The sequence below is a fragment of the Leopardus geoffroyi genome, chromosome A3, assembly GCF_018350155.1.
Source record: "Leopardus geoffroyi isolate Oge1 chromosome A3, O.geoffroyi_Oge1_pat1.0, whole genome shotgun sequence".
Taxonomy (NCBI): Eukaryota; Metazoa; Chordata; class Mammalia; order Carnivora; family Felidae; genus Leopardus; species Leopardus geoffroyi.
The window spans coordinates 10,765,358-10,836,851 of record NC_059336.1 but is presented as its reverse complement, the minus strand read 5'-3'; the positions used below and the strand labels follow the sequence as shown (position 1 = coordinate 10,836,851).

General features: G+C 48.8%; 1 long non-coding RNA gene across 1 annotated transcript; it reads left to right on the top strand.

Annotated features, from left to right (window-relative positions):
* Positions 1-20,676: 20,676 nt before the first annotated feature.
* LOC123580009 lies at positions 20,677-63,767 on the top strand. Its single transcript, XR_006703075.1, has 3 exons — positions 20,677-21,425; positions 22,357-22,518; positions 63,436-63,767. It is a non-coding gene; the product is annotated as an uncharacterized LOC123580009 (long non-coding RNA).
* Positions 63,768-71,494: the final 7,727 nt, after the last annotated feature.

The window sequence follows — 71,494 nt, the reverse complement described above, 5'->3', positions numbered from 1 at the left end:
AGTGAAAGGGTTAACGCCTGGCTCAGTGGGAGACCCTGCCCCAGCCCAGGAGTCATCATCCGTTCTGATTGGTCAGCCCTCCAGAGGCTCCTGATTGCTAAACATTCTGTACGTGACTCTGGAAGCAGTGCTTACTGTAAACCAGCCACAGGGTAAAATACTGCAGATGTCATAGGGGCCGAAGCAAGTCGACCACTCATCCATCCAGTGGGCAGCAAGTTTCTTTGGAAGATGTCCACCCTCACCCATGCTGGGCCAGGCCCCTTCTTGTGTCACCTGGTTCTTTCCTCCGCCTCCAACCTTAGCCTTTTCCCTGGGCTCCCCGACTTCACTACAAGCTCCCCAGCCAATGCATCTTCCACTCACGGCCAGCCAGACGGATCTGGTCACACCAGCTGGCTTCTTGCTGTGCTCAGGGTGAGACAGAAGGTTGCTTTGGGGCTGTCACTGCAGTTTGTCTGTTTTTGGTCTCCCCTGTCGGACCTCAGGCTCCACCAAGTCTCCCCAGCATTTATATCCAGTGTCAGGCAAGTACCTGGAAAGGTAGATGCTCGGCAGATGTGTGCCGAACAGCAGAACGAGGAAGGAATGGATGAAAGGGCACTCAGTGTGAGGTCTGTAAGCGCCTAGAAAGGACCAGAGCTGTTTCCTGGGTGGGTTACCACCAGCAGGTAGAGACGAGACTGGCCTTCAAGACAGGGGGACAGCCACGCAAGACTGGAGGACAGCCTGGCCTCCTCTCTAAGCAGAAAGATAAAATAAAGAAGAGATTGAGAGCCTGGGGCTCTGGAGCCCCAACACCCCAAGTTCAAGTCCCGGCTCCACTATTAACTAGCTGGCGACCTTGAGAAAGATGTCACCTTTCTCTTTCAAATGGGGACAATGATGATATCTACCTTATAGAACTGTTCTGAGGACTAAATGAGATCACAGGTGTGGGTGACAAGTGAGCCAGTGTGCTTGACTCTGGGGAAGGAAGTGACATTTGCCATGTACTTTCTGTGTGCTCTCCGAGCTGAGCTTTTTAGGCCTTTCAGCAATCCTGCAGGCTTTCCCCTGGTGTCTCTGTTTGCCAGACGAATCCCACATCCACCCCTGTGGAGCCCACCATCCCCAGCACTCGGTTCATTGTGGGTGGCCCAGCGTGCAGTGACGGTTAGCCCTATGTAGACATTGGGGCCGCCTGGGGAGCTGGCATAGATACCCACCCTTGGGCCCACCTTGGCCGAATGAACCAGAGTTTCCGGGAGTGGACCAAACGTGAGTATGATTTTGAAACTCCCCAGATCATCCTAATGGGGCTGAGAACCGCTGGCCTGCGTCTGGGTCCGAAGGCCGTGTGGTGGTCAAAACGAGTCCCAGGAAGGCAGGGATGGCGTAGGGTGGGGCTGTGGGGCTGGGGGCTGTGAATCACTTCTCACCCTGACTGCTGACAGCAAAGCCAGACTCTACATAGAGGAAACTCAGAAACGTGCTCGCACCCAGTGTGGGCACTGCCCAAAGTGTGGCTTCTAATTGCTCAGCACTATTGCTTAATGGGGTCTATGAGTCCCAGGCCTCTCACTTTTATGGGGCTCTCTGCTCCAGGCAGCTGACCTGTACCAGTCAGTGAAGCCTCTCTCTCTCTCTCTCTCTCTCTCTCTCTCTCTCTCAATTTTTAAAAATAGTTAACGAATTTTTTTTAACTTTATTTATTTTTAGAGACAGAGGACTGTGAACGTGGGAAGGGCCAGAGAGAGAGGGAGAGAGAGAATTCCAAGCAGGCTTTGCTGATGCAGGGCTCGAACCCATGAACCTTGAGATCATGACCTGAGCAGAATTCAAGAGTTGGTCGCTTAACTGCCTGAGCCACCCAGGTGCCCCAATTTTTTTAAGCTCTAAGCAAAACCATGCATGTAAGGCATATATTAATCTCTCAATAAGCAGTAAGTGTTATTAGGAAGCAACATCAAAAACAGTATTTTCAATGTCAGCCTTTAGAATTCTAACAGTAATACATGCTTTCTATGGAAAATTAGAAAATGCAGACAGATATGAGAAAGAACCCCCCCCCCCCCCGTATTTTCACTAAAGATAGATACTTTTAACATTTTGGCAATTATTCTTCGAGGGTTTTTTGTTTTGTTTCTGATTTTTTGTTTATTTGTTTTTTGGGGGTTTTTTTTATGGTCTTAAAAAATGTATCTATATATACACAGAAAAATGTGTTATATGCTCTGGGTCCTGCTTTTTTCCCCCCTGCTTAATATTATGTCATAAGTGTTTTCCCAATTTATTAGATACTCTTTGAAATCTAATTTTCATTTATTGAGCCAGCCTCTTGTTGATCATGCAACTTTTTATCTCTGTTATAAATGGTGCTGCCGTGAGCTCTTTGCCTTTTATTAAAAACTGTGCTTGAGCTTGGTCAGACTTTCAATGGGCCTGTCCCAAAGGGCAGTCTCCTGGCCACAGTTCCGATTGGCCGGGCTCAGCTTTTGCCAGCATGCTTTGTGTCTACATGCCAGAGACAAACGGATTTCAGCCTTGACCGGTGGGCCCGGGGCTGCTCCGAGGCCCAATCTGTCACTCTCTGCCTCTTGGAAGGAGGGTCTGCTCTCTGCTGAGATGTACAAACACGTAATCCTTTTCGATCAATAGGGAATCCTTTTCCTGGCATGTAAACTCAGTCCATTCTGTTTCTGCTGCATGTGTGATATCTTCATTTATTGCCCTTGTCTTTCTTGTTTCATAGAACTTGGTGGGGGGCGGGGACAAGGGGGCATCTCCTAAGGTCCTCAAGAATTCAGGCTCTTAGCCATCCATCTCTATAGGGACATGGCTCTTTGTCTTCTGCTAGGACAGAGAAAGCCTTAAGCTCCCACTGCTGACACTCATTGCCAGCCTTGTTTTGTCTTACAATATGCATTGCTAAAGCCTTCTGACTTATGAACAAGCAGCTAATGGCTTCATCCATTCTCAGGATTGTGCCCCCGGAAGCCTTGGGGAGAACGACCTCTCAGGATGATGGTTATATTAATCTACTTTGGGGCTCTCCTTGGCCGAAGGACATTAATGACTTCTGATCATCCTATGGCTGTTTGTCTTTGGGGAAGTGGGACTAAATCCAAAGGCTGATGTCACTTGGGAGCATGACAACCCAATAACTCAGTTGCAACAGTGGTAGGAGCAAAGAATCTCTGAATACAAACAAAGTTGCAAAGAGAAGAGCGCTGGCAGGCAGAAATGAGGCATGCTGAAGCAATTCAGCCCTGTTTTATGTTTTTTTGTTTTGACATTTCAAGCTCAGAGAACACAGCTTGGTTTTATACAATAGTTTCAGTCCAGAGGGCAGACCACATGAAAATGTCCAAATGAGTCCTCACAGATGGAGGCCAGGACGAATGGCTCTTTACCTGCTTTGCCCTCCAGTTTTTGCCCCAGAACCTTCTGGAATGTAATCCCCAGAGCAGATTGGAGATAGAGCATTGACTTAATTGTCAGGCTCACGTGAGCCCCCAGGATGTCTTCCTGCATGCACTGATTTTTTTTTTTTCCAAATTGGCTGAGTTAAAACATGTAATAATTATACCCAAATTTGCACAGCCACTTTCTTCCTGAAAATCGATGTAATTTGCGTGCGTTATTTAGCTGTGGGACATCCTGGAGCCGTGTACCTCTTGCTGCTTTTACAGAGGTGCTGAATGCCTTGGTTGAGGCGTCTGGGCCCTGGAGGGCAGCCAGGATGATTCAGGGCTTGTCTGTTCCCAAGTGAGCATGCCAGCTGAGTACCAGCAGCAAGTGCCAGTGACGCTTGGGCCCAGCTTCAGCCCAGGCCAACTTTGAGACCTTGGTCTTTCTGTGTCGCACTTTTCTCATCTATGAAATGGGGATAATAATAGTCTCTGCCTCATGGAATTGTTTTGAGTCATAAATGAATTACTAGACATCAAGCACTACAAACACGGCCTTGTCAGTCGTTCGCTATTGTTTTATTATGCTCCAAGTGGTATTTGATGTTTATTTATTTTTGAGATAGTGGGAGAGAGAGAGAGAGAGAGAGAGAGCGTGAGCGAGAGGGGGAGGGGGAGTGGGCACAGAGAAGGAGACACAGAATCCAAAGCAGGCTCCAGGTTCTGAGCTGTCAGCACAGAGCCCAACACGGGGCTTGAACTCATGAACTGTGAGATCACGACCTGAGCCGAAGTCGGACGCTTAACCGACGGAGCCACCCAGGCGCCCTGCTTCAAGTGGTACTTGGATTCCTTAAATAAGAATCACTGGGAACAGGGCTTCTCAAACCGTAACATGCACAAGAAACACTGTAGGTCTTGTTTAAATATAGATCCTTACTTGGTGGGTTGAAAGTGGGACCTGAGTCTACATTTGCAACAGGTTCACGTGACAACCAAGCTGCTGTTCAAGGACCACATTTTGAGGCGCAGGGACCTTGAGAACATAGATGAAAACTATAGATTCCCAGGCCCCAGCTCAGACCCACAGATTCAGGATTATTCTCAAGCCTTAAATCTCCCGGAATCACCTTCCTACGTTTTAGGTGTGTCACCCCTTCTTTCCATTTCTTGCTTTTGGGCTGAGACCGTCTATCTTACACCTGTCCCAACATTGCGTTTCAGGTGCACACAACTTGTCTGGTGTCACAGGCTCACAGCTGGAGAGGACCTCGGCCTCAGGATGAGTTGTACGTACCCTGGGTCTCACTCACACCTGAAAGATCATATTTAGATGAGACTTTGGGCTGCAGGTTTTAGAGTTGATGCCAGAAGATTTCAAACTTTTGGGGGGTGGGGGGATGGAATGAATGTATCTTGCGTGTGAGAAGGATATTAATTTTGGGAGCCTGGGGGTGCAGAATGAACTGACTAGTGATCCCCCCACACCCCAGATTTGTATGTTGAAGCTCTGACTCCTAAGGTGATGATAGTTGGAGATGAAGCCTTTGGAGGTCATTGGGCTCAGCGGAGGTCATGAGGGTGGAGCCCTCGTGATGAGATTAATGCCCTGATGAGAAGAGACGCCTGAGCTCTTCCATGGTGCCTTGACCATGGTGCCTTTCCTTGTTCTTCTTGGGATCTCCTCCGCAGAGAACTTCACATTTGGGGCTCACCAATGCTTGCCGAATGGTTGGATAAAAGACAAGGTCCAGCCGCCAAGTTACAGACCACTGAGCTGTTGCAGCCTAGAGGGAACTCGAAGGTTCATACCTACCTTATCTCAGTTCAAGCCAACAAATATCAGTGATCGCGTGCCTAGAGTGTCACGGCCCATACCTGAGGCCACAGAAGGGCCCGAGGGAGGCATGGAGACTAAATAACTATAATCTCTTCCAAGGCTTTCCCACTGCTGCCTTGCATTTGGGAAGTGGTTAGACTAAAATGCAGCCAGTTACTCAATCAGGTAGTTGTACAATACAAACAAAATCGCCTCTGCATGTTGTTGTTTCCAAAATGATGTTAACCAACATGCTCTCATTTAATCTTCAAAACAGCATGGTGAGATAGGTATTATTCCCCCATTTTACTGATGAGCCAACTGAGGCTCTGAGAAGCTAAGCTGGCACCTGGCAGTGTGGGACTTGAATCCAGACCCCAGCCTCTTCCACACACTGGAGGTGGGGCGTGGGAAGGAGAAGAGGAGGGTCTGGGCGGGGGGGAACAGAGGTGCTGCTTCCACGGAAGAGGGAGGGATGCTGGGCAGGTGGACAGCAGATGTCTGTGCACATAATGCCCATCACGGGAGGGGGGTGGTCTGTCTCTCCCCCACCCCCCCAACACTGAACACATAAATGAGAAGCAGGTCCTCAGTTTGCAAAGTGGGAACAGGTTCAGCAGGCTTGTGAGTGAATAGATGCCTGAGCTGAATCTTATCTAACTTCTGGCTTCAAGACCGTCATCAAGAGGTTCGCACCAGCAGCCTTCTCCGTGAGCACAGGAGACATTCTTGGCCGTACTGGGCGTACTGGGCCGGTGGAGGAAGGAGGTGAGGGGCCTGGCCCACGAGCCAGCTCTGTATTGGGTCCAGGCTCAACAGCCACGCGGTTCAGCCTTAGCGGAGGTCAAGTTGACAGAAACCAGAGCAGGGCCGAATGCCACCCTGGGGTGTCTGGGTTGCAGGGAATTTCGTCCAGTCTCGGCCCACCTCTGAGGTCCTTTAGGACCCCGGCAGCTGGGCAGTGTGTCCTGGGGGGACCAGTCAGCCCGTTCTGGCAGAGGCCCGCTGGCTAAACGCCTCCCAGTCCTATGCTGGCTGGAACCCCCCCCCCCCCACACACACACACAACCCGGGGTATTTTGTGTCCTTAGAGACACTGCGGTAACATTCAAGAAGCCTAAAACAGGCTGCCCCCCTGGCTGACTTTGGAAGAATTTCAATCTCACTGGTAATAAAAGATAAGCACATTAAAACAAGATGTAGTTTTATTGTTTTATTTCCCTGGCTGAAAGACAGGCCAGGATTTAAAAGAAAAGATAATAATACTCCATGTGGGTTGGGGGTGGGGAAACGAGTCCTCGTCCACACTGCTGGCTAGGAGGATCTCCTGGATTCTTAGGAGGCCTTAGGGGCGGGCGTAACCTTTGACCCCAACCATTTTCCTTACGGGCAGTAATCTAAGAGGTAGTGGGAGACGTGTGCAAAGATGCACCTGCCAGGGTGTGTGTTGGAGGGTTTATATTTGGAGAAAAGTTGAGGTCCAACAGGAGATAACCACGTGGCATAGACACGTGGCAAATTCTAAGCAGTCAAAAAATTGCCACACCACTTTATGTAATGCTATAGAAAGATGCTCCAGATATATTGTTGGGTAGAAAATAAGGTGATAAAGTAACATGCCTGGTGTGATCTTGGTTTTGTGAAAAACAAACCCATCTGCCTACAGACGGATTATATATATAAATGAAAACGTATACATGTGAATGTATATATGTGCATCCATATGAATGTGCATATATTATATATGGAAAATATTAATAATCCTTACCTCCATGTGATGGTACGATGGGTGAATTCTGTGCTTCCTAACTTTATTCTAAGGAGAACGTGATTATTTGAAGGACACGAACGGAATTTCTTTAGCGGCAAAGAACCAGGCTGTAAGCCCGTGAGGGCGGAAGGATATACGGTGGCTGAGAGCAGGGTGCCAAGGGCACCTTGGGCCTGGGTGCGAATGCTGCGCGGGTGTGTATTATCGGTGGGGCTCTGGGCCTGAGACGCAAGTTCTCCAAACCTTGGAGTTTTCATCTGAAGAAGGGCGTCTGATGATGAAGAATGGTGTTAGGAGCATTAAGTGGGGGTGATCTGTTAAGTGTCTGGCAAATATTAAGCAGTCAATAAATCTTAATTATGTGTAAATATACTATCAAGCTAGGATAACTTCATATTATCTATCTCCTATCAAAATTGGCCACACACACAATTAGTCATGTATCTAAAGGAATAGACCTGTTTTCTAAAGCTCCTGAGAGTGGAACCCGTAGGCAATGTCACAGGGAGACCAATTACAGCCCCAAATGAAGAATTTTCCAGCTCTCCAAAGGTGCAAGTGGGAGCCCCATCCCTGGAGATACCCCCGCAGGTTCTGGGTGAACAGATAGCAGAGTTGTGGGAGAGGACACTCGGGGGCCAGATAATTAGGCTGACAAGGCCACTGGAACCCCTTCCGGTCCCCAGGTTGAAGCCACTGGCAGAGAGGATGAGAAGGTGGCCTGGAGTCAGGCGGCCTGGGGCTGCGGCTCAGCTCTGCCCCTTGCCAACTGAGGGAGATGCTGGGGAGGCGTCTCCTCTCTGAGCCTCAGTGTCTGCTTTGGTGAAACGATCTCTGCTATGTGCTTGCTGTCAGAATTAGAAATAATAAAACCTAGCTCCCGTTCTTATGATTATTTTTGTTCTGAAACGGTGGAGCTAGGACCTGGGAAAATATTCATTCATTCATTCATTCATTCCTGCATTCATTCTTCCCACAAATACTTCTCCAGCGTTTTTTTCTGTCTGCCTCTTCCTGTAAGGAGTAGGGCCCCTTTAAGGCTTCAGTGTTCCACGGACCTACTGCTGAAGGCCCTAAATCCTAATCCCAACCATCAGGCTTTGTCTCCATGTTCCATACAGGCACCAAAGGGCAGCACTCAAGTCATGATGAAGCTGGGCTCCTCGCCAGAAAGGCCCAACGGGCGACTTGGCTGAGATGTGCAGGCTTCCTTGAACACAGGATGGGAACTAAGGAAAAACCCTCAGGCTAACTTGAAGATGGGAGGGCATTGTCCAGGCAGTGCTAGAATGATGTGCCAGGACAAATGGCCCGGAGCGGGCATCTCAGACTTCCGGTCCCCTCCTCCTCCCCAGCAGTGGTGGGAATGAGAGCTGGGAGCCCACAACGCCTTGCTCCGAGGGACCACCCCTTTGGGACTTCCAGGCTCCTTGTCAGTCTGCTCCGGGCTCCGTTCCACGCACACCCCTTTCTCAAGGATGTCCCCAACTGCCCTGGGCCTCCCTCCCCCATGAGAAAACACAGTCACACCTTGACTGCGTGCTCACCCCCGTACGACAGCTTGCAGGTGTGAGTGTGTCCTCCACTGGCCCCCAGCTCCTCTGCGAGGCGGGTCACACAGAAGGTGTGTGGGCAGGGCAGGGCGTGGGGAGAAAATCTTAGAATGCGAGATTTTAGTTTTTTGCATGTACCGTAATTTGTATAATAGAATTTAAAAGTGGCATCCTTATGCAATTTATAAATAATTAAACATATCTTAATCACAGAGGCTCTTGGATGTAATGAAAAGGGTTGATTGGAAAGGAAATAACTTTCTTTTAAATATTTTTAAATTTAAATTTTATTTTAGAGAGACACAGAGAGAGAGAGGGGAGTGGGGGAGAGGGGCAAAAGGAGAGGGGGAGAGAATCATAAGCAGTCTCCATGCTCAGTGAGGAGTCTGACACAGGGCTCGATTCTGTGACCCTGGGATCATGACCTGAGCTGAAATGAAGAGTTTTGAGCAACCCAGATCCCCCTGAAATACCTTTGTAAAAACATTTTTATTTAAATCCAAGTTAGGTAACATGTAGTGTAATATTGGTTTTAGAAATAGAACCGAGTGATTCATCACTTCGCACAACAACAATGCTCGTCCCAGCAAGCACCCTCCTCGATGCCCATCCCCCCTCTAGCCCATCCCCCCACCCAACACCCTCCGGCAACCCTCAGTTTGTTCTCTGTATTTAAGAGTCTCTTATGGTTTCACTCCCTCTCTCTGTTTTTATCTTATTTTTCCTTTCCTTGCCCTATGTTCATCTGTTGTGTTTCTTAAATTCCACATATGAGTAAAATCGTATGATATTTATCTTTCTCTGACTGACCTATCCATTTAGCATAATATAATCTAGTTCCATCCATGTCATTGCAAATGGCAAGATTTCATTCTTTTTCATCGCTGAGTAGTATTCCATTTATTCCATTCCCTTTTTTTTATTAAATTTTTTTTAACTTTTTAAATTTATTTTTGAGACAGAGAGAGACAGAACATGAACGGGGGAGGGGCAGAGAGAGAGAGAGAGAGACACAGAATCGGAAGCAGGCTCCAGGCTCTGAGCCATCAGCCCAGAACCCGACGCGGGGCTCAAACTCACGGACCGCGAGATCGTGACCTGAGCTGAAGTCGGACGTTTAACCGACTGAGCCACCCAGGCGCCCCCCATTCCCTTTTTTAAAAATATAATTTATTGTCAAATTGGCTAACATACAACACTCAGTGCTCTTCCCAACAAGTGCCCTCCTCAATGCCCATCACCCATTTTCCCCTTTCCCCCACTCACCCGTCCACCCTCAGTTTGTTCTCTGTATTTAAGAGTCTCTGATGGTTTGCCTCCCTCCCTCTCTGTTTGTAACTATTTTCCCCTCTTCCCCTCCCCCATGGTCTTTTGTTAAGTTTCTCAAGATCCACATATGAGTGAAAACATATGATATCTGTCCTTCTCTGACTGACTTATTTCACTCAACATAATACCTTCCAGTTCCATCCATGTTGCTGCAAATGGCAGGATTCCATGCTTTCCCATTGCCAGGTAGTATTCCACTGTATATATAAACCACATCTTCCTTATCCATTCATCAGTTGATGGACATTTAGGCTCTTTCCATAATTTGGCGATTGTTGAAAGTGCTGCTATAAACATTGGGGTGCATGTGCCCCTGTGCATCAGCACTCCTGTATCCCTTGAGTAAATTCCTAGTAGTGCTATTGCTGGGCCATAGCGTAGTTCTATTTTTAATTTTTTGAGGACCCTCCACACTGTTTTCCAGAGTGGCTGCACCAGTTTGCATTCCCACCAGCAGTGCAAGAGGGTTCCCATTTCTCCACATCCCCGCCAGCATCTGTAGTTTCCTGATTTGTTCATTTTAGCCACTCTGACTGGCATGAGGTGGTATCTCAGTGTGGCTTTGTATTTCCCTGAGGATGAGTGATGTTGAGCATCTTTCCATATGTCTGTTGGCCATGGATGTCTTCTTTGGAAAAGTGTTTATTCATGTCTTCTGCCCATTTCTTCACTGGATTATTTGTTTTTTGGGTATGGAGTTTGGTAAGTTCTTTATCGATTTTGGATACTAACTCTTTATCCAATATGTCATTTGCAAATATTTTTTCCCATTCTGTTGGTTGCCTTCTAGTTTTGTTGTTTATTTCCTTTGCAGTGCAGAAGCTTTCAATCTTGATGAGGTCCCAATAGTCTATTTTTTTCTTTTAGTTCCCTTGCCCTTATAGATGTGTTGAACAAGAAATTGCTGCGGCTGAGGTCAGAGAGGTTTTTTCCTGCTTTCTTCTCTAGGGTTTTGATGGTTTCCTGTCTCACATTTAGATCTTTCATTAATTCTGAATTTATTTTGCTGTATGGTGTAAGAAAGTGGTCTAGTTCCATTCTTCTGCCTATTGCTGTGCAGTTCTCCCAGCACCATTTGCTAAAGAGACTATCTTTTTTCCATTGGTTGCTATTTCCTGCTTTGTTAAAGATTAGTTGGCCATACATTTGTGGGCCCAATTCTGGGTTCTCTATTCTATTCTATGTGTCTGTGTCTATTCTATTCAGTCTCTGTGTCTGTTTTTGTGCCAGTACCATACTGTCTTGATGATTACAGCTTTGTAGTAGAGGCTAAAGTCTGGGATTGTGATGCCTCCCGCTTTGGTTTTCTTCTTCAATATTTGACTATTCGGGGTCTTTTGTGGTTCCATACAAATTTTAGGATTGCTTGTTCTAGCTTCGAGAAGAATGCTGGTGCAATTTTGATTGGGATTGCACTGAATGTGTAGATTGCTTTGGGTAGTACTGACATTTTAACAATATTTATTCTTCCAACCCATGAGCACGGAATATTTTTTCATTTCTTTGTGTCTTCTTCAATTTCCTTCATAAGCTTTCTGTAGTTTTCAGCATACAGATCTTTTACATCTTTGGTTAGGTTTATTCCTAGGTATTTTATGGTTCTTGGTGCAATTGTGAATGGGATCAGTTTCTTTATTTGTCTTTCTGTTGCTTCCTTATTAGTGTATAAAAATGCAACCGATTTCTGTACATTGATTTTGTACCCTGAGACTTTGCTGAATTCACGTATCAGTTCTAGCAGACTTTTGGTGGACTCTTGGGTTTTCCGTGTAGAGTATCGTGTCGTCTGCGAAAAGCAAAAGTTTGACTTCTTTGCCAATTTTGATGCCTTTTATTTCATTTTGTTGTCTGATTGCTGATGCTAGGACTTCCAACACTACGTTAAACAGCAGTAAACCACATCTTCTTTATCCATTAATCTGTCGATGGACATTTGGGTTCTTTCCATAACTCGGCTATTGTTGGTAGTGCTGCTATAAATATTGGGGTGCACGTGCCCCTTCAAATCAGCATGAAATACCTTTCTTACTAGGTGAATACAGTATCACTTTAGTGCTGGCTCTTGAACTCTTAAAAACAGCCTCTGGCCCATGTTTGCAGAACCCCAGGTGCTCTAGGTGATGTCTAAAATCTCTTCTAGCTCAAAAAGCATACATTCCTGAGAGCTGGGTCATTATTTCTCCCAATTCAGTGAGTCCCTCAGAATTCAGGGCTTTAAGTCCCCAGCTAGAACCCTCCCCACCTTGCCTAGTACTAAAAGGCCTACTTCCCTTCTTGGGTTCACGCAAACTGTGAGTTCCAGATTTCCCCCCTTCAAACCGGCCAGGAAATAGCAACTTCGGTGTACCAAGTTGAATCCGCGCAGCTGTGGCACGTGTTAAAGTGCATCCCTGCCACTGAAAATCTGATTTTGTTTCTCAAAATCTTCATTGGAAATATTGAGCTGGAGCAGAGAATGGCATTTGCTCAAGCTCAAATGTGGTTTGCTGTCATTTGAACCAAGTGGGTCCCTCTCCCTTGAGTTTGTACAACTCCCCGTTAATCCTTTTGGTGAACTTTCCCGACGAAAATGATCCTTTGCTTGAATCAAAACATGATAAACAGGTGGAGGCAGGTGGGGGTGCACTTGCTCGAACCCCAGAGCAAACACGAGGCCACAGACTTCCGTTCTTGGACCCAGCACTCCCCGAAGGAGATTTTGGAGAAAAGTGGCAGAATCAGCAGGTACGCTCCTTCTTGCTAGTCTTTCAAACAAGGACATAGCACACGGCACCTGCGTTCTCCTCACATGGCCCCGAAGGCCCTGAAAAGTTGGCCTGCCCGCCTCGTCAGCCACAGAGAGGTTTGGCAACTTGCCTGAGGTCACTCAGCAGGTCAGTGGAGAAGCTGGAATTTGAACCCAAGTCTAGCTGACTCTAGAGGTCTTTCTACCTTGTAACACCTGGAAACACTGGTGAGAGCTGGGACCTAGGGCAGGCACTGCTTGCCCCCGATTTGTTTCTACTTCCTGCCTGGCTGGGGGTGTGGTGAGAGGGTCTGCGCCTGGGAAGGGGCGGGGGCAGCGGGGTGGATACAGCTCATTAAGGAATAGGAGGAACAGTTCCTCCCTCCCCCCTTCCCTTCCTTCCTTCTTTCCTTCCCTGAAATGTTTATTGAGGATCCTTCTACACAGTGACTGTGCCGGGCTCTATGGCTATTGCAGTGAACGAAACAAACTAAATTTCTTGCTCCCAAGGAGCTCATACTGTAGTGGGGGGAGATGAACACTGAGCTAAGGAAGCAGGTAAAAGACATCATTAGGTCAGAGGATGGTCAGTGCTGTGGAGACAAACCGAGGCAGGGAAGGAGGGTTGTGTGTCAGGAAGGGACATGTAGTTAAAACAGGGTGGCCGGGACAGTCTTGCTGAAAAGGTGATGTTTGAGCAGAACTCAGGGAGCTGGGGGGCAAGTGATGTACATCTGGAGGAAGAGTGTTCCCGGCAGAGGAAACACATGCAAAGGTCCTGGGGTGAACCTGGCATGTTTGGGAACTGGCGAGGATTGGAGCGAGTGACAGGTGATATAGAGTCAGAGTGGTGACGAGGGGGCAGATCACCTAGGTCCCTAGAGGTCTGAGGGAGGTGTTGGGTTTTTTTCTGAGTGAGGTGGGGGCTATGGGAGGAAGTTAGCAGGGAGGAACCAGACCAGTCTGGCTGCTGTATTGAAGCCAAGGGCAGAGTTAGGAAGCTCCGGGAGGAGTTGTTGGTTGTTTGAGTGAGAGAGGATGGTGACTGGGTCCGGGGCCCGGCAGTGGAGAGGGTCTGTCGTCTCCAGCAAGTTACCATTACTGCGAGGGCATCCAGAGCTCTGTCCTGCTGGGAGCACTGGGAACAGTGTGGGATGGGGAGCCGGGGTATGGACCCATCACCTCCCTGGCTGCTACTGGCTGAGGGCTGCAGCCCGCTGGGGAGGGGACTGTCCCCCACCCCCCACCGCCCCCCCCAGCATTTCGGCTGGTCCTGCTTCTGGGCAGGACAGGCTTGCAATGCCCAGGGAGACTCAGAGGTGTTTACACTGAGCAGCCTTATCCAGGCAGAAAGGACCATGAGGGGATGGGGTGGGGGCGCTGGCTGACGGCATCTGCTACAGAGGCCACTTCACCTGCACCTCCAAATCTTGCAGCGGCTCCCTATCGCCTCCTGGGTGATGTCACCTCCTGGGCACGGCCAGCAACGCCTTCGGCAGGTCTCCCTGTCCGTGCACGCTGTCCGTGCAAAGGTCGGCAAACATCTTCTGTGACGCACCGGACAGCAAACATTTCAGGCTTCGCGGCCACCTAAGGTCTCCCCCTCTGCTGTGGTCACCCAAAAGCAGCCCTAAGAAGTATGTAAATGAACGAGGTGGCTGTGTTCCCCAACTTTATTTACGAAAACGAGCAGCGGCCACATTTGGTCCAAAGGCTGTTGTTTGCTGTCGTGTATGGGATGGGTGGGAATCGACAGGTAGGTAGGAGCGCAGGTCTTATGAGGATGTTGCTAATAATAATGATAAATAATTATCACCCAACCAAAGAGCCCTTACACCTGCCGCAGGGATCGGTGACAGCTCGCCTGAACCCTAATTACACAACACAGACAGTTTAGGTCCAGATGCATTTCCTGAGCATTATGTTTTCCTTCCGCAAAATCTCAGAGCAGTATTTATACTCGAGGAAATTTAATTAAGACCACAAAAAGATCTATGCTTATACAACTAACTGCCTGGTTTAGCTCACAGTTAATTTGAAGTCATTGGAGAATTATTTGGATGTTGTTCTCCTCCAGCCTGGGGCCCACGACCCTCTCCTTGTCCCGTAATCAAGTCCTGTGGTTTTGTGGCTCCGGAGACCATCTGGCCGTAGCTGGTTGGATATTTCATTCCTTTGCCATTAGGGGCTGACTTTCTCGATACGCCAGAATTGGCTGAATTCTCACACCAAGGGTGATCGTCTTGAATCAAAAGCCTCGGTAAACACATGCGGCCAGCTGTACAGGATTCTCTCTGCTTGTCTTTGTCATTAGGGTCCCAAATACGAATGAAAATTCTGTTTTTTCTTCATCTTCACCACCTACTTCAAAATCATATTCTTCTCTGGAACAGGTTTGAATTTGGACAAATCTGAGTTGAAAATCAAATTATTGGGGCGCCTGGGTGGCTCAGTTGGTTGAGCATCTGACTTTGGCTCAGGTCATGATCTCACAGTTTGTGAGTTCGAGCCCCGTGTCGGGCTCTGTGCTGACAGCTCAGAGCCTGGAGCCTGCTTCGGATTCTGGGTCTCCCTCTGTCTCTGCCCCTCCCCTGCTTGCACTCTATTTCTCTCTCTCTCAAAAATAAACATTAAAAAATTATAAAATCAAATTTATTTATTTACTTATTATTTGGGTGACTTGATAAAATGAGTTTTCTCTTCTCAAAGTTTAAGCTCTTTACCGACAAACGGGAACACTGTTGCCTGAGTCTTTTCTTACTCCACTTCCCACCCTGCGGCAATGGCAACCACAAGCATTTACAGGCACTTCTGTGTGCCAGGCGCCTTGTGGCAAACGTTGCAATCATTATCTTATTACAGTCATCACAAAGACACTATGAGGTTGCAATTATTCTCATCTCCACTTTAAGGATGGGGAAACTGAGGCACAGGAAGGCAAAGGACTTTGTTAAAGCCACATGGCCAGTGAGTGCCAGAGCCAGGGCTTGAAGACACCGGGATGAAGGAGAGGTGTTTGGGAGAGGCAGGGAGGGGCTAGAAATGGGGTGGTACCTGGTCCTTGGAGGCCCTCAACACATTACTTACTGAATGAAGGGTTTGTGAGGGAACGTCCCTTCTCTTAGGCTGGCTCTCTCCCCCATGGTGAGCTTTTGGCGTATCAACCAACTGATTTCCTTTTCAGTTTTTTCTCCAATGTGGCTGGCATGGTGAGACTGGGTCTGGGGGTACCTTGTGCTTAGGAGGTCTCCCCAGACCTTTGGAAGTCCCCACAAGATCAGGGTGGATCCCAGAGAAAAGAAAAATAGGGAGTAAGTTGCTCTAGACTTTACGTGAACAAAGGAGTTCTTGAGGGTTCCATAGTGTATCAGTTTGGATATGTTCCATTGCAAGTAACAGCGTAATGAACTAACAGTGTCCTAAGTAGTACATAAAGGAATCTGGGGGAGGGTTACTCCACAGGTGGTTTGGTGGCTTAATTATGTCATCAAGGACTGAGGCTCTTTCTACTCTTCTGCTCTACTGTCCTGAATCTGTTGACTTTGCATCCTCAGGCTTGTCCCTCAGTCACAAAATGGCTGCCATAGCTCCAAGCATCTTAACCATCACACAATCTCATTAAACTAGCAAGTAGCAGGAGGCCTCCTTCTTGTCACTACTTTCATCAGGGAGTAAAAACCTGCCAAGGAACAAAAGCCTCCCCATATCTCTCGTGCATCTCATTGCTCAGAACTGGGCTGCATACCTTGCCCTAAACCAAGAAAAGGAGAGTAACCATGCTGGGGACCATCTAGGTTTATCCTCTGGGGCTGGGGGAAAGTATCACCCTCCCTGAACATGCTGGGCCCTACAACAAATTGAGGGGAGGAACCAGCCATTGGGTTCGCAAAGAACAGCACCTGCCACGGAGAAAGCCATAGTGGCGAGTGGATAAGAAGCGGGTCGTCCGCCTCCTTCTCTCCCAACAGCCCAAGATAAGGGGTCTGGGCTCACCTGGGTTAGAGACCCCTTCCAGGGACCGATACTGAAGTCCCAACGCATAGTGGAGTCCCCCAGGCCGTGTATGACTCCCGCTGCCTGTGTCTCAGTTTCTTCCCTGTAAAATGGGGACGGATACGGTACCTGCCTCACACAGGTGCTGTGAGGATTGAGTTAATCTGGTTAAAAGACCCAGAACCTAAATGTAACCTGCGCTATGGGAATATTATCTACTCTGTTTATTGGGGCCAAGCAGGTATCTAAGATGCTCTTGGCTTGGACTGGGCGGGTTCCTAGGACATGGGACTTGCCGTGTGAAGACCAGAGCCATCCAGGGCAAACTGAGACCAGCTGACCGCTCAGTATGGACCAGAAATGAATGAAGCGTGCCGTGAGGCAAACCGGAGAGTGTGCACCTTGGTTATTTCACTTCCTGGTTGTCGCCCTCTTGCCCACCAGAGCTGAGTTTTCAAGAGAAGCCAGACAGCGGGGTTTTTGTCAAATCTCTGAATTGTTGTGTTGTGTAAACATGTTTAAAAAAAAAAAACAAACCCAACCGCACTGCTCGTCCCAAACAAAGCACACTTGCTGACTGCTGACTTTTTGGACCCTCTGGGGACCACCTCCCTCCTTCGGCCCCTCTGCTGAGCTTCCATTCCTAAGAACAGGTGTTTCTTGGTTCTGACACATGCATGTTCCCCGCCTTCCTGCAGTGGTTCCTTTACTCATTCTTACTTGTTTCCGCAGGAGCCACAAGACGGAAATTAAAGAAGAAAAATGCTGCCTAGGTTTGGTGGCTGTGTGTAAAAAGATCTCCCCGATAAATACTGCTTCCAGTCGCTCATTTGCGAAAGCCGCACGATGTGAAAGTAAACTCAGGCTGGGCGCTGGGTGGGGGATTCTGTCTCGGTGGCTTGAGGGTAATCACAGTCAGTCATCTCAGGCCAGTGTGGCCGGCAAGACCATCAGCCTTCCTTGTCACCTCACGGCTTGTGACACGTGCAGACTACTCTTTTTCAGTGACTTTCTCCTCATCCGATCAGTGGCCTTCATTTCGGGAACTCAGGAAGCTTTCGAAAGCTAGAGGCTGGTGAATATCAGGTCATCCTTTACAAAGGTTCAGGGCCCAGAGAAAATGGCTGTGGATGCTTGTGAAAAATGCATCTGACTCCTCCCACAAAATTCTCTCCACTCTCTTGAGTCTCAGGCACCCAAGTGAAAGTTCTCACTTTCTTACCTCCCTATTCTGATGCTCACACTTGCCTCTGCTCATTCTTGGGGGCAGAGGCATCAGGGTGCTAATGAGGATGCTTGAGTCCAACAAGAGTGTTTATATTTGAAACAAGAATCACTAGCAAATGCGTCCACCAAACCCAAAGGAACACATCTCCAATGTCGGTCGGTAGTTCAGGCAGCTGGCCGTCTGGCCCCGGCTTAGCCTAGCTGGTCGGATAGAGTCTTTTATCTAATAAGGAAATTGAATTTATAATTTGAAACCATTTCACAAAGAGAATTTCAGGTCCAGGTGGCTTCACTGGCAAAATGTTTGAAACATCAGAGGAAGGAATAATACAAATATCAAAAATTCTTCCGGAGAATACAAAAAGATGGAATGAGTCCTTCCTTATTCACTTTACGAGGATATGATAACTTTGATAAAACCTGATGACATTACAAGAAAGAAGAATCATAGGCCAATCTCCTTTTTCAGCATAGATGCAAACATTTTAAACGTATTAGCGTATCAGCTTTCATGATACATTAAAAAGTAACATGTCATGACCAATCAGAGTTATTCGAGAAAGACAAGGTTCAACATTTAAAATCAATCAAGGCAATTTCTCATATGAACAGAATAAAGGCAGAAGTATCATTTTATTAATTCAATATAAGCAGAAAGGGCTTTTGGTAAATTCCAGCATCCAGTCATTAAAAATTCTTACAAACTAGGAACAGAAGGGAACCTCTTTAATCTGATAGGCTGTATCTAAAAAAAAAAACTTGATGAAATGTTGAAAGCATGTTTGCTATCATGGCGGGTATACAACATTGTACTAAGGTCCCAGCAACTACAGTAAAGCAAAAGAAATTAAATGTGTAAGAATTGGAAGGAAGAAATAAAATCATCAACAGATGACTTATTTGAGTAACTGGAACATCCAGAGGAGTCTAAAGGTAAATTACTGACAAATAAATGAATTTTATTAAATTAATTAAATTAAATTAAAGTCTCTAGATACAAAGTCAACATACAAAAATCAATTGCTTTTCTATATAACATCAAGAAACAATTATAAAGTTTTTTAATGTTTATTTATTTTTGAGAGAGAGAGGAACAGTGTGAGTAGAGGAGGGGCAGAGAGAGAGGGAGACACAGAATCCAAAGCAGACTCCAGGCTCCGAGCTGTCAGTGCAGAGCCTGAGTGGGGGCTCGAACCCAGGAACCACAAGATCACAACCCGAGCTGAAGTCGGACGCTTAACCGACTGAGCCACCCAGGTGCCCCGTTTTTTTTTTTTTTTTTTTAATTTTTTAAAATGTTTTATTTATTTTTGAGACAGAGCGAGACAAGAGCATGAACGGGGGAGGGTCAGAGAGAGAGGGAGACACAGAATCTGAAGCAGGCTCCAGGCTCTGAGCTGTCAGCACAGAGCCCGACGCGGGGCTCGAACTCACGGACCGTGAGATTGTGACCTGAGCCGAGGTCAGATGCTTAACCGACTGAGCCACCCAGGCACCCCAGTTATGAAGTTTTAAGACAACACTGTAACAGTATCACAAATCAAATACCTAGGAATTAATCTAATGAAATCTGTGTAAGAATCTATGCAGAAAATTATAAAATATTAGGAAAATATTAAAAGACATAAATGAATGGAAAGATATATTTGTGAATTGGAAGGTTTAATGCATAAAGAAGTTAATTATCCTCCAATTAATGTACAGGTACAATACAATCCCTCACAATCTTAACAAGTGTGTGTGTGTGTGTGTAAATTGAGAAGCTGATTCTTTAATTTATATGAAAATGTAAATGTCCAGGAACAACCAGCCCAACAATCTCGAGGAAGATGACAAAATTGGAGAGCTTCCGCCACTAGATATGCAGCCTTTTTCATAAGCAACAGCAATCAACACAGGTGGATGGTGACAGAGACCAGGACGGGGTTGAAAAGTGGGGAATTTGAGAGAGATTTAAGAGGAAGGACAGGACCAGGTGCTGAGTTGCCTTGGCAGGTGGAGGTGCTGGTGGAAGGCACCTGGCAGTATTAGGTCACTTGCAACAAATGCTTCTGGGGGGCAGCAGGTGACGGAGGTGTACCTGCAGAGAGACACTCAAGCCCCCTCCCAGCCCCTCCGCAGTCGGTGCACAGCGGTTTCCACATTCTCACCGCTGCAGTTCTGCTGCTCCTGGAGCATCTACATCCCACCTTCTGTTTACAGACAAGCCCTGGGGAGGCCGCCGGGCAAAAGCAAAGCCTGGTGCTAAAGAAGTATCCTGACAAAATAATTACAGCGTCAGCAAGAGAGCGGTGAGTTGCAAATAAATCTGAAATCATCTGAGCCCCGCATCCAAGCTGGGGACTGAATTCAAATACTCCGTGCATTGTCTGGGGTCCTTAAATCATTTTCTGACCAGGATCCTCCTTCCAGAAACTGGGAGGTGGCCTGAGGAATTTGGGATCACCAGGGCGCCAATGGTCTGATATTTGGCAACATGTCAGCTCAGTTCCTAGAACCTGCTGATGATAAGGTCTGTGATGACCATCTGTCGCTCTGGCCAACCCCAGCCCGCGTTCCCGTTTCTTCCGGAAACAGCATCTCAGTTTTCTTGGGGAGAACCTCCCTGCCCCCCACTCCCAGTCGTCTCTGTTCAGTTGGATCTGACTCCGCCCCCAGCTGCACGTGGGGGGCGTGGCCTCCAGCGGGCCCTTTTTTAGCGGCAGGAGAGGTCTTTTCCTCAAGTTCCTGCAAGGGACGGGATTGGCCCCTTTGGGTCATGTGCCCATCCAGGCACCGAGGTGGGCGCTTGGGGCACGGTGATTGGATGGACTTGGGTCACGTGCCGCCTCTGAAGGAGGGGGAGGGCTAGGTGGCTCGCGGCTGCGCTGGCTCAGGGCCGCGCTCCACTCGGAAGTGATGGGGTGAGCAGGGGGGGGACGACCTCTCTCCCTGCTTCAGCGCACAGCCGCCTTTGAGGAAGGCACCAGTGTCACCCCAACCCCACAGAGAAGGCGGGGACGCTCGGGGTGTCTTAGTTGCTTGTCCCAGGTCACAGCAGGAAGTGGTAGACTTTCTTAATGGGGGAGAAGAGGGCTGTGAGGAGCGCGGCGTGTTGCCATCTGCTTCGTGGACCTCTGCCTGGGCCGCGTCGGAGGGTTTCTCTCCGGGAGAGGCGAGCGGCTCCGTGAGTGGGAGCAGGTCCTATATGATAGACTGTGGCTAGAGGACTGATCTTGGGGTCATCTAACTGCGTGGGTGCGGTAGACGTGCAAATAGAGGACTTTGACTTTCTGAGCCTCGGCTTTCCTCATCTGCGTAAAGGGAGCGATAGCAGCACACGCCAGCATTACTGGGAGGATTCAGCGAGTTAATGTTTGCAGAAGTCCTTTGGAAACGGTGGTGGCTCCACGGGTTTGCTTTTCCCCTACTCCGGACCCCTTCCCCACTCCTTACTGTCAAGGTGGCGCCCAGAAGCGTCTGCTCTCTGCAGTGCTCATGTGACGAGTCTGTTGGATGGCGTTGGGTTAAGAGTGGTCCTCTGGGACCCAGAATAGCTAACAGTGGCCACCCATGAAGTGTCCCAGCCACCGGGGACTTCCCATGCAGTCACCTCACCCTCACCTTACTCCCCAAGGTAGGTTCTATGATTATGACTACTTTTTTTTTATATTTGTTTATTTTTTGAGAGAGAGCGCGCATGTGTGCACGCGAGTGGGGGAGGGGCAGAGAGAGAGGGAGACACAGAATCCGAAGTGGGCTCCAGGCTCCGAGCTGTCAGCACAGAGCCCGAGGTGGGGCTCAAACTCACGAACCGCGAGATCCTGATCTGTGCTGAAGTCAGATGCTTAACTGACTGGGCCACCCAGGTGCCCCTATGAGTATGCCTACCCTATGGATAAGGACACGGAGGGGTCCCACCGTGCAGGAGGACACTCAGCTACTAAGGGGCAGAGCTGGGGTTTGAACCTGGGTCTGTTGGATTCGGAAACCTGTGTTCTTTACTCTGCAGTAGTGTTTGTGCTGCTACAGTCGGGGATCCTGTCGCGGTGGGGAGTGCTTGGGGGAGAAGCTTTGGGCCAGCCCTGGGCAGGGGGCTTTCTCGATTCATTAGAGTGATTGAAATAGGCAGCTTCCTGCCTTGCGACTCATGGGCTTGTCCAGTGTCCTGCAGGGCACCTGGGGTGGGGGTAGGGGATGTGGGGTGAGATCAGGGGGTCCCTGGGGCTTTGTAGCACGAGTGCGCAGTGCTGATGGACCAGCAGGTCGGTGAATGTTTATGAAACACCATCTGTTCACTCATCTTGTTTATTCATACGTGGCAGTCATTGGTTCTAGGGTCTGTGGGCGACACAAAGGGACTATAATGCATGGTCCTTACAGTGGCGGACATCTGATGCTTTGTGAACCCCCGTCCCCTCCTCTGACCACAGCACCAGCTGCCCTTGGAGGGCCCCCCTCACTCCTGTTCAGGTGGTTGGGTGGGGGAGGGCCACAGTTAGAGGTGTTCAGAGGTGGGTTGGCCCTGGGCCTTGGGTGGACACTTTCTTCCCTCTTGGCTTGTAGAGGTGGATGGATGCGACGGCCTGGAGATGCCGAGGGCTGTCCTGCCAGCTCGTGGGGAGACCCCGTCCACCAGCAGCGTGGAAGCAGCAGGGCCAGGAGATGGAGAATCCAGAGAGATTCCTTCACCTACAGGACCCAGCTGGGCATGTCTCTGGACTTCTCAGGTATGGGAGGCCATGAGACCTTTAAATAATCAACCCAGTTTGAGTAGGGTTTCTACCTTATGTGCGCTTGACCACAAGCATAAGGCATGCTTTATGTTTAGGAGATTTTTCTATACCACGGGGACCTGGGTTTTAGTTCTGGCTTTGTCTCTTAAGTTATAGCATGAGCCAGCTCCACCTCCCCTCTGGGCCTCAGTCTTCCCATCTGTAAAATGAATACTCTGGGCCCCCTGCCCCCTAACGTCCCTTCCGCTCTTGCCATCTGTGAATTTAGGATTCGTCAGTGAGATGAGACCACATAAGGAGAAACTGAGAAGCCTAGGGTGTCTTCTGCTGGGCTCAGAGTTCTGTCTGTTGAGGCGGAGAGGAGCGGGGCCGAGGACCGAGTGCACGGGGAGCAGGGGCGCGTTTGTGGGAGGCCAGAGCAGCCCAGGCGGGTGCGGCTGCCCCTTGCAGACACACAAAGCATCCGTAACGATTACACCTGCCCACAAAGCTCCCTCCGCAGATGGCTGTGGGGCTGCGCGTTGAGCTCGGGGAGGGAGATGTGAGAAGGCGGGGCAGCAGGCATCAGATCAGCTGCAGATACGGGGATGCGGCTGTGCAGTTTTTAACACAGACCTTGAATGCCCGTGACCTGCAGGAGTGGTGCCCGGGGTTCCACACTGAGGAGATGGCAGAAACCTGAGTTCCGGCTGCTCTGTCTCTCAGGTTCCAGACATACCCAAGGTGGCCAGGCCAAACAGCCTGCAGAGACAGCTGGCGCTTTTTTTTTTTGAGCCTTCATTGGTCCCCGTCCTCCTGGGGCTGAGTGAACCCGTGATGCTATTGATCGATCACATTTGTAAAGGAGACGAGCCTGTTTGTTCGGGGGTGTTAGGCTACCACTCGCAAAAACCCTGTTTGCAACAGCTAAAAAGATTAGAATATTTGCTTCTCTAGTAAGAAATTTCGAGACCAAAGCATAAGGATACCTTGTGCTCTAAGAGAGTCACGGGGACCCCGACCTTCCCCCAGATGCCTTTTAGGGAGGGAGCAGCGTCGTGGTGAGAGGCTCTCTTTGCAAGACTGTGTCTTTTTTTGTTTTAAGTTTGTTTATTTTGAGAGAGAGAGAGAGAGGAAGAGAGTGGAGAGGGGCAAGGAGAGAAAGAGAATCCCAAGCAGGCTCCGCACTGTCGGGAGAGAACCTTGAGGTCAGGACCCAAGCTGAAAACAAGAGTTGGCCACCGGTTGGCCCCAGCCTGTGCCTTTTGATCTGAGAAGACACGCTTTTCTAGCAGCCTCTGAGAGACCTGCTCATCCGGTGGCCGGGAGGGAGCACATCCCAGACCCGAGTGCTGGAGGCTGAGGAGAAAGGCGCTGGTGGGAGGGTGGCGGTCCACCGTGGTGGGGCAGTGAGAACACGAGCCCTGATGGCCCTCCCGTCGGTTTCTGAGGGGCTGAGTCGAGGCGGCCTTGGAGCCCCCCCACCCCCCGTCTTCTCCTGATGCCACTGCTTACTTAGTCACCATGTGACCACAATGCACAAGAGAGATTTCAGCCTGTGGATCAGAGACCAGGATCAAATCCCAGTGGGCACAAACCCATTTGCAGGTGCTTACTGCAAACCTAAATTTTTTTTTTTGTCTTTAAAAAAAAAGTTTGTTTATTTTTGAGAGAGACAGAGACAGAGTACGAGCAGGGAAGGGCCAGAGGGAGAGGGAGTCATAGAATCTGAAGCAGCCTCCAGGCTCCCAGCTGTCAGCACAGAGCCCGACATGGGGCTCGAACCCATGAACTGCGAGATCATGACCTGAGCTGAATTTGGACGCTCAACCGATTGAGCCATCCAGGCGCCCCATATTTTTTTTGTCTTTAAAAAAAAATTATGTTAAATGATGGAAATTGACACTTGAAGAGTTTTTTTTTTTTTTTTTCAGTTTATTTATTTTTGAGAGAGATAAAGCACAAGTGAGGGAGGGGCAGAGAGAGAGGAAGAGAATCCCAAGCGGGCTCTGTGCTCGAACTCACAGTGGTGAGATCATGACCTGAGTTGAAACCAAGAGTCCGAGGCTTAACCAGCTGAGCCACCCAGGTGCCCCCAAACCTAAGTATTTCTGATCCGACTTTTGATACCTATGAGGTTTGTCTAACCAAAGCTTCTCTCTGACTGTGAGTCAGCAAGGATGTCATATTCTGGTTTAGTCAGGCTAGACTCACTCTGCCGTGCCTGTGCTTCTAGAAACAAACTTCAGAACCTCAGTGGCTGAGCCCAGAGTTTACTGTTCACTCCCACGAGGTCGGCTGTGGATCTGGCGCCTCTTGGGGGAAGCTCCCTGTGGAATGGCGACTCAGACCCCCGACTGCTCTGTCTTTCAGGTGCCTGTGGCTCCAGGGTCCCCATGGCAGGGAGGAGACCTGCAGGCCCATGCACTGTGTTTTAGGTGCTTCAGCCTGAAAGGGACACGTCTCCCTTCCGCTCACAGCCCGTTGGCCACACTTAGAAGGAATCACAAGCCCCCCCCTCCCCATCTGTGGAGGGCCGGGAAAGGCCAGGGAGCCCTGGGTCAGCAGGGAGCAGTCAGTGTGTCTTTGCACCTGCCTTTCGTGGCTTCCCCTTGTCCTCAGCGTCAAGTGTGCACCTGCCTGCCCAGGCTTTCCCCACTCCCCACTGTACCGTACGTCCGTGCTCTGCGGGAATGAGGGAATTTAGGCATCAGAGCAGGCTTCCCTCATGCCTACCGCCTGGCCTTTGCACATGCTGTCCCTCTGACCCTCCTCCTTCCCACCCGTCTCCTCGTGGCCAGGTCCTACTTATTCTCCATGCTTCATCTCGGGTTTTATTTTCTGTCCCCTCCAGGTGGGCTGGGGCACCTTCTGTGGCCCCCGTACCTCCCTGCGTGGATGTCACTGGTGCCTCATTGCCCAGCCATTTATTTTCCCATCTTCTCGACTTTCCCCCTGCACCAGCCTGAGCTGTGACTTGACCCTGATAAGTCCTAGGTGCCCAGCATAGGTGTTCACTGGCCACCAGTTAATGAAAGAAAAGCAACGAATGAACTTTTATTTCGGTTGGCTTGGGCCCTCGTCTTGGGAAGTGTGGAGTAAATTGAAGTAAGTCAGGTTTGTTAGAGATCCTTCTGGTAAAAACCGCAGCTTCCTGATGATCCGTGGCTGCCTCTGGGGACAGAGAGGGAAGCTGTCGTGGCCTCTCCCCAGGGACGTTTGCTCTGCAGCGAAAGAGGGAGCCACCCTCCCTCCCTGAGGCATGCCTTGTACAGAACTTTAGTGTTGCAGTTTGTCACACTGCTTATTTTTAAAGTTTTATTTTTATTTTATTTTGAGAGAGGGAGCAAGAGCATGAGCACAGGAGGGGAGAGAGAAAGGGAGAGAGAATCCCAAGCAGGCTCCACACCATCAGCACGGAGTCCAACGTGGGGCTCGAGCCCACGAACCGTGAGATTGTGACCTGAACCCAAGTCAAGAGTCAGAAGCTTAACTGACTGAGCCCCCCGGTGCCCCACAACACCGCCTGTTCATAGATGGAAACCCTCGTTTCAAGGCTGGCTCTCAGATCCCGGCTCTGTCACCAAGGTGCCACACGGCCTTAGGAGAGCCGCTTTGCTGCTTTGAACCTCCTTGATGAACCGAGGGTCATAGCCATAAGTTCGGTGGCAGAGGGCGTGTGGGGCAGTCGGCACTCAGCGGGCAGACCGCGTGTTCTCAAAATCAGCTACTGTTACCCTGGTTTGCTATTTATTAATATCAAACAGGATAAAGTATTAGATAAGTATTCAGGGTCTCAGAATCTTTTAAGGGTATGAATGCAGCCGGTCCTGGCCTCTAGAGATGAGAGCCTGTTCTGTCCAGAGGCGTTTTGGTGTGGGGCGCCTCTGTGCCTGTTTCCTCACGTCTGCAGTAACCCCCCTGTATTTCACCAGCTGGTTCCCGGGATCTTGTTAAGTCTCCAGAAAAGCTCCTTTATACACTCAACCACATCAGCAAGTTTGGCTGCCAGATGACTGGCTTTGGGGCTTGGGCTACTATCCTAACCTCTCTGTGCCTTAGCTTCTTCATCTATAAAGGGGCGGGGGCTAACAATAGTGCTTACAATTTCTGAGATTGTCATGGAAATTGAATGAAGCACATAAAACATTTAGAAAGTATCTGGGGGATGCCTGGGTGGCTCAACTGGTTAAGTGTCTGACTTAGTTTTGGCTCAGGTCATGATCTCACCGTGTGTGGGTTCGAGCCCCGCATCTGTGCTGGCACAGAGCCTACTTGGGATTCTCTGTCTCCCTCTGTCTCTGCCCTTCCCTGCTCACATGCTCTCTCTCTCTTTCAAAAATAATAAAATTTTAAAAAAGTGCCTGGAACATAGCGCTCAATAAATGTTGATTGATACTCTTATTACCAGACATGGTCTGTGACAGGTGCTGGGGCGGGGGGGGGGGGGGTTCTGCAGGGAACAAGACGCCGTCCCTCCCCTCATGAAGCACAGGGGGCAGACTAGCGAACAGGCAATCAGAGCCCAGGGCGGGAAGTCCCATATGCAGGAGGTTAGGAGGGGAGCTGGTGCAGGTGTGGGCTGGGAGCCAGACTGCGTGGCCGGGAATTCTGGCCGCCCCTCACTGAGAATGAAAAGGTGGTCCACACTTGGAACTGCGCACCTCACCCTGATGTCCGGAGGATTAGCCACCCCGGAGCGCTTAGAGCAGTGCGACATCGCCCGCATGCTCAGAATGGGAAGGCGTTCTTTTTACTCTGGAACCTGGGGTGGAAGTCAGGAAAGCTGAGACTGAAGGATGAGCTGGGGTGGGAGGCGGGTGACGGCGGGGAATGAAAGATGCTGGGTGTGGTTCCAGGGAGCGAGGGAGGGAGGGGTGAGCAGTGGGGCTGGAGGTAGCTGGGGCCATCCTCCTGTAGACGATGGCGCATCTGTTCATTCTGCCAGTGTTCACTGCCCTGCTCTGTGTCTGGGCCCTGGGGGCACAGCAGGGCATGGAACAGACTTGGCCAAGGAGTTGAGCCGTTAGCCTTGGCTAATGGGGGAGCCAAGGAAGGATATTATGCAGGAAAGGGGGGTAAGACAACGTGTCTTTAAAAAGATGGCAAGGCTGAGGGTTCAGGTCCCAGTGCCAGTAGTAAAGGGCCACTGTGACCCAGTCTGGATAGAATTGTCACGAGAAGGGCCAGCACTGAGGTCTTCAGCCCTGTTCGTCCCATGTGGGGCTGCCGTGTAAGATAAGGGATGCCCAGTTAAATTTGAACTTCAAATAAACAAGTTCTTTTTTTCAAATGTTTATTTTTGAGAGAGTGAGTGTGTGCACTCACATGTGAGAGAGAGAGGAGGGGGAGGGACAGAGAGAGGGAGACAGAGGATCCAGACAAAGCAGGCTCCATGCTGATGGCACAGAGCCTGATGCAGGGCTTGAACTCACGAACCGTGAGATCGTGACCTGAGCTGAAGTCAGACACTTAACCCACTGAGCCACCCAGGCGCCCCAGATAATTTCTTAAGTATAAGTATGTTCCAAATATTGCATCAAACATGCTTGTACTAAAACACCTGCTAACTCAGGCACCCCGACCTCCGTGGGGACACAGCCTGGAGCTGACAGCCTCTGGGTGGCGGAACACGTGCCTCAGTGCTCACCTGAGCTCGGCCCTCCGCCTGCTGTGGGCAGGGTCCTGTCTTTACAAGGTGGAGGGGGAAGCAAGACCGACGAGCTCCATGCAGTTTCCTCCGAGCCTTACGATTGGCTTCTTTCCTCTTCCGGTCAGCTAGCCCTCCTCACCCTGCTTCTGCAGAACGCTGGTCCCTCCCGCCCCCCCCCCCCCCCCCCCCGAACTTGGCCTTTCGCCCTTGCCTGCGAGGGTTAAGGAAGGCAGCTTCCTGAGTCAGCCCAGATCCCTTGGGCCTGGAAGGGTAGAGCGAGATGGGTGCCACACAGCCCTTTATGCTCAAGGAGCTCGAGGGTGCCAGCCATACGCGGGATTCTTCCACTGTCTTTCAGGGGCAGCCTGTGCAAAGTACCCCCACGGGCAGGAAAGCAGAGACGCCATTGCTGAGTCCTTCGCTGGCGTGAAAAGGAGCAGTGGGCTGTGCAGACGAAAGGCCTTTGGGAGGCAAACATCCTGGGTTCTAGCCTCAGGTTTGCCACCTACCACGAGCGTGAGTTTGGGCAGGCTACTGCTCCTTCCTTGGCTCCAGGGTCCAACCCTGTGGGCTTTGGGGGAGGTGGACAGAGCTAACGTGTGTGAGACGCTCAGCCCCACAGTCCCTGGCGCCTGGCGGGCACCGCAGGTGACTGAGGCACAGGTGCCAAAGGTCTGGTCTCCTTGTCGCCGATGAGGCCACAGAGAGGTCCAGAGAGGCGAAGTCCCAGGGTGGCTTCCACTAACTGGCAGAGCCAGACCTTGACCCTGACCCGCCTTCCTGAAACTCAGCATCAGGTAACGAAATGGCAACCCAGAAGGGTTCTCCGACTTAAAGCTTCTTTAAAAAGCGGAGACTTACTTACAAGACTCATGCATATTCACCAAAGATAATTGAGAAGACGCAGTTTTGCCAAAAGAAGAAAATACAACTCACCACCCGGAGATAGCCACGCCTGACGTGCCACGGCGTGTATTTTAAGACATTGGGGAGATTTTTAGGAACCTAAAACTGAGAACCCAGTACCGCTGAGGGTTGAAACAGGGTTCTCAACCTCAGCACTGTTGACGTTCTGAGCTGGATGGTTCCTCGTGGGGGTGGGGGGCGGTGTGTGTCCTGCCCACTGGGGCGTTCAGCTGCTTCGCTGAGTCCAGAGAAGCGAAGATGTCTTTAGATGAGGCCAAGAGTCCCCCGGGAGCCCCGATAGGCCCCTTTGAGGATTGCTGGGTTTAGGGGTAGGGATTCTAGGTCAGCCACACCTGGATTTTGGTCCCATCTCAGGAGTTGACGCAGACAAGTTGGTCAAAGACTCTGAGCCCCGCTGTCCTCGTCTGTGAAATAGGCACATTACCTGCCCTCCTGGTGGGATTGTGAGGCTTCACGGCGATGGCACCCAGGACACAGTGTTCGCTACAAGGGAGCGGCCGTCCGCATCAGCACCCTTGAGGTGGCTGGCTTCTCCCACGAGGCCCGACTTCACAAAACCCCAGACAAATCAACGATAAAATACTCACCTGCGTTAGGAAATCCCTTTACTCCTGGCGACAGGTACCTCTTGTATTAGGCTGGCGGTGGGCGTTATGACTCAGACTATGGCTCTTGGGCCAGCTGGCCTATTTCTGCTTCCTGTGTCTGTCCCCAAACGCTGGTGAAAACTCTGGCAAGGGACTGAACGTTTCCGTGCCTCAGTTTCCTCCCCTGTACAGCAAAGGCATTTGTGGTTCCTATCTCACGGGGTCATGAGGAATCGATGAGTCCACCCAGTAAGCGGCTGCATTAATAAGTATGATATTACACACGCCTGGTCCCGGCGACGTGATGGGGGGAGGGAAGGGGCACGTTGGGAGAAAACACCAGTGGGGGAGCACCTCTAGGCCGAGCAAATGACTGCGTGTGGCTGTCTCCACCTCTGCTGCTCTCTGGACTCTCGGCATCACTGTCCCTGTGCCTGCAGGCTTGTGAATGACAACCACCTATCCCTGAGGTCTGGGACACTGGAGTCCACACCCCATGGAAATTTCACTTAAAAAAGAAATCATTGTGTCTTGGGGGCTCCTATGTGGCTCCCCCCGCCTTTTTTTTTTTTTAATAAAGGTTGTTACTTTTTTAATCATGGTAAAACATCCATAACATAAACACGCGTAACCATTTTAGCCATCTTAAGGGTACGTTCACACTGTTAGGCAACCATCACCACCGTTTGTCTCCAGAACCTTGTCATCATCTCAAACTGCCACTGTCCCCATGAAATAACAAATCCCCGCCTACCCCTCCCCCAGCCTCTGGGAGCCTCAATTCTGCTTTCCGCCTCAGTGAATTCGACTGCGTACCTCGAATAAGTGGAATCCTGCACTGTTTGTCCCCTGTTTCGCTTAGCACGTCTTCAGGGCTCATCCGTGTGAAGCCTGTGTCTCAGCTCCCTTCCTTTTTTAAGGCTGCCTAGTGCCCCACTGCACGTGTAGACCACACTCGGTTTATCCGCTCCTTGTCGATGGGTGCTTGGTTGTTTCCACCTTTTGGTTGCTGTGAGCGCTGCTGTTGTGAACCTGGCTGTGCAGACACGTGTTGGAGTCCCTGCTTTCCATCCTTCTGGGTCTCTATCCAGAAGCGGAGTTGCTGGATCCTATGCTAATTCTACGTTGACCGATTTGAGGGACAGTCGTACTGTAGGCCGCAGTAGCCCCACCATATGACAATCCCACCAGCAAAGCTTGAGTCATCCAATTTTTCAACATCCTCACCAATACTATGTTTTAAGCCTTGGATTTTTACACCCTGAGGATAGTGGAGTGTGTGTAAAGGAAGGGACTTTCTTCGTATAATGCTTTTTTAAAAAAAGTTTATTTATTTATTTTGGGGTGGGTGGGTGGGGAGGGACAGAGAGAGGGAGAGAGAGAGAATCCCAAGCAGGATCCACGCTGTCAGCTCAGAGCCCGACATGGGGCTCGAACCTATGAACTGTGAGATCATGACCTGAGCTGCAACCAGGAATCAGGGGCTCAACCGGCTGAGCTGCCCAGGTGCCCCCTTAATGCTTTGTTTTTTAAAGAGCTTCAGACACTTACGCTGAGCAGTTGCACATTGCATGCTCACAACAGCACGGCAAAGTGGACACGGCTGAGGCCACCCATTTCCCTCATGAGTCCCTCCCTCTTGACTTAGTTTTGCATCTAGGGAGAAGCAGAAGAACCATCTCAGAATGTCTAGAAGATTCCGAACTCTAACTCCAGTCTCTTGTGCTCTTTGGGCCTTTTTCCTTAGAGCTAACGGTTTGCCTTTTACGGGGTTGTAACTGAACCCAAGTTCGTACGGCTAAGTCATTCACTGAGACACAGCATGTGCCACAAGGAAGGGTTCGTTGGGGGAAGGTTCATTCCAGAGTCAGCCAAACCAGGAGATGAGAGGGTGAGGCTCACATCTGCCTCCCTGAAGGAGGAGGGAACAAGCTTCTATAATCAGAGGGGTTGAGATTACATGATTACGTATTAGTGAAAACAGCAGGGAAGTTTATGACTGTTCATGAGGAAAGCTGGCGTATGCATATCGAGCAAACACACACGTCATGTGCATACCACGTTCACTTTGGGGTGGGGACTTAACATCCAGACGAGGTGAAATCCAGCCCCTGATGTCAGCAGGTTATCTCAGGACAGGGAGAAGGGTCCATGAGCATGCTCTCAGAGCTGGTGCTAACTGCATGAGGTCTTGGGCTTGTTCTCTCCGGCGAGGAAGGCAGGGCCTTATTTGTTCCCAGGCCGGAACCAAATCAGTTGACCTTGAGTCAGGTTTCTGCAGAGGTAGCTGCTGGATTAATTAGTGGGGTCTGAAAAGACACAATAGCCAATTCGGGGTAACAGTTCTCTGAAAAACAAGCTTGAAACTTTTTTCTGATTTCAACCTCATTAACCCTATGGGGCATGGTTTCAATCCCCTTTGAGTTATGATCATTTCTCAGCCTTTTATTTTTTTATTAGCGCACGAGAGAGAACATGAGCGGGGGAGAGGAGCAGAGGAGGAGGAGGATGAGGAGAGAGAGAGAGGGAATGAATCTTAAGCAGCCTCCTTGATTAACATGAAACCTTATGTGGGGCTCAATCCCATGACCATGGGCTCATGACCTGAGCCAAAATCAAGAGTTGGATGCTCAACCGACTGAGACACCCAGGCACCCCCATTTCTCAGTATTAAAGGAATTATGATGATAAGCCCTCTGGCGACATCCTTATCTCCTCAGGTGAGGTAAGTTTTGAGTAAAGTGGTTTTGTAAATCTTAGCTGTAGGTAAAATTCATTCAATGATTAACATGCCTATGTGTAAGGCTAAGCAGAAGCTTCTAGCCTATAGGTCACAGCAGCAAGGGAAATAGAAGCAACACAGAGCCAGACATGCTGAGTTTTTCCCTGTTACAGGGTCCCTATTCACAACGCCTTGCCTTGATCTTGGGAGACTTTCTACCCGCTTATAGGCACAGAGGCAGCAGGAGGCCATGAAACTTCCTAAGCCAGCTCACCCCTACTGCTCAGGGGCTGTGGACACACCACATGGGTCTTCAGCATGGCCTGGATCACACAACCTCTGCTTGTCTGCAGGATCAGAAAGTGAAGGGAGAGAGGAAGCCCTTCATGGAGTTCTCCCCCCTCTTCTTGACACGCCCTGGCTTTCGCAGCTGGGAGGCAGATGTTAGAGAAGGCTAACCCTCTATTGCTTCTTTGGTGGAGAGGCTCGCACACACAGTCCTCACTCATCTGGCTAGTCGTTCACATCTTTCATGAGATCATTCCGGTAGGATAGTTTGGGACATATACCGTTTTTGGTGATCTGCATTTTTTCCTGTAGGTTTGAATTATTACCATTTGGTGTCATTTCCTTTCAACATGAAAAACTCCCTTTAGCAGTTCAGGTGTTTTTTTTTTGTTTGTTTGTTTGTTTTGTTTTTTAATGTTTATTTATTTGAGAGAGAAAGAGGGGGGAGGGGAAGAGAGAGAGACAGAGAATCCCAAGCAGGGTCCATGCTGTCCGTGCAGAGCCTGATGCAGGGCTCGATCCCACCAACCATGAGATCATGACCTGAGCTGAAATCAAGAGTCAGATGTTTAACAGACTGAGCCACCCAGGCGCCCCTAGCAGTTCTTATTGTACAAGTTTATTGGGGATGAGTTTTCTCAACCTTTGTCTATTTGAAATGTCTTTATTTTGCCTTCCTTTTTGAAGGATAATTTTTTTGATAAAGAATTGTGGGTTGATGGGTCTTTTTTCTTCCAACATTGTAAAGATGTACGTTCCATCCTCTTATGACACTCATTGTTTCTCATGAGAAGTCAGCCGTCATTCATATGATTCTCTCTCTATATAATATGTTTTTTTTTTTCCCCCTTCTGGCTGCTTCCAAGATTTTCTCTTTATATTGGAATTTCAGGAATACGATTGTAATATATCTTTGTGTAGTTTTCATTGTATTTATCTTGTCTGGGGTATGCCGAGCTTCTTGGACTTGTATGTTAATGTCTTTTAGCAAATTTGGGAAGTCTTGGGCTTTTTTCTTCCACTATTTTTTCCCCACCTATATTCCCTGTTCTCTTCTTCTAGGCTTCAAATTTCATGTCTATTAGGCCATGTGGTATGGTCGCACAGGTCTTTGAGGTTCTGTTCACTTTTTGTCAATCTTTTGTCTCTTCTTCAGAGTGGATCATTCCTATTGACTGAGATTTCAATTCAGTGGCTCTTTTGCCTTTAATCTGATGTTATATTCATCTAGTGAAATTTTCATTTCAGGTATTATTTTATTTTCAGCGTTACAATCTATATTTGATATTGTTTTGTTTTGTTTTGCTTTGGTTTCTGTATCTTTACTGAGATTTGTCATCTATTCATTCCTTATGTACATATTTTCTTTAAATCCTTAAACACATTTATAATAGCTGCCTTAAACTTCTTGTGTGAAATTCTTTCAACACCCAGGATCATTGTCTGTTGGCTTCATTTTTTCTTGATGATAGATCACATTTTTCTGCCTCCTTGCCTGTCTGGTGACTTATGATTAACTGTTGGACATCGTGTATGAAATGTTATAAAGATTTTGGATTCTGTTGTGTTCCACTGAAGAGTGATTTTTGTGGTAGCAGGCAGTTAATTTGGATGGACTGATACCCCAAACCATACCTCCCTCATGGTCAACAGGAGCTGAAAACTCTGCTCAGTTCTTTCTATTTCTACCTGATTTTTTTTTTTTTTCTGTAGTTCCTATGTTCCCCTCCCTCTGAACATACAGTTTATATTCAGCCAATTATTTGGGTGCATTTTATATGCAGATGTTGGGGCTCATTCTAGCTATAGCTCTTTCCCTTCCAGGATTCACTCCCTAAATTTTTGGCTGCTTTTCCAGCCCTGAACTCTGAACTCTTACTTAAAGCCAGTAAGCTTACAGCTTGTTGTCACTCTGAGCTGCCCGAAGTTTGGTGAGTGCCCTCAGGCAAAAAGTCACAAATGTGCAAATCCCTCACATCCAATTCCCCCGCCTTCTAAGGGTAAGGTCTCTTCGGCTTTCCACCGATTTCTGGTTGCTCTCCAGAACTTCCAAGTAGTTGTTTTTAAAGATATGTCGTCCAGATGTTATAATTCTGTGTAGGAGAGCTAGTCCAACCAAGCTACGCTCCCCTTCCTATGACACTGAATAACAATAACAGTGGTCACAACTTGGAGTTGGACGCCCCCATGAATAGGTGGACTGTTTCACAAAAATCTGGTTTGGAGGCTGGATTCTTATGTGGCAAGAACCGGTCGGAGTTAAGTGTGACCACCCCTCCACCCCAGATCCCCTTGAAAAGAGCGTGGGTTTTCTAGTTTGCTGCTGTTCCCACCCCTCGCTCTTGTCTCCCCCAGACTAAAGCCAATGGTCAGTTTCTTCTTATCATCTTCAGTGTGGTTTTGTGGGCTTTTATTTCCAGTCAGAGTGTTTCAGCTTTTCCTCGTAACCTTTCCCGAGCCTGGGCCCAGAGTCATTCTGTAGCCCATTTGCCTATCCTTTCTTTCTGCCGTGACTCTGTGCTCACAGCTGCTTTTTCTCCAGTGTTCCATGCTGCTGAACATTCCTCCTCCACTTCTCCCCTCCTTCCTTCCCCTCACTCACCCCCTCCAACCCTTCCTTGCTCCGACATTTCCCGAGCATTTATTATGTGCTCAGCACTGTTTTCGGAGCTGGGAACATAGCAAATCATAAAGAGATCTTTGCCTTCGTGGAGCTGATGTGCGAAGGAAGGATGTGACAGTAAACAATTTGTAACATGGTGATAAGTGCTATAGAGAAAGATAAAGCTGAGTAGGGGGATTGACGGAGATGGGGGTGTGCAGATGTCTTAGGCTCTCAGCCTCCCGTTTATCCTGTGCCTGTTCGTGTTTTCCACACTTCAGGCGACAGAAGATGCTTTGTATTGGGTCAGTGCTAGCTTTCAGCTTCTTGGCTATGTGGCTTTGAGAAAGTCACATCCCCACTTCTGTGCCTCAGACATTCTTTTTCATCTGTAACACAGAGGTAAGAACAGTGCCTACTTCTCAGAGTTTTTGTGAGTGCTTAACATAGTACCTGGCATATAGCAAATACCCCATAAATATTCGCCATTTTCACTAAAGATTTACATCAGTTAGCACAATGTCTGACACCTCATAGGCAACAAGTAAATAGTGGTAGTTACCATTATTTCTCCAATTCTGGATACTGACATCCAGTTAATTGTTTTTCCTTCTGCCGGGCCAGCAGTATCTTGTCTCCCTTGTCGGAGCCAACAGAGAATGGAGAAAATCAATACTCCAGAAATTGTGTATTCGCAGCGCCATTGGAAGCCACTTGGGGAGAATCCAGTGGGGAGTTAAGGCTGGAGGCAGCTGCTCTTGGGAAGGATTCCACCTCCAGTTGTTACTGATGTGTGAAATCCCAATTTGAGAAGTGAGAAAATATCATGGCAGGACTCCAGGGGCTGGGCCAGTGCTATAGGCCTGATGCCGTTAGGTCAACATTGGAGATGCTTCCAGAAACGACAATTCTCTTCTTTCTCTGGCCAACAACACCTTCTGTGCTCGCCCAATGTATTCCTGCCAAACCTCCTCCTCCTCTCCCCACCATCTCTGGGTGGGTATTATTTAGCTTGGGCTCATTTTCCCTCCACTCCCTAATGAAGTTTTGATTCCCCTCTATTACAGTCATTTGCCATTTCCCAAATGCTCGAAGAACTCAGGGAAGAAGGTGTCAGAATTTTGCCAGCCCAGCTGGCTTTGATCTGATATCTGTCAGTGCCTGGCATGCTTGGTGGGGCTGCTTTGATTTTCTTTTTTTAAATTTCTGCTGAGGAGCTGGCTTACAGGAAACATTATTAAGAGGAGCTGTCAGAAGGAATGGATCTGTGGCACCAGATTGCTTGTAGGTGGCAGGTACGAGGACTCTGGTCCAGGCTCCACCGAAGTATAGAAGCGTTTACAAAGTACCACCTGTGGGCCGTGACTCAGCCATCTCTCCTGTTGCCATAGCCCCCCAGCCAGGTGTTCGGTTTCCAAGAAAACAAGGCCTTGATCTGTGAATTGGGGACAGTGAAACCTTGGCGTTTCCCTTCCTTGCTGTGACCTTATATTAGTTATAGAAAGGTTTGGCTATAAATAACACGGACCTAAATAAGAGTGGGTTAAACCAGGCAAAGGTTTATTTCCCTCTCATGTAGCAGTCCAGAGGGAGGCTGTTCAGTTCTGCTCCAAAACGTCCTCGGGGACTGTGAGTCCCTCTAGCTTGTTGCTTCATTGTGCTTGGTGTCCATTTTCCAAGATCACCTCATTGCTCAAGAGGGCTGTTGAAGCTCCTGCCATCATGGCTACGTTCCAGCCAACAGAAAGGAGAAAGAGCAAGAGTCTTGAAGGACTTTTCCCAGTAGTTGCACACATTTCTTCCATTCCCATCCCACCTGGCCACCACGTAGTCACACGGCTATGCCTGGCTGCAAGAGAGGCTGGGAGGTGTAGTCTTCATCCCTACCAGCCATGTTCTCAGCTGTAAGAAAGAAAGGAAAATGATGACTTGGAGAAAACCAGCGGATTGTTTGGGAAAGAGCGACTCTGCCACGGAACTCATTGCTGAATGCATCCGACGACCTGTGTTTGCACTTCAGCCTGCCACTTGCCCCGTCCCCAGTTTCCTCACCTGTAAAGTGAGGATGGTAATTCCCTCACGGTTTGTGAAGATAAAATGATACGTGGTGTTGGAAGATGCTTTCCAAAGCTCTCAAAACATCTGCGAACGCTGGGATCTGCTGTGCAAGTTCATTTCTGGTGCTGATAATATGTGGAGGCCTTTGTATGAAAAAATATTCACCTGTCTGCAGGTCCGCACTTGCCTGGGTCTGGCAGGCTGGACTTGGTAGCTTCTGTGTGGCTGGTTGGCCAGAGAAATCATTTGTCAGGTGCCCAGGACCTGTTAGTGCCTGCTGTGGTGTCAGGAAGTCCGGATGGGGCATGACGAGAAGTTCTAGAATGTGATACAGTTGGTGCATAAGTTGATTTTTAGATAGAACCCTTAAAACTTTTGTTAAGAACAATATGCTTATTTTAATACGTCATTAGGAAAAAAAAAAAAAAAAGAACTTGACCATCAAAGCTGGTACTTTCAAACAGACATTATGGCTAGGACGAGCCTGAGTTTTTATAAAGTGAGTTTAAAGAAAAATCAAGTAAATAATAATTTAAGCGGTGCTTGTCTTTGGCAGAAACTCAGTTGAGAGTTGCGTCTCTGGCCGACACCTAGATTTCATTCTGGCAAGATCCTGAGCAGAGGACCTGGGAATCCTTTTCTGGACTCCTGGCATGCGGATGGGGACTGTGACATAACGTTTGTGTTGTTTTAAGCGGCTAAGTTTGTGATAATTTGTTATGCAGCCGGAGAAAACAAACACACGTGGTTAGAGATGAAGACATCAGAAGTGCCATCAACCCAGACAAGTTTCTTAAACTGTTTCCTCATTTGGACCCTGGTGACAGGAATACGTGCTTGTAGAGTTCCTGGAGGAACAATGAGGAAATACATGTGAGTTCCTACCTAACATGAGGGAAATATTGAGGTTAATAACTGTCAATTAGAACTCTGGGCGGTAGGATCAATTCCCCTAAGGGTCACATTTGCCCAGTTCCGTGACCCCAGAGACGGGCGAACGTTGGCAGATCTCAGTAAAGCTTTAGACCACACAATCTGGCAGAACTTTCTTTATGCCCTAGTCATTTAGTTTCTTGAGCCTTGATTCTCTCCAACCATGAGCAAAAGGGTCTGAACTTTGAACTTGGACCTAAGCCTGATGAGACAGCTGAGCATGTAAAATTCCGGGCACCCCACCATCTTTACTAGGGAAAAATCAGAGGCAGATGCTCTGGGGTGTGGGGTCAGAAGCCAGGACACTTAGGGGACAAGGCCGTGTTGAGCTTCCTGATGAACCTTTCTGTTGGGGTCTGGGGGTGAAATGCTCTGCCCAGAAGTTGGGTGGGACAGCAACTCACAGGATCCCAGATCAAAAGCCTTTTCAAAATGCACCAGAAATGAATTCTTAACAAGGAGAGGGTGCCAGTGAGAATAGTCTTCATCCTATTTGAATTTTCCCAAATGGGAAGATTTCACTGATATTCTAAGGCAATTTTACTGGAGATAAGAAATCGCCTGGGTCACATTTTTAAAAAACATTCCCAGATCTTCCAGCCGCACCGAGAGAGTAGTTGGATTCAGAAGTCTCAAGTGGTCTCTAGCCGAATGCATTTTTATCAAGCCCCCCAGGGCATTATAGTGCATGCAGGTATTTGGGGAATGCAGGTGCCCTGACAGTTTTCTGGGAAAGTAAAGCCTGATTTGCAACGTTTGCAAATTTCTTAGATGTAAATGCTCTTATGGTGGCTGACAGTGTTGACCATGGAGAAGAAATACACTAGCATATCATGACATAGTATTTCCACCGAACAGGTACGACAGGCATCAAGACCTCAAGAGCACAGAAGTACAGAAGTTAGGGCCGCCTGGGTGGCTCAGTCAGTTAAGCGTCTGAGAATCTGCTTCGGATTCTGTGTGTCCCTCTGTCCGTCCCCCGCTCGCACTCTGTCTCTCTCCGAAAAATAAATACACATTAAAAACAATTTTTTTGAAGTACAATAGTTAAATGTAGTAAAATAATTATCAAGTGATGTGTTTTGAGTATTTATTACCTTTTTAAAATTGAATTTTGAGTTTATATAATAAAATGGTTAATAGTGGATCTGTTTACCAACTGGCTCACAAAATTCCTGAAAAGTTAACAATAGGGCGTTGCAAGCCAGGGCAGGGCAACTCCAATCAACAACTGAGCTGGGGGATGCTGATTTGATTTTAGGCCCATTACGTGATTCCTGGGGGTAGAGTCTGGGCAGTTTAGCTCTAAAAGCTCCTCATGTGATTCTGATGTTGGTACAGGGCTGAGAACCACTGACTTAAACCCTCAGTACTCCGTGGTCTGTGGACATCGACACAGTATCAGCATCACCTGGGGGCTTATAAGAAATGCAGGCTCTCAGGCCCCACCTGCTGAACCAGAACCTGTATTTCTTTCTTTTTTAACATTTATTTATTTTTGAGAGACAGTGTGAGACAGAGCATGAGCGGGGGAGGAGCAGAGAGAGAGAGAGGGACAGAATCCATTGCAGGCTCCAGGCTCCAAGCTGTCAGCCCAGACCTGATCTGGGGCTCGAACCCACAGACCGTGAGATCATGACCTGAGCCGAAGTCAGACCCTTAACTGACTGAGCCCCCCAGGTGCCCTGAACCTGTATTTCAATAAGATCTCAGCTAATTCTTACCCACAGTAAAGGTAAAGAATTGGGGGTTCCCCAAAACGCACCAGCTTGTGACAGTGACACGGATGTGCTTTAAAATGAAGATTCCTGGGCTCATCGCCAGAGGCCCCCACTCAGTAGATCTGGGGCTCCAGGGATCCCTACTGGGGAGATCCCCATGCACTTCTGGCTCAGGGATCGTGCTGCAGAGAATTTAATTCAGATATAGTCCTACAGGGTAGAAGGGAAATCCTAGCAAGAGAGAAAGATGGAGATTCTTCCATCTGTATCTGGTAAATGTCACTCGGTAAAGAAGGAGAACAAACCGTGGAGAGCATGTCACGATTGAGGAGGCCAGGAGGACATGCAGCTAACGAGGTCACACGCCTGGCTCACGAGGATACTCAATCAGCGTCATTCTTCGCTTAGAACTGCGCATGTCGGGGGTGGGGGTGGACTTTGGAGTTAGAGGGCAGGCCCCTCACCCAGGAGCGGTTTCCTGGCTTCCTTGTGCCTCAGTCTGGTCTTCTGTGAAATGGGGATGACTGTTCCTCCCTTCACAGGGTGACTCTGAGGAACAAAATAACGCGTTCAGAGGGCGAGGCAGCCCCGTAGTCCCCGCTCGTGACAGCTGCGACCGACAGGAAATCTCGTGCATGTGCGTGCGCGACACATCAGGGCACACGTGGGTGGTCCTCGCCATGGGTGTGCAAGAAGACGCGGCTAGGAGGGTAGCAAGAGGCCCATGCTGGCTGACCGAGCTTCATGCCGAGTTCCAGGGCAACTAGAACGGCCAGGGGTAGTGGAAGGAGTCTAGCTAATGAGAAAGGCCAGGAACTAAATAGCACAGCTGTGGGGCATGAGATCGGAGAGGCCGAAGCCTTAACTTGCAAAGACGGAAAGGTACAGGAGCCCATGACCACGCGGTGCTGGGTGGAGGGACGGAGGTCGCAGGGACCACTGATCCACTGGGTCTGGATGGAAACACCCCCAGGAAGGAGGCTGGACATAGGCTATTTCCTTTACATTTGTCTTTTCAGTAAAGATAAGCCATAAATCACCGGCCGGAGCACTTCCCAGCTAGAAAGTCAACAGATAACAGGGACTGTAGTTAAAGATGCAGAAGGTCTGGAACTAAGAAACCCGGGCGCCTTCCCAGGCTCCTCCCTGGGCTCCTCCCTCTGGCTCCTCGAAGAACTTAGGAGATACCACCTTGCAGCTTTAACCATTACTTTTGGGAGACACACAGGAAAAATCCCCGTCCTGGCCGAGCAGATGTGAAGCTGTTTGCAGAAGGGTGTGTCTGGGAATAAGAGGCAGGAAAGTGCCTGGTGCCACAGAGAGTTTAGGGCCGATGTTCATAGAATCCGACTAGAAGGTGTTCTTTTATGTCCAAGTCCCTCAGCCCTATGAACTGTTCCTCTTCGCCTGCAGGGATTTGCAAGGAGAGTGGCTTCTTGTTGGACCAGGTCCAGCCCCACGTGGATTTGTGCACCGGCAGTAGGAGCGGGGCTGGGTGAACGGCCATGCATCTCTCACTTGCTTGATTGGTACAGGTTCACCTCTCTTGTGCCGTCTCCTCCTGACACGGCACTTCATCAGGGTCGATGATCGGAGCATCTGTTGATTCATGCAGACATTTGTGGGGTACCTGCTCGGTGCCAGGACGGATCCAGCCTGAAATACAGAGCTTATTCCTTCTCTCTCTCTCTCTCTCTCTCATAGTGTTTTGTACTTGCTATGTAATGTCGTTCTAAGTAAAGCAAAATTGAATTCTAAATAATTAGTGTGATTTTGATTGTTCACCTTTATATTGTGCAGTGCCTGTTTAGAATGCAGATATAAGCATTTAATTCATTCGTGGAATTACCAAAATTACAGTTTGTGTTCTATAGCTTATACCCGGATAGATGTTTTGTTCATGCCCCAAGACTGGGAACCTGCACAAAATGAACTTAACTGCTTTTTAAAAAAAAAAAAATTTTTTTAATGTTTGTTTTTTTTTTTTTTTTTCCAACGTTTATTTATTTTTGGGACAGAGAGAGACAGAGCATGAACGGGGGAGGGGCAGAGAGAGAGGGAGACACAGAATCGGAAACAGGCTCCAGGCTCCGAGCCATCAGCCCAGAGCCTGACGCGGGGCTCGAACTCACGGACCGCGAGATCGTGACCTGGCTGAAGTCGGACGCTTAACCTACTGCGCCACCCAGGCGCCCTTTAATGTTTGTTTTTGAGAGAGAGAGAGGCAGACAGAGTGTGAGCGGGGGAGGGACAGAGAGAGAGGGACATACAAACCAAAGCAGGCTCCAGGCTCTGAGCTGTCAGTGCAGAGCCTGATGTGGGGCTCGAACTCACGAACCGTGAGGTCATGACCTGAGCCAAAGTCAGCTGCTTAACCGGCTGAGCCACCCAGGTGCCCCGACTGCTTTTCTTTTTTTTTTTTTTTAACATTTATTTATTTTTGAGAGAGAGAGAGAGACAGAGTGTGAGTTGGGGAGTGGCAGAGAGAGAGGGAGACGCAGAATCCGAAGCAGGCTCCAGGCTCTGAGCTGGCAGCATGGAGCCCGATGCGGGGCTCGCACCCATGAACCATGAGATCGTGACCTGAGCCGAAGTCTGACACTTAACCGACTGAGCCACCCAGGCGCCCCCAAGCTCAACTGCTCTTGATCCGGGCACATTGTGCCAACACTGTCTGCCTCCATTTCACTGGTGAGTAAGGAAGGGCAGAAAGGAGGTGGGGCTGTGGGTGATCTCCTCTTTCCTTTTCCTTCCGCGGCATCTTCTTCAGCGCAAACGGTTGGCTAACACGAGAGTTCTCAGACACACGGAGACGGGGACAGTAGGGCTCCCGGATTGTTCAGGTTTCTTGGAGTGTCACTGTGTTCTTTCTGGGTTCGAAGCAAGTTTCTCCCCAGCTTCACGGAGGTGTAGTTGGCAAATGAAACTGTGTTTAAAGTGTGCAGCGCGATGATTTGATAGACGTATAGGCTGTGAAATGATCACCACAGCTGAGTTAATTATCACATCTGTCACCTTGCATGGTTATTTATTTTTCTTTTTTGGCGGAAGCTCTCTTAGCCTAGTTCAGGTATACAGCCATGAAGCGGGCTACTTCTCGGGCTTACTGCTTAGATGTAGCCCGTACCTTGTGCTCACTTTGGGCCTCACCGATCCAGCGTGCATCCTGAGTCTGCTGCAAGCCTGTGTCCAAGGCGCATTTTGAATCCTCTGCGTGAAGAAGGAGGGGGCACACACATTGCGTGTTATCTCCTCTGCCTGTGCACATGCTCCGTTGTCCTGTCAGACTCCACTTAGAAGTCATAAAGTCAATGATCGGGTGGTTAAGAGTATTTAGAAGGGGACAGCAAATTGAAGCAAGTGTGGGGAACTTCTGAACGCAGGGTCTGTGTGACTGCGCAGGTCACATGCCCTTGAAGGTGGCCCTGGCTGGGCGCTGCCCCAGGCACCGTGAAAGGTGGTGAAATAGACCAGGGCTCTCCCTTAGGGGCCTCACATGCTAATGAGGCAGTCAACACGGCATGTTTGAGGGACAGAGAGGCGGCTCGAGGGCCAGGGAACTGCAGGGTAACAGCAGAATGACAAAGCCCTAATGAATGAGGGCAGTGCTTTGGAGTCAGATGGTCCTGAGTTCAAGTCCCGGCTCCATCACCACAGGGACCATGACCTTGGGGAGGTTACATACCTTCTCTGAGCCCTCACTTTCCACATTTGCACAATGAAGACAAAAACCAAAACTATGCTCTGCTGACCACTTGGGGTTGTTGTGAGAATTGATGAGAGAGCGTACTTGGAAATTTCTTGCACGCTCTAGGTCGTTATAGAATCGTAAGGAGTTAGCAAGAGAAAAAGGGGTCAGATGAATCGAAGCACCATGGGAACTGGGAAGGGGGGTGGGCATAACTTACATCAGGGGCTTTTCAGTGGGCCGACAGTGTCCAGGTTACAAACTGAAATGGAAAAGATCTCACGTACAGCAGGATCTGGACCTCTGAAAGGCCTGGGAATAAATCAAACAGGCAGCTGAAGGACCTTGTGCAGAGAGCGCCCTCATGTCCCGGGGAAGATACGGAAGGGGAGGGCAAACGCAGAGGCCTGCTCTGCTCCCGGATGGGGAGAATCAGTAGAACAACTATGACCATTTCCCCCAAATAAAACCCTGATCAGTTTGTGGACAATAACAAGTCAAAATGCGACCTGGCTAAGAAATCTTGAAAAAAGGAAGTGAAGGAAGGAAGATACAATTTCAAATATCAAAACCAAACCCAAACCAACAAAAGCAACCCACAAGGCAAGGACAGTGTAAGCGGCCTGGTCGTGGCTGAGGAAGGGACCAGAATGAGAGCTCATGTAGGCTCGTGGGAGCTTAGGGCACGCTCACAGTGGCACCCACAGTTAGGGGAGGAACCAATAACTTGCATTTGTCGTGCACTATGCTAGGTGTTTTCCTGTACCCTCACTTAATCCTCAGGACAATCTGAAGAAACACATGCTGGTATCATTCCCATTGGACAGGTGAGAATCTGAGGCGCAGAGGTTAGGAGACACCCCTAAAGTCCCGTAGCCGGTGATGGGTGGAGACATTTTCTAGCCGAGACGGTCCAGCTCCAGAGTTCACGGTCTCGACCATCAAACTGGTGTTCAATAAATGGTGCCAGAATACTTGAGATCTCAGCTGGGGAGAAAGAGCGATTGCCCACCTCATACCATATATCCCCTTACCCCTCCACCTCCCCCCCAGAAAGGTCCAGTCTTAAACATATTAAAACACAAAAGTAGTAAACAATTTAGAAAGTATTCCTATAGTTTGGGGTTGGGGAAGCCCATTTTAAAAGCCACAAAATCCCTTAGGGCACCTGGGTGGCTCAGTCACTTGAGTGTCCGACTTTAGCTCAGGTCATGATCTCGTGGTTCATGAGTTCGAACCCTGCAGTCGGGCTCCATGCTGACAGCTTGGAGCCCGGAACCTGCTTTGGGTTCTGTGCCTCCCTGTCTCTCTGCCTCTCCCCTGTTTGCACTCTCTCTCTCTCTCTCTCTCAAAAATAAATAAACATTAAAAAATTAAAAAAATAAATAAAAGCCACAAAGTCCCAAATCATAAACAATTGACTTTTAAACTTCTCTGTGGGAAAAGGCATGAGAATCCAGTTAGAGAAAAATTGTAGATCTGGGAAATATTTGTTCTCTAACTGACAAGTTTCAATATCCTCAAAATGAAACCCTCTTACAAATTTATAAGGAAAAGTCAAACCCCACTACAGAAAAATGAGCACACGTCCTACAACAGGCAATCCACAGAATTATAAATGATCACGAAACATGGGGAAAGATGTTTTATCTCAAATAAAATATATCTGTTTTACGTCAGATTGCCAACAATTGGGAGAGAGACAGAAGGGGAAAGAGAGAGAGAGAGAGAGGGAGAGGGAGAATGAGAATGATATTAGCCGTATTAGTGAGGGCTTGGGTAAACAGAGTCTTACGTTTTTGGCGGGTGCTATTCCCTCTGTCTGGAATGTTCTCCTCCCTCATATCTATCACCTCACTTCCTTCACCTCTCAGAGAAGTTTCGTGACTACTTTATCTAAAATGGTCCCCACTCGAAAATGGGTGATGGGGCACTGAGAAGGGCACTTGTTGGGATGAGCCCTGGGTGTTGTATGTAGGCCAATTTGACAACAAACTATATTTAAAAAAAATAATAAAATGGTCCCCACTCATTCTTCCCTATTCCATCCCTTTCCCTGCTTGATTTTCCTGTATCTCTTGTCATGTGACACATCATAGCTTTTGTATCTGTTGATTACCTAGCTTCCTTCTTGAGACTGTAAGCTCCCCAAGGGCGGCGACTTTGTCTTGTTCACAGCTATATTCCCAGCACCTAGAAAAGAGACTAGTGCATAGAAGATGCTCAGTTAATATTTGAGTGCATCGGGAAGAATGGAGGTATGTCGGTGCAGTTTTTCTGGAGGACGGTTTGATCAGTCTCATCACCTTAAAACGCACACGTCATTTTGCCTTACCGAATTTACAAAAATTTTAGAATTTCTCACAGGAGATACAGAAATACAGAAATTTTCACAAAGAGGCAACACGTGTGCGTGTTTACGGTCTTGTGTGGAAATGACTTGTAAGAAAGATGTGCTTGAATAAACTCAGGGTGCATTCATACAAGAGAACATTCAGCTTTTAAAAAGAATGAATTAGCTTTGGGTATGGCTGTAGATGTGAGTAGATATAGTATAGACACAGATATGAGCATGGATACGGATGCAGTGTCCCCAATAAATGGAGAAAGCTTACTCTAGAGTGTGGTCCGTTCTATAAAAGGAGAATTGGTGCATTTACAACTGGGTAGAAATGTAGAAAAAAGTCTCGTAGGGCATATAGCAAGTTGTAACCAGTGTTTGCCTTTGAGAGATGGGTGGGAAACCCTCACTTTAAGTTTGTCTGCATGTGGGGCGCCTGGGTGGCTCCGTTGGTTAAGTGTCTGACTTCAGCTCAGGTCATGATCTCACAGTTTGTGAGTTTGAGCCCCACATCGGGCTCTGTGCTGACAGCTCAGAGCCTGGAGCCTGCTCCGGATTCTGTGTCTCCCTCTCTCTGCTCCTCCCCTGCTTGTGCTCTGTCTCTCTCTCTCTCTCTCTCTCTCTCCCTCAAAAATAAATAAACATTAAATAAAATTTAAATTTGTCCATGTGTTTGATTTAAATTTTTAAATTCAATGAACATGTTTCGCTTTTTAACTTTTTATTTTGAATTCATTACAGACTTACAAGCATGTGTGATTTCTGTAATTAAAAAATGCAAATGAGGAGCGCCTGGGTGGCTCAGTCGGTTAAGCGTCCGACTTCGGCTCAGGTCATGATCTTGCAGTTTGTGAGTTCGAGCCCCGCGTCGGGCTCTGTGCTGACAGCTCGGAGCCTGGAGCCTGCTTCGGATTCTGTGTCTCCTATCTCTGCCCCTCCCCCACTTGAGCTCTGTCTCTATCAAAAATAAATAAATGTAAATAAAAAAAATTAAATGCAGATGGATAAGGGAAGAGGTGGGATAGAAACGGAACGGGCTGTGACTCTATTTGAGCAACAGAGACTTGACCTTGTTTTTAAGAAGAGGAGGGTTCTAGAAATTACAGCCAGGTCTGGTCAGTATCGGGCATCACCCCCACTCCCCCTCTCCAAGTTGCCACTGGGCGCCTGCAGGATCCTTCATCTGGGGTGTGGGGCCGGAGAGAAAAGCAAGGACCACTGGTGTGTTTGCTCCTGACTTGGGTCAGTGCTTAACAAACAGGACGAGTGCGCGTCCTTGTGTTTGTGCACTCCCTAACTCTCCTGCTTGCCTTGTGTTTCTTTGCACCCCGAGAACCCAGCATGGTTTTCTGAATAGAAGGGCCACTGCAGTCAACAGATGTTGGTGGATGATTGTGATTTGGGTCCAAACGAGTCCTTTAAAAAAATGCTTCCAAGTTATAGATGTACGTTCAAGTTTTTATTTTGGCTCGGTTTTACATGTGACGCCCCAAATGAAGTAGCTCTGTGCCAAATTATTGTAAGTAAGACTCACGCGGTAGGAGTGGAATGTGTGTATACAGTCTGTATATTGGGCCACGTCTGGGGCAGAACCGAATCATTCTTTCAGCAAATATTGATCGTTTGATCGATTGATCGATGGATCTGTCCCAGGCGCTGTTCTCCACTTTGCAACTATAGCAGAGAACAGGAGAGAGAATGTCTGCCCTCAACGAGATTTCCCTCTCGCGGTGTGGGGGGGCTGAAGAACAAGTAAAGTAAAGGCCTCGTTTCATAAATTCTAAATTGTGATCCCCTCCCCATGTTAATACCTCGGAAACCGGGATACATTGTATTTTGCCGTCAATGGAACTGCTCTCCCGCGCTTGCTCTCGGGGAGACAGCTGTCATATGTGGTTGTCATTGTATGTTCATACATAAACATCATCATAGCTGTTCTGATGGCTGTCCCTTCTGCCGAGTTATGTGCACCGTTGGAACAACATGTGCTGAGCTTAATCTCCATTTAAACTATCGTAACATTACATTCTGTTGGATTCAGCATCTCTATTACGTATGCAAAAGGGTATGAGAAGAGAACAACAGGGTATTCGATGTGAGTGACACAAACAGACATCACTTGGAGTGATCATCGTAATTCCATTTTTTATTATAAAGCAGTACCCAAGAGCTTCATAGCCGTAAACAAGGGAAATACTCGAGGAAAGTGCAACTGTATTGCAGCTGGTCACTGAAATTAACCAGGGACCTCCTACCATGTGCCCGTCAGCACTAGCAAAGACAGAGGAAGTGACCAAATATCCCTGGAAAGAGGAAAGAAATTTTATGTTTTTTATTAAAAAATAATTTAAGGTATGTATGTATTTGTTTATTTTGAGACTGAGAGAGAGAATCCCAAGCGGGCTGCATGCTGTCAGTGCAGACCCTGACATGGGGCTTGATCCCATGACCCTGGGATCATGACCTGAGCCAAAATCAAGAGTCAGATGCTTAACCGACTGAGCCACCCGGCGCCCCAGGGGAAAGAAATGTTAAAACGTTGAGAGGCTGGTGTCACTGATTTTTGTAACAGATTCAGGACTAGTATTAAAGCATCATGCCATTTAATTGGCAACATTTTTTTTTTTTTTTTCATTTTTAGTGGTGCCTAAAATAATGCTGTGTCTCAGAGCAAATAGATCTTGGATGCAATGAAAAATGGTGGTGTGACAGATGGCGATGGGGACACAACAGAATTCCTTGTGTAAGGGGTAAGGAGTTGGGGATATTGTGATTTTAAAGATGTGATCGGGGAGCTTGGGTGGCACAGTCTGTTAAGTGTCTGATTGTTGATGTTGGCTCAGGTCCCGATCTCAAAGTGTGTGGGGTTCGAGCCCCTCATCAGGCTGTGAGCCGATGGTGCAGAGCCTGCTTGGGATTCTGTCTCTCCTTCTCTCTTCCCCTCCCCTGCTTGTGCGCTGTCTCTCTCTCAAAATAAATAAATAAAGTTAAAACATTAAAAAAAATAAAGGCCTGGTCACAGAAGACTTCATTATCATTATAACTGGTGTGTGATTGTTATTACAATGTTAAGGCCAAAGGCTGTGCCTTCTAGAGAACTTTGCTGCTCAGGAGTGTGATCTGTGGACCCGTCATGATAATTTTAGAGAAGGTTGATGCTAACTTTGAATGCAGTGAATGCGAATGAAATTTCTTTGGAACATGGAAGAATACTTGCTTTGGGGAAATTGGTCTGAAAAAGAAGATGTCTTTGATCCACACTCCGTTGAATTGATATATTAATTCCCAGTTTGTCCAGCCCACCTACACATCTGGCGATCTCTGCAAAGTTTCACTGACCACACAGTTTTTACATGTGTTAGTTTTATGTATTTGATGTTTGTAAAGGCATTTATTTACTTTGTATATTTTCTTTATTTTCATAGTCTGCCTGTAACATTTGTGACTTTTGACCATTGTTCAGTCTTAATTAAATCTTAAGATGGAGGTTGTCTATAAACATACTATGTAGATAATACTGGCACCTTAACATTATTTGGTATTTTTTCCCATGTTTTATTATTATTAAAATTTTTTTTAAACATTTATTTTTGAGAGAGAGAGAGAGAGAGAGAGAGAGAGAGAAAGAGAGTGAGGGGGAGGGGCAGAGAGAGACACACACACAGAATCTGAAGCAAGCTCCAGGCTCTGAGCTGTCAGCACAGAGCCCGATGTGGGGCTCAAACCCATGAACTATGAGATTACGACCTGAGCTGAATTTGGAGGCTTAACCAACTGAGCCACCCAGGCGCCCCTCCCCCATATTATTTTGAAGCAAATATCAGGCATCATACGATTTCCTTAAGTATCTCTAAAAGATAAGGACTTTTGGAAAAAAAAAACATAACCACAATACCATTATTAAAAACTTTTTTTTTAACGTTTATTTTTGAGAGACAGAGTGTGAGTAGGGGAGGGGCAGAGAGAGAGGGAGACACAGAATCCAAAACAGGCTCCAGGCTCTGTCAGCACAGAGTCTGATGCGGGGCTCAAACCCGTGAACCGTTGAGATCATGACCTGAGCCGAAGTCAGATGCTTAACTGACTGAGCCACCCAGGCACTCCTAATGTTTCATTTAGTTAGTTTTGAGAAGAGAGAGAACAGGGAAGGGGCACAGAAGGGGGGAGACAGAGAATCCCAAGCTCAAACTCATGAACCATGGGGGGCTCAAACCCATGAGCCGTGTGGGGCTCAAACCCATGAACCAGGAGATTATGACCCGAGCCAAAATTTAAGGCTGGATGTTTGACCGACTGAGCCACGCAGGTGCCCCTTTCTCATGTTTTAAATGCCAACAAAAATGTATTAACGATGACTGTTCCACACTCCATCAGATAGGCAATTGTAGTTTACTGGTAGGATATTTAGAGGGTTTACTGTTGCAGATAATGTTACAGTGAACATTTTCCCTGTCCTTTTTATTGACTCTGTAGGGAAGTGTGGCCCTAACCACACTGTGTTGCTCAGCTGGGCTGTGAGATCCTTGCATCCGAGGGCTCCTGACACCGCCTAGTTCAGGTGCAGCAAGTGGTCTGTAAATGTAATGAAGTGATGGAGAGGTGAGTAAACAGGTCATTTGAGAATCTCAACTGGATAGTACGTGACTCTCCAAAAACGTTTGGGAACTGTTCTGCTTGATGTGTTTGTTGGCAACTTGGGTGAAGGATTTGAGAATATGCTTTAGAAACACATGGTTGATACAGAAGAGGCAGTGTTAATATCCCGGAAGACAGGAATAGAATTCAAAGAGCTTTGAACAACCAGAGAAAAGACTATTTGAAAAACAGAATGAAATGAGTTTATACTGATTTGTGAACGAAAACAGTGGTTTCCTCATAAAGCAGGGATGATGTGGGTTTGGGAGTCAGGGACATGTGGGTTTGAATCCTGGCTCTGTCACTCCCATCAGTCGTGTCAGACCGTGGACATGTCAAAGCTCTCTGAGCCTCACTCAGTCTTTTCTTCTGTGAAACATCTAAGATAGTGTGACTTCCCATAGTGCTGTTGCCCTAAGGACCAAATGAGTTAATGTAGCTGAAGGATCTGTCTCGGTTCCTGGCCCATAGGAAGTATTCAGTAAATGCTACTTGGTTTAAATAACATCCCAAGGTCCCCAGAAAAGAGTCTTCACAAAATTCATGTAAAATCAGTTCGGGGTGAGATAAGGCAGTGTGGGTCAGATATAATCCCTCCCCCAAACCGCAAGAGGAACAATGGTCATGGGAGTCTGTCTTCCAGATCAAAGATTGTGATAGATAAGGTCAGAAGTTCTCTTGTGTTCTGCATTAGGAAAGCCTTTATGGGAATTTCGAACCCAGCTTTGGCCACTCATTCCACTCAGTCGGTTAAACATCCGACTTGGGCGGCTCAGTTGTTTAAGCATCAGACTTCGGCTCAGGCCATGATCTTGCTGTTTGTGAGTTCGAGCCCCACATCAGTCTCTGTGCTGACAGCTCGGAGCCTGAAGCCTGCTTTGGATTCTGTGTCTTCCTCTCTCTCTGCCCCTCCCCTGCTCGTGCTCTCTCTCTCTCTCTCTCTCTCAAAAAAAAAAAAAAGTTCTAAGAGACAAATATAGAGAACAAACAGAGGGTTGCTGGAGGGGTTCTGGGAGGGGGATGGGCTCAGCGGGTAAGGGGCATTAAGGAATCTACTCCTGAAATCATTGTTGCACTAGATGCTAACTAAGTTCAATGTAAATTAAAAAAAGAAAAAAAAGGGAGAGATGAATCACTGGGTTCTACTCCTGAAACCAAGATGACACTGTATGTTAACTAAGTTGAATTTAAATTTTTATATATATACATTTATATAAATATATATATATTTAATTTTTTGTATATATTTACATATATGTAAATTTTTAAATGATGTAAATAAAAATCTAAAATAAAAAATGTTGGGCTATAAAACATGTATATATATTTATATACATATATATAAATTAAAAAATGATGTAAATAAGAATCTAAAATAAAAATAAAAGTTCTGTTAAAAAAAAAACATTCTTTTAACACTTTTTAAGTTATTTGTTTTAAGGGAGAGAGAGAGCAGGAGCAGGGGAGGGGCAGAGAGAGGGAGAGAGAGAGAGAGAGAGAGAGAATCCCACAGAGCGCCTGACGCGAGGCTCAAACTCATGAGCCGTGAGATCATGACCTGAGCGGAAATCGAGTCGGAAGCTCAACTGACCGAGCCGCCCACGTGCCCCTAAGGAACGTTTTTAATGTGTATCCTAATGTGTACATTTACTTTTAATTTCTCTTTTACCTCGGAGCAGGCGGTCGGACTCCTCATATTCCCCGAGCCGTGGCCTGCTGTATTAGTTATGTGTTGCCGGCTATTGAATTACCGCAGATTTCACTTCCATCAGCGTCAACGCACGACCTCTCATTTTGTACGGGGCCCGGAGTTTGGCCTGGCTCCCCAGGCTGCAGTCAGTGGGGGCAGCGCTCCGTGGCTTTCTGGAACTTGGGCCCTCTTCTGAACCACAAGAGCCCATTGGCAGAACTCAGCTCCTTGTGGCTGTAAGACTGAGGCACCGCTTCCGTTGTGGGAAGAGGTCCCCCACAGCTCCTGGCGGCCTCCCCAGCTCCTTGCCACGGGGCCCTGTCATGACGCGTGACAGGGCTGTCACGGCTTGACAGCTCACGTCTTCAGAGCCAGCAGGAGTAGCTCTCACTCCGGTCTGCCAAGAGGGGGCCTCCCATAACCTCGCAGCCGGGGGACCGGCTATGGGTCATGTTTGCTGTTTAGTGCGGTCTCACAGGGGAGACACTCTTTCTTCGCCTTTGTCACATGCTGTTGGCTGGAGGCCAGTCACAGGTCCTGTCTGCCCTCAAGGGGAGGGGATTACACAGAGGCAGGGCTCACTGGGCTTCCTTAAAGTTCTGCCAGACAACGCTGTCATTTTTTCATGGGAAACCCTTCATTTTTATTTTTATTAATGTTTATTTATTGTTTGAGAGAGACACAGCGCAAGCAGGGGAGGGGCAGAGGGAGAGGGGGACACAGAATCCGAAGCGGGCTCCAGGCTCCGGGCTCTCAGCAGAGAGCCCGACGCGGGGCTCGAACTCGTGGACCTTGAGATCGTGACCTGAGCCGAAGTCTGACGCTTAACCAACTGAGTCACCCAGGCGTCCCCATTTTTATTTTTTAAATTTGTGTCTGTTTCCTACTGCACTGTTGATCTCATGCATGCACCCTGCTCACCGCCACCCCATCCCTGCCGTGGGCATCACGGGTGTGATTTAGGTAGTTGGAGGTATAAGTATATTGTGAAATAGTGTAGTTCTAGTGTGAAGGTGCTTTTAATTCATAGGAATGGCTTTGTCTTATAAGTCTCATTCTGTTTTTTTTTTTCACTCAGCCTTCAGTTTTGAGATTTATTCATGTTGCTATATGTAGTTTCTTGCTTTATATATCTCTTCAAAGATGAGAGTGAAATCGTGCTGTATGTATGGATTAGTAACTCACTTTTCATTTTCACTGTGCCTTTTCCACCCTTCCATGTCCGTACAGGTTGATTATCCTCATTTCTTTTAAGCGCTGTGTGATTTTCCATTTAAGGGATTTATTTAATTCCCGTCTCCTCATGCCTGAAGGGTATTTAAAAAAAATTTTTTTTAACATTTATTCATTTTTGAGAGACAGAGTGTGAGCAGGGGAGGGGCAGAAAGAGAGAGGGAGACACAGAATCCGAAGCAGGCTCCAGGCTCTGAGCTGTCGGCACAGAGCCCGACGCAGGGCTCGAACCCACGGACCGCGAGACCGTGACCTGAGCCGAAGTCGGCTGCTCAACCGACCGAGCCACCCAGGCGCCCCGAGTCAGTGCCCACCCTTAGTCCAATCAGAAGGAGCGGTGAGCTGAGCAGTCATATGGCTGAATGTGTTGGAATCAGGCAGTGGGTTTGCTAATTTACTCTGGCTGCCTCTATTCACTGCAGGCATGGGGACTTGCAATCCTGGCCTTCTCTGTCGGCACTTCCCAAATATTCTCATACACACACCTCTCACCCGGGGCCCGTGTCACCATGGGAGAGCCCATTGTCCCTGAAACACAGTCCTGACACTGGTGACGCTACTCATGAGGGCCATGCAGTAGGACACAGTCTTCTGCGAGCCAGGCCCACCAGTATGTTCAAGCCTTCGACCTTGAGTAGCCTTTGGCAAAGGCCCTTGGACAGCCTGTCTGGTCGCAGATAACCTGACTTGTTCACAGCTGGCGAAGAACGCGAGCTGGGTTCTGACCAGGTCCATCTGACTCCAGAGCCTATGGTCTTAACCTCTTAAGGAGCTGGGGAAGCGAGACACAAAATCCCAGAGGGTAAGAGGCCAGGTGGTGAAGGCTGTGGCAGGGGAAGGGAAGAGGTGTTCCGGTGGCCCTGGACATGGGAGTCTGGAGCACCTGGGACTGCCTCGAGGGCTCCATGACATGATGTCCACAGATAAATAGCCACACAATAAGCTGCTCACAATAAGCTGAAAAAGGTTGGCCGCTATTGTAAGGAAAATGTTTGCAGCTGTTAATCTTTAATCTTTAATCAAGTTCGTGACCATCAACACGTATGGTGTTCCCAGTGGCTCTGTGTTCTGCCAGCAGGGATTGTGGGGGACAGAGAAACATTACTGCCCGTAAGGAGCTGACAAGATGAATGAAGGCAGTCATGTAATATTAAGTTGAAATGAATGATGAAAATATTAATAGCGTATCCAACATGTATTAGGACACCAGAATACTCACTGAGTGCTTACAATGTCCCAGGTGGTGATTTGGGTGTTTGACCTGCATTAACCCCCAGTTACAATAATCCCAAGTGGTAGTTACCATCATTCCCATTTTCAGGCAAGGAAGAGAGGGGAGAGGGTCAGGGAGGCTTGTGAGCTGCTCGAAGCTGCACAGGTAGGAGGAGACAGAGTGGGTGCCTTCCTCTGCTGCTTACCCACTCAGACTCGGTGGAGTGGGACACACGTGTGGGGCGAGGGGCCGCGTTGGGTGTGGTGTATACAATTCCCAGAGAGCACCCTGTGGGCCGCGGAGTGTCTTGTTTGTGGCTGTAAACAGAGCTTCTGGCACCATAAAATGGTTTTTTTAATTTCTTAAGATATTTTTGAACTGCTCATTGAAGGAAAGAGGAGATCTGTGGTGACACGGCCAAGGACTTCTCGGAGGAGGAGGCTCTTGGATGGCATGTGAATGATGGGGGGGCGGGGTGCCAAGGCGGGAGGACAGAGGGAGATGCTTGGCTTTCCCCGGGGGGGCGCTCAGGAGACTGGCAAGCAAGGAGAAGGAATATTTGCAGATGGTCAGGAAGGACCGTGGTTTAAATCCAAATATTCTTTCGTCTTCCCCCCTGATAAATGAGGGAAGCGTTGGACAGAGCCCCTGCGGCCCGGGCAGCCTTCCGTGTGTGTGTGTGTGTGTGTGTGTGTGTGTGTGTGTGCGCGCGCGTGCGCGCGCGCACGCACGTACGCAGAGCCAGGGGTCAGTGATTGTGGAGGCAGAAACATCCTCAGGCAGGAGAAGGAAATGAGGGAGACACCCCAGGCCCCGCTCTGGTCCAGAAGGAGGAAATCCAGCCATACTCTGAGCAGAAGTAAGTCCAAGTCCGTCCGTCGTCCTAATCCCATGAAGGACTTTAGAACCCTGTCCCCAAGTTTGCATAGTGTTGCTCTGGCAAGAAAAGAATGCATACTGGTCCCATTGTCCCGATCAGCTCCTGCTGGGTGTCCCGGGGAACAAAACACATAGCTTCTGAACAGCTGAGGAGAGCAACACTTCTCAGAGTCTGAAAGGATCTCCCTCCTGGCGGTCAGGGTCGCTGACACTCAGTCTTCTCTTCCAGGCCCCCTTTGTGCTGCTGCTCAGTTATCCTCCCTCCTTTGATTATGGATCCCCTTCATGAAGCGGGTGGCCCGCTATGACGATCTGGGAGGAGCTGGGAGGGTCGGATCGTTTTCTGGGTTCTAGTCCTGCCTCACTTGGTGACCTCTGGTGAGGGATTTGGTCTTTGTCCGAAGTCTTGTCCTTTGGATCCTGGGTAGATCAATGCTTTGTTTCTTCTCGGTGTTGGAAGAGTCCTCTGGGCCTCTTCTGGTTCGTGTCTGAGACAATGGGGCCCAGATACTTCTAGTTTCTCTAGTAACCGTGTTTCTGGCATTTTGGATTCAAGTATCCACCGTCCCATATGTATGCCCCTGTGCCTGCTCTGATGTCTCCAGTTTGATCTTTCAACAGTAGGAACAATGGCAGTAATACTGAGAGCTGCAATTTATTGAGCATCAATTAAGCACCAGGTACCTCACTGAGAACTTATTTAATCCGTACAAATACTCATCAAGGGAGGGTCTCCTGGGGAGAGTAATGCCCAGTGGGCTTAGGTCTAGGAAAGCAGGTGATGTCTAGTTATTCTTTTTTAACGTTTATTGATTTTTGAGACACAGACTGTGAGCGGGGGAGGGACAGAGACAGAGGGAGACACGGAATCTGAAGCAGGCTCCAGGCTGTCAGCACAGAGCCTGGCCCTGGGCTCAAACTCATGAACCATGAGATCATGACTTGAGCCGAAGTGGAACGCTTGATCAACTGAGCCGCCACCCAGGCGCCCCAGGCAATGTCTAGTTAAGTCCTACGGGGTGCTGGGGCGCTGTGGGGGCGTCTCACTCCATCCTGTCCATAAGCCTGAGAACAGGTGCTATTTGTAGCCTTGTTTTACACACAGGGAACCAAAGCTCAAGGAGCTTAAGTAACCTACTCAAGGTCTTCTAGCGAAGAAGCAGCAGAGCCAAGACTTGAACTCACAGCCCTTTGGCTGAAGAGTCCCTGCTCTTAACCACCATGCTGCTCTGCCTTCGTGGTACCTCCCACACCCAGCTGCTCTGATAAACTCAGCTGTGATAATGTGGTGAGGGGGGTGGGCTAAGGATCCCATCCTGGTCTCTACAGGTGGATGTTCTAGGGGTTCTCCTGTCCAGAAAGAGCAAGTCACAGTTTGCTTTTGCCCAGCTTGGCCAGCCGGTTAAGGATGACCTAGGAGGACCCCTTGGGAGAGCTGGCCACCGAGGGGAATGATTGCTCAGTCCGTGTGACTCCTAAAGGACAGGAAGACTTATGGAGCATCCTCTCTAGAAGCATTACCTCTAGAATCTTGTTTAATTAAAAAAAATTTTTTAACATTTATTTATTTTTGAGGGACAGAGAGAAACAGAGGGAGACACAGTGTGAGTGGGGGAGGGGCAGAGAGAGAAGGAGACACAGAATCTGAAACAGGCTCCAGGCTCTGAGCTGTTAGCACAGAGCCTGATGTGGGGCTCGAACCCACGAACTGAGAGATCATGACCTGAGCTGAATTTGGAAGCTTAACCTACTGAGCCACCCAGGCGCCCCTTGCTTAATTTTGATAACAGCCATATAAAGGAAGGTGTCATCATCCCAATTTTACAGAGAGAGGACAGGGGCTCGGAGAGAGGAGGCCACTTGCCCAGGGTCAGCCCACCAATAAGTGGTGGGTCAGGGTGAGGTTCCAGACCAACCAGTCATTTCCTTCTCCTCCTCGCTTTTTTTCCAGCCACACCCATGGACTGTCCCATGTCCCCATGACTGGTCATCTGTTACAGCTTTTCCAGGGCAGTTCAGGGCAGAGGTCACACACTAGGGCCCACCCCTCAACTCTAGTTGGTTTTTGCCTCATTTTGTTGAAGATCATTCACGTACAGTAAAATTCACCTGTTTCTAGCATACAGTTCTGGGAGCTCTGACAAACGTCCAGTTGATTAACCACCACCACAGTGGAGACACAGAGCGTCTCCATCACTCTCCCAGATTTCTTCCTGCTGCCTCTTCGTGGTCAAGCCCTCCCCAACCTCAGCCCCTTGCAGCTGCTGATCTGTTTTCTGTCCCTATAGTTTTGCCTTTGCAAGATGTCGTATAAATCGAGTTATGCATTACGTAGCCTTTTGACGCTGGTTTCTTTCACTGAGGTGATACATTTGAGATTCATCCATATTACGTGTATCTCCAAGTAGCTGCTGTCCCCTTAGATAAGCGTGTGTTCCCAGGCACCACCGTCCCCTCCGGCCTTCATTTACTTTACCTGCCTGTCCCAGAGAGCACTTGAGTCTGAAATCCCCTGGCAGGCAGCTTGAAAGTGGCAAGTTTTGGAAACAAATGGCCGGGGATCGAGTCACGGCAGCCACGTGCCCTTGGGCCCCTGTGTGACTACACTCCTCCAAGCTTCTGTCTCCCTATCCGTGAAACGGGCTGCTGGTATCCTTGCCTGAAAGGGTCAAAGAAGCTAAGGCAGGGTAAGCACTTAACATGGCACTTAGCACCTAGTAGGTGTTGAGTTAACCTTTATTACGTTCGTCGTCAGCGTGGCTGAGCTGTGAGCTCAGCTGTCAGCTGCCAGTGGCTGTGTACTCACGGAATCGTGCAGCACCCTGCCCTGCGGGGAATATGAAAGCACCTCCGGTAAGTGAAGCCCTGCTGTCGGGGCACCGGCAGGGTCTTAATGGATAGCAGAGGACTCACATGAGCAGTGTTCTTCATCATACTTTGCTGGCCGCCCAGGTCTGAGCCCTCGTTCTAAGTCACAGCTTGTTGAGGAAAGTTGGGAAAACCTTGGGGCTTCGTTTCTGCCCTTTCCTCCCCTATCAGTTGTTGCTAATCACCTCCCGAGAGACCTTGAAAAAGAAGGAATGGCAAATAGTCTGGCTTTTTCAAACCCCTGGTCATTTCTTGCACGACCTGTTTGCAGTTTTCAGAAGATGGAATTTCACAGAGGTTTCATGTGGGGGAGGCTGTTGGGGAATTATCCGGAGACGCGGGGTTGGGGGTGGCCTGTGTTCCACGTCTTCTGTGTAGCAAAACCTTGTGGCCGCAAAGAGCTCGGTGTTGGGGAAACTCCCGATGACAAGACCACGCGACAGCATCATGCAGCACAGCTGTCCCTGTGGGTTCCGAGCGCAGAAGCAGATGCGGCCATAACCAAAATGGTCACATTGTGCCACTTGGCAGCGTAGTTGCAACGTCTCCCTGGGCTGTCACAGCCCCCCTGCTGAGCAAGCCAGGCCCCGTGTTGGCGTCTCATTCTACGAACGGGAGAACTGAGGCTCAGAGATGCCGGGTGCTCAGAGTCACATAGCAAGGAAGCGGTGGGCGGTCCTAGGACTTGACCACAGTCTTCTCACTCCTGCACAGATGGGCCTGCGTTGAGGTCTCACCCCTGGGGAGACCGGGTCGGGTTCTCGTCTGCCGGTACTGGTCACACACCTGGGGACAGGATTGGATGCGGGACGGGAGAGAAATGGCAAGGATGACCGGGGATGACTTGCGACGTTTTGACGTGAGCGCCTGGAGCCGCCGTTTCCGGAGGTGAAAGACTCCCCAGGATCAAGGTTGGATCAAGGTCGGGGAGGAGGTAGGTCAAGGTCAAGAGTTTGAGATCCTTGAGACGTCCAAGTGGAGATGTCAAATGGCAGTTAGATTTGTGGCTGTGTGATTCAGGGCAGAGGCCTGGCCCCAGGGGTAGGCATTTGGGGGGCACCGGATGCAATTTAATGAGAGAGTGCTGGGGGACAGTCCCTAGGAAGAGGTCTGGGGACCTGGCCCTGGAAACCCACTGATGTTTAGATGTTGCAGGGAGAAGAAGGAGGCAGCAAAGGAGACTCAGCAGGAGTGGCCAGGGAGGTGGGGCAGGGTGGGGGGGAGAAGGAGTGTGCAGGGGAGGGAGAGGCTGTGTCCAGAAGCTAGTGCAGCAAGGGATTCTGGGTAGACGACATGCCTGAGCGTGCTAGGGTGTGGCCGAGTGGGGTTCGAAGTGAGAGTACCTGCTGGAGGGGCCACAGTCAGCCACAGCCACCGGTGACCTGGGCAGGAGCTGCCTCCGCGGGGGGCGCACCAGGACACCCAATCGGAGCGGGCTCGGGAGGCGGGGCGGGGAGGTTGAGGAAGTGGTACACAGAGTCCCCCTCGTAAAGGTGCTTATCTGTCAAGGGGGCAGAGAAACAGGGTGGTAGCTGGAGGAGGATATGGGTCTGAATGGGGAGCAAGCCATCCACCGAGAGACAGGGCGGGCGGGAAGGGATGGGGGGAGAAGGAGGAGGAGGAAATAGCCACTGGACCATCGGTCATTGTCAGGATGGAAGGGCGGGGCTACAGAAGAAGGGACCTGGCGGGCGTTTCACTTAGTCAAGCATTTGACCTGGAGAAAGGAATTGCCCGGAACTTTTGCTAACATTACACGGCATCCTGGTCAACATTTCCTAGAGCCCTTCCCCCATCACTAAATGATGCTTTTAAGTGACTGAGAGATTAAAAATATATATATACTTGGGGTGCCTGGGTGGCTCAGTCGGTTGAGCATCTGACTTCGGCTCAGGTCATGATCTCACGGCTCATGAGTTCGAGCCCCACATTGGGCTCTGTGCTGACAGCTCAGAGCCCGGAGCCTGCTTCAGGTTCTGTGCCTCCCTCTCTCTCTGCCCCAACCCACTCACATTCTGTCTCTCTCTCTCAAAAATAAATAAACATTAAAAGAATTTTCAAGTATACGTACATATTTCTTTTATCCCAACATGTTCTGTGTTTCCTGAGCACATTTGGTGTATGTGTTTGAGTCTGTCCCTCATGCCCTCCCCGGGCACCTGGGACCTTCCCCTCTGCGGAGCAATCAAATCTGCCCCAGGCTTCCTTCCCCCGGACCCTTTCATGCACTTCTGTCAGGCTTCGCCCCCTGGCTTCTCCTCCATCCTGCCCGCCAGCCCCCCCTCACTCAGCCCTCCATCCATTCTTGGCTGATCTAACAGAAGCCTCGCCCCAGCCTCCCTGGCTGCAGTCTCTCCCTGCCCCTGTCCGTCCTGTTGCAGTGATACTGAGATACCACATTCCCTGCGCTGCTAAAACGCAGTGGAGTCTGGTTCCGCGGGCATAAAGTATCAATGACCTGGCCTGACTTCATCTCATTTCCCACTGCATTTCCTCAGGATGCACCCCTGGTCCTTGAAGGCTGTTCTCTGAACCCCCCAAATCTCTTTTTACTTTTCCTGCCTTTCCTGCCTCCCGTTGCTCTGAGGCTAAAATGCGGTTCCTCGCTGGGAACGACAAGGCCGTGTGCCATCAGCACTCTGCTCACTTCAACACCAAACCACTTTCCCACCTCAGGACCTTTGCACTTGCTGTTTCAGCCTGGGATGCTCTGTCCCAGCCTTTCACATGCCCGCGTCTTCTTTGCCCTAGAGCTTAAATGTCACTCCTTGGAAAGACCTCTCAACCTTTCTGTCAATAATATCCCCCTCTGCAGTTTATTTCCTAGGGCGTCACTTTGTTGATTTGCCTCATTCGTGGCATTGCCGCATGTTGAATCGATCTGCCTGATTTGTTTATCATCTGGTCACCCGCTGGAGTGTCAGCTCCGCGGGATCACTGCTGGCTCCCCAGTGGGGTGTATGGTTGCTCAACAAATAATTCTTAAGAGACTGGTTGAAATTTGCCCCACAATCTACCGCCCCTCCCCCCAGGAATGTAGCCCTGGGCATCTTGTGTGATGCTTGTGTTCGTGGCCAGAATGGCTCTTTCCTACTGTTGGTTACCTGGGGATCCTTCCAAAGAGCCCCACTCGCCACTGTCACGTGCACTCACAAACTGCGATGAAAGAGGCAATATAAGCTCCTCCTTTAACAGATGAGGAAGAGCAGAGAAGTCTGCAACTTGCTCCCAGCCCCATGGCTGCCAGGTGATGGAGGTCTTCACTGCGGGAGCCCGGTGGTACATGATGGAGTGTGCCGGGACATGATAGAGCATGACAGAGAAAGATGGGGCGTGACGGGATCTTAATTATCTGAGCATCCTGTGGGGCGTGTTTTCAGCTGCCAGACTTGACATGCTCTTTTTTTAAAAAAGAATGTTTATTTATATTGAGAGAGAGAGAGAGAGAGAGGGTGGAAGAGGGATAGAGAGAGAGAGGCAGCGAGAGGGGGAGCGAATCCCAAGCAGGCTCCATGATGTCAGTGCAGAGCCCCACCTGGGGGCTTGATCTCACAAACCACGAGATCATGACCTGAGCCGAAATCAGGAGTCGGACACTCAACCGGTTGAGCCCCCCAGGCCCCCCTAACATGCTCTCTTGAGAGCAACTATTTTGTAACATCCCCTTTGCCATCCTAAACTGCTACTCACAGATAATATAACTTCCGTATACGCATATTTTTTAAAATAACGCAATGCCCGGGGCGCCTGGGTGGCTCAGTTGGTTGAGCGTCCGACTTCAGCTCAGGTCATGATCTCGCGGTCCGTGGGTTCAAGCCCCACGTCGGGCTCTGGGCTGACGGCTCAGAGCCTGGAGCCTGCTTCCGATTCTGTGTCTCCCTCTCTCTGCCCCTCCCCCGTTCATGCTCTGTCTCTCTCTGTCTCAAAAAAAAATAAATAAATAAATAAATAAATAATAATAACGCAATGCCAAAACACGAAGGAAAGAAATAAAAGGAAAGTAATTTACATGATATTATGTACTTAAGCGAATGCTCTTTATGACTTAATCAGATGAAGTGGTCGTACATTCTTTTATCTTGTAAATACTCAACTGGACCTCTTTGGCACTTTTTATTTTATAGAAAACTAGGGCCGCGCAAGGCTCGCCGTGTGAATGTGACAGCCACAAACACTGGTACAGGTGTGTTATTTGGTGACTCAGCTGCCACGGACGGTGGTGCTGACAGTACACGGGGTGGTTCTCTCTCCTTCAGGACTGTCCTGTGTCCCTCACCCTCTGAATACCAATAGTGTCCCACAAATGCCCCTGCGAACTACTGGGGGCATTTCCACCTCCATGAAGACCCACATGTGTGGGGGAGACCCTGGGCTTAATTTGAACCCCGCACAGGTGGGCGGATCCCCTTGGGGTCCCTGAGTAAGTTGGAGAGCCTCACTGAGCCTCTTTTTTTCCTAAAATGGGGGACAATACATCTTCCCTCTGAAGAAATGTTTGAGGATGAAGCGATCTGATGTGCACTGCCACTAACACGGCCGCCCAGCACGCGGCAGGCCCTCAGTATCTGCTGGTTCTCTTCTCGAAAGTGGACAAACTTGTTTCACAAAAGGCCAGCTAGTAAGTATCTTGGGCCTCGTGGGCCATACAGTCTCTGGTCCAACTAACTATTCAGCCCCGCAGTTCTAGAAGGAAAACAGCCATGGATGACAGAGGAACAAATGAGCATGGCCATGTTCCAATAAAACTTTATTGACAAAATCAAGTGGTGGGCCGGCTTTGGTCTGTGGGCTGCAGCTCACCGTCTACACCCATGGGCGTGTGCATGCCACTTCATCTGCCTGCTAGGCTGGATCAAAGTCTCCCTAGAGTCCACGTTTCTGTGTTTTATCATAGTAAGTTCCGGAAGAAGAGGGTTTTCCGACAGTGGCTGCAGCAGGCAGGCCCCAAAGGCAGTTTTCAGTGATTATGAAGTGTCAAGAAACGGAACAGCCTCTCGTCTCCAGCCTTCGGGGACCAGGATGAGGGAAAAGAGAAGCATGATTCCTACCGACCAAGTTCTGTGAGGATGAACTTTCAGGACGAGAGAGCGTGGGTGAGGCCGGGCGAGATCCCTGTGCGGGGGACCAAGCCGTGAATGGAGCGGGTGGCTCGTCCTTGGGGGTTTCTGAGGATCCCTGGCATTTCAGAGGGAAATCTCAACTTCTCCCTTGCATTTGTTTTAAAATCCTCTCGTGCACCCCAGACAAGAGAGAAAGTGAAGTTTAGAAGGGGGTGCCAGCTCTTCCTGCAAGCTGATTAGCACCCTGGAGCCACCAGCCTCAAAGACCAGAGCCCTCTGCCTTCTGCCTGTTGTAGAATTTGCATTTTAAATTTTGGTGGTGCCCCCCCCCCCCCCCCCCCCCCCACTCCCCGAGCAAGGAGCAGGAGCAAGGAACTGGAAGCCTGCTGTTCAGCTTCCGCCTCAGGACAAGCTTGTCTCGATCTTCGATCTTCGCAGGAAGGGTCTTGCCTAAAAGGAAAATTGGGTTCCCACCCCAAAATCCACCTTTGGAGCCTCTCCTGAGAACTTAGAAGCCCTGGGGGGCTCCGGGACTGTTTTCACCCGGCGGCAGTTGACGGATAGGCGGGGGCTGCGTGTGGTCACGGCCTGTGCGGAGGGCGTGCTCTCGAGCTGCAAATGCCCCCATCCCTTGTGGTCCCACGTCCTGCCTGCTTCCTCCACTGGGGCCTCTGTGAGGCATTTGGGTTTGAGATGTCTTGTGTCCCTAAGAAACGATAAAAAGTTCTTTCATCAGCCATAACAACACGTGGGAGATAAGGGACGGCCTGGAGGAGCCCACCCGCCTCTCCAGTTGGCTTCCTACAGTTGATCCTCCATGAAACAGATGGGAGATTGGTCTAGAACGCCCAGCCGGTCTGCTACTGCCGGGCTCAATTCCCTCGGTGGCTCCCTCGATGGTTTTTTGCACCATCACCCAAACCCTTCACGCAGCCTGCGGGGTCCTGGGTGGCCTCATCTCTGCGCATTTCCCAGCTGCCTTTCTCCTCCTGTGCTCCCCACTTGCCCCCTCAAATGCCCTATTCCAGACACGCGGAGCCGCTTTCCATTCCTTAAACAGTTTGTGGAGCCCTCTTGTGACGTTGTCACGTGTTAAGTGTACAACTTTGTCAAGGCAGGCTCACTTCGGTTAAGGTTGGTTTGGTTTGAAGTTGACAGAGATCGAAAATGAATAAAGGGGGTGCTTTCTTCTCTCACATAACAGTGCAGGTGCACGTGGCCAGGGCTGGGAGGCACGGTGGCTGCCTGGTGGTGGTGATTTGACGCCCCCTGTCGCGTTGCTCTGCAGCGTGTGGCCTCGTGATCCAATATGGCGGCATACAGGTTCCAGGTAGAGAGGAAGGAGGGCAGGAGAGAGCCGGGGGTCGGGGGGAGACACGCATAGTAAGGGCTCCTGGAAGAGGCTTCACAGCTGTGTACTTTTCCCTCAATTCTGACCAATGGGATGACTCATGGCCACCCCGAGCTGCAAGGAAACTGGGAAAAGTAGTCTTTATTCCAGGAAGTCACGTGGCCATAAAAGAAGGTACAGCTACCCATACTGCAGATGCCTCCAGTGGACTCCAGGAGTCTTTGTGGGCTTTGCCACCAGCATTGCCATAAGTAGGACTTGGATTCAGAACCATCTGTCCCCAAAGCCGTGCTCTTAACTATTTGCTACATTGCTCCCTGACATGCAATGCACACAGGACACTTAATGCATGTTCACAGAGCAGCGAGATACAGACAAGGGCTGGAGTGCTCTCGGGAAGTGTTGGTCTGTGTATGCGGGCTGCTTCATTAATTTTCTCACGGGAGACTGCTAGATGAGTCTTAGAATTTATAAGGTTTTAGAATCGGAGGGAATGGTCCTTCCTTTCAGGCTTAGTTCGCTTAATCAGATATGATGCTTGATCATAAAAAGCACACATTTGAAGCATACGTTCTGATGAGTTTAGACAAATGTAAATACTCTTGTAACTTCCACCTCAATCAGGATATAGAGCATTTCTGGGTCGTGGGGTAGTCTAGGCATTTCTCCACGGGATACAGGTGTGCCATTTCGAAGGGACACACGCACCCCCGTGTTTATAGCAGCACGATCAACAATAGCCAACGTATGGAAAGAGCCCAAATGTCCATCGATGGATGAATGGACAAAGAAGATGTGGGATATATATCCACTGGAGTATTACTCGGCAATCAAAAAGAGTGAAATGTTGCCATCTGCAACTACATGGATGGAACTGGAAGGTATTATGCTAAGCGAAATTAGTCAGAGAAAGACAAAAATCATATGACTTCACTCATATGAGGACTTTAAGAGACGAAACAGATGAACATAAGGGAAGGGAAACAAAAATAATATAAAAACAGGGAGGGGGACAAAACAGAAGAGACTCCCAAATATGGGGAACAAACTGAGGGTTACGGGAGGGGTGGTGGGAGGGGCGATGGGCTCAATGGGTCAGGGGCACTAAGGAATCTACTCCTGAAATCATTGTTGCACTAGATGCTAACTAACTTGGATGTAAATTAAAAAAAAAAAAAAAAAAAAAAAGATACAGAGCATTTCTGTCACTTCAGGAGTATCACTTTGTAGGCAGCCTCCAACCCCTGCCCCACTCCAGTGATCCTGATTCTTTTTTTTTTTTTTTTAAGTAGTCTTCATTCCCAGCGAGGAGCCCAGTGGAGGGCTTGAACTCATGACCCTGAGATCAAGACCTGAGCTGAGATCAAGAGTCAGATGCTTAGCTGACTAAGCCACCCAGGTGCCCCCTGATTCATTTTCTATCACCATATGTTAGTCTTGCCTCTTCTCAAACATGACATAAATGGATTCACAGTGTTTGGGCTCATTTATATCTGGCTGCTTTCTTTATTTTTTTAAAGTGTTTATTTAATTTGAGAGAGAGGGAGGGTGAGAGTCCCAGGCAGGCTCCGCACTGCCAACCCAGAGCCTGATGTGGGGCTCGAACCCGCAAGCTGTGAGATCATGACCCGAGCTGAAACGGAGAGTCGGGTGCTTAACCGACTGAGCCATCCAGGCGCCTCTATATCTAGCTTCTTTCTTCTTTAGCTTGGCATTTTGTTTTGCAGTATCATCCGTGTTACTGCTTATATCAGTATTTTGTTCCTTTTTTTTTACTTGCCACATAGTGTTCCACTGGATGACTATACTTCCAATTATTTCTCCATTTATTTGTTGATTGACATTCAGGTTGTTTCCGGTTATTGGGTATTAACGAGTAAAGCGACTGTGAACATTCATGTACGAGTCTTTTAATTTTTCAATCTCTTGCTAAATACTTAAGAGTGGAACTGCTTGGTCATATAATAGGTATATACTTGCCTTTATTTATTTTTAATTTTTTTTAATATGAAATTTATTGTCAAATTGGTTTCCATACGACACCCAGTGCTCATCCCAACAGGTGCCCTCCTCAATGCCCCTCACCCACCCTCCCCTCCCTCCCACCCCCCATCAACCCTCAGTTTATTCTCAGTTTTTAAGAGTCTCTTATGGTTTGGCTCTCTCCCTCTCTCTTTTTTTTCTCCTTCCCCTCCCCCTACTTACCTTTATAATAAAGTGCTGACCTGTTTGCCACTTTACGTTTTGCCGGCCATGTGTGAGAGTTCCAGTTGTCCCACATCTTCTCCGACACCTGCTATCATCAGGTTGTCTTACATTTTAACTTGTGCTATTTCTGCGGATATGGGGGAGTAGCTCGTTGTGGTTTTACTTTGTGCTTCCCTGATGACTAAGGCATCCCTGATGACTAAGATGCTGGGCATCTTTTCATGTGTTCCCTGGCCATGTTTGTGCCTCCTTTTTGAACTGTCTGTTCGAATCTTTTGTTCATTTTGAGATTGGCTTTTGTCTTCCTATTTAGTTGCCAGCGTTCATTGTATATTCTGGATATAAGTCCTTTGTCAGACACACGTATGTTGAATATTATCTCCCAGTTTGTGGCTTGCTGTTTTAGTTTCTTAATGGAGTCTTTTGATGAGCAGAAGGTCATAATTTTGATGAGTTTACCCAGTTTTTCTTTTATGCTTAGTGCTTTTGTGTCATGGGTTTCTTTTGTCTTTTTCTTGAAATATAATTTAAAAAATTTTTTAATGTTTATTTGTTTTTGACAGAGAGAGAGACAGAGCATGAACGGGGGAGGGTCAGAGAGAGGGAGACCAGAATCTGAAACAGGCTCCAGGCTCTGAGCTGTCAGCCCAGAGCCCGACATGGGGCTCGAACTCACAAACCATGAGATCATGACCTGAGCCGAAGTCGGACGCTCAACCGACTGAGCCACCCAGGCGCCCCTGAAATATAATTTATTGTCAAGTTGGCTAACATATAGTGTATCCAGTGTGCTGTTGGTTTTGGCGGAAGATTCCCGTGGTTCATCACTTACATACAACACCCAGTGCTCATCCCAACCAGCGCCCTCCTCAATGCCCCTCACCCACTCTCCCCTCTCCCCCACCCCCCCGTCCACCCTCAGTTTGTCCTCTGTATTTAAGAGTCTCTGACGGGTTGCCTCTCTCCCTCTCTGTGTGTAACTGGTTTTTTCCTCCTCCCCTCCCCCATGGTTAAGTTTCTCAAGTTCCACATATGAGTGAAAACATACGGTATCTTTCTCTGACTGACTTATTTCACTCAGCGTAATACCTTCCAGTTTTAAATGTCCATCAACTGCTGAATGGATAAAGAACATGTGGTTTATATATACAATGGAATACTACTTGGCAATGAGAAAGAATGAAATCCTGCCATTTGCAGCAACGTGGATGGAACTGGAATTGTGTCATGTTTTTGAAACATGCTATGCACCTGCTGTGTAGATAATCGGAAAAAATGTTTCCTGGGTAGCTGAACTCCTTCAGAACAAAAGTAGCTTGCACGTCTATGAACATGTGACCTCCCTGGGCTCTCTCTCTCTCTCTCTCTCTCTAGTTTTAGGGGCCCTTGTTAGAATGCTGCTCCCCACTCTATCCCCCTATTGCCCTAGGAGTTAGACTGATGGAGGGCCACAATCTGTGTGTGTGTGTGTGTGTGTGTGTGTGTGTGTGTGTGTGTGCCCGTGCGCACCAAAAAACAATTGAACGGTTCCATCATCACTGGGTGAGGTTTCTTCAGGCCGGACATTCTTGGGAAATGTTGCTGCATAGATATTGACTTGTCCCGTTTACCTTCTGCACACGCCACCGGCGACTGCTTCCTAGAAATGGATTTGGAGTCGTGCGGTAATTACCCCTGAAAGTGTTCACTCAAGTCTGAGAGCAGATTAAATAATGAATCGCAATGTCATTTATTCGTTCCAATTTAGAACTCTTGTCTCATTATTTTTCTGGATGAAATTGAATGTCAAGAGGGGGAGAAAACTCAAAACTCAAGGGAAGGGGGAAGCAGGGGTGGAACGCGAGGAGGGTCCGTGGACTCACGCTCATGATGCCGGAGACAGGGTTCTGGAGGGGGAAGCGGGACCCTCTGCGCCTCCAAGGTAGCAGGGCTGGGGGTTCAGGAGGGCCAGGGAGGCAGAAATACGGGTGCCCCCACAGCTGCTGTCGCCCTTGCTCCTGGACCATCACCGTTTGTCACCTTTTGGACATTTTCCCCTTAGAACTGTAAAGTAGGGGAAGGAATTAAAGGGGAAAAACCCAAAGGTAACTCCTACGGAGCATTTCTTTTCCCTGCCTTGCTTCCTCTGCTAAGGTTTTGTTTTGTTTTTTTTCCCCCTAAAACATAACCTGAGATTGTACTATAAATACAGTTGTATCTCCTATTGTGTGTGTTGGGTCACCCTTAGGATGAAGGCATTTTTTAACTAGGATTGTGGGGCGCCGCGTGGCACACTGGGTTAAGCGTCCAACGCTTTAATATTTTTAATTTTTAATTTTTGAGAGAGAGAGAGAGCAGGGGAGGGACAAAGAGGGACGGAGACACAGCCTGAAGCAGGCTCCAGGCTCTGAGCTGTCAGCACAAAGCCCAACGCAGGGCTTGAACTCACGAACTGCAAGATCATGACCTGAGCTGAAGTTGGATGCTTAACCGACGGAACCAGCCAGGCGCCCCAAGCGTCCAGCTCTTAATTTCGGTTCAGGTCACGATCTCACAGTTCGTGAGATGGACCTCCCTGCTTCTAGCTCCATGCTGTCAGCTTGGTATTCTCTCTCTCTCTCTCTCTCTCTCTCTCTGCCCCTGTCCTGCTTTGCACGCTCTCTCTCAAACAGGTAAACTTAAGAATAAATTAAAAAAATAGATAAGTAGATAGATAGATAGGATTGTGTGTACTTTGGAAGCAGCAAGCTCTGTGGACTCTGGGACCCTTGTCTCTTCCACCGCTGCGTCCCCAGTGCCCAAGCTATGCCTGGCAAGCATGTTGGAAGGACAGGTCACTTTCGAATGCCTGAGCATCATTCTTTAATAACAGCAGCCAGCATCACGGGGCGCTCGCGGTGTGCCAGACACATGCTACGAGTCGTGCAGATTCTTCCTTCTTCACCCTGCACATCACTGTCACAGGAGACTGTGCTTTTCAGGGTCCTGACAACGAGGCCCCTGGAGCAAGTCTGGCAGCATAGTGTCATGGGTGAGGACATGTGATTCGGAGTTGGACAATGAGGGGTTGTATCCTGGGTCCATTGCTTCTTAGCTGTGTGACTCAGGGTGAGAGCCTCAGTGCCTTCAGGTATAAAAAGCTCTACTAGCAATATCTGCTTTGTAGGACTGTCAAAAGGATTCAGTGAAATAACCGAGCAGTGAAATAACTCTGAGCCGGCCAAGAGAAGGCGATACGGACCGTTAGCTGTAATTACTATTATTCTTGATCTGGGTGACCTTGAGCAAGTCGTTTTACCTCTGAGTCCTCGTTACTTCCGTCTGGAAGATGGAAAGTGGTTGTGATCATTGAAATGATCACTGATCATTAAAACGTGTGAAAAGCTGAGCCCAGAGCCTGGGCATGGTCTACAGGGAATGGTTATGAAAAAGTACTAAAAAAGCAGGACGTGTCGAGTGCCTGTCCCTCCTCCTAAACTCATTCCGAGGGTCACTTCCTCCAGATGCCTTTCTCGGTTCCTCTTCTCCCTCCCCCCCCCCCCCATCTCCTCCACGTTCCTCCAACGCTCTGTGCTGTCCTCCCTCAGAGCTCCTCCATCCTGTCTCGTGATCTGTTTTAACTTGTCTGGGTTCTCACCCGACCCCGTGAAGGCAGGGACCACCCCGTCGCTCACCGCTGTATCCCCAGACTCCACCATCTGGCACGCAGAAGGCGCCCTCCAAAAGCACTTGCGCGGGAGAACCGCGATTAGAGCAGCCGGGGAAGACGGTGGGAGCAGCCAGACGGAGATCGAGAGCTTCGTTGAGTCAGAGGGGAGATGTTAGCAGAGGCTTCTGGAGAAATTAGCCGCTGTCATAAATTCCAACTCTGTTTAGTAATGTTTGGCCAATCTTTCTTTTCCTGACTTAATTCAAAATTGGATGGGAGGGAAAGAAATTTGTCTGAGTGACTGTAAGTTAACAAGCTGTGATGATGCTCCGGGAACCGTGTTGCTTGGAGCCATCAATTTGCAGAGAGAGAGAGAGAGAGAGAGAGAAGGGGCAGAAGTGGAAAAAGGAACTCCTGGCGGTTGGGATGGGTTGTCAAGGGACAGAAGCAAGAGGATTCTGGGTTTTATCAAGGCTCCTGTGTTCCAAATGCCTTATACTGCTTGTCATTTAAATAAACTTCATTGAGGTGTAATTTATGTACAACGGACCCATTTTACCTCCACGGTTTGGGGTTTTGACAAACGCACGCACCTGTGTAACCACCACCACCGTCAAGATGTAGAATTTTCCAGCACCCCAGCCATTTTTTTTCTGTCACTCATGCCCCTTGGCAGTCAATTCCCCGCCTCCAGCCTCCTTCCCTG